The 72089-nt window shown below is 38.8% G+C and overlaps 1 protein-coding gene across 2 annotated transcripts; it reads left to right on the top strand.

Moving 5' to 3' along the window:
* The first annotated feature begins 21955 nt into the window (after positions 1–21955).
* LOC103030260 (integrin beta-1) lies at positions 21956–66948 on the top strand. Of its 2 annotated transcripts, XM_022679316.2 has the most exons (17): positions 21956–22301; positions 42968–43034; positions 45159–45244; positions 48942–49164; positions 49294–49464; positions 49580–49818; positions 51662–51817; positions 51928–52023; positions 52147–52236; positions 52444–52584; positions 54687–54889; positions 54984–55222; positions 56331–56553; positions 57875–58104; positions 59464–59630; positions 60672–60762; positions 62883–62973. In XM_022679316.2, exons 2-16 carry the CDS (start codon positions 42968–42970, stop codon positions 60747–60749), a joined length of 2409 nt encoding a protein of 802 aa, XP_022535037.2. In that variant the 5' UTR covers positions 21956–22301; the 3' UTR covers positions 60750–60762; positions 62883–62973. The 2 variants fall into 2 exon arrangements, with proteins under 2 accessions (XP_022535037.2, XP_022535038.2); XM_022679317.2 differs by lacking the exon at positions 60672–60762 and having other exon boundaries at positions 62883–66948.
* The last annotated feature ends 5141 nt before the right edge of the window (positions 66949–72089 follow it).

The following is a 72089-nucleotide window of genomic DNA, read 5'->3' as shown; positions in this document are numbered from 1 at the left end:
GCCAGCAGCACTACCGGCAGGTGCCTGTCCCAGTCACGCTGGTTCTTGTCCGACACCATGGCCAACTGCGCCGCCAGCGTGCGGTTAAAACATTCCACCAGTCCGTCACTCTGCGGATGAAGGGGCGTCGTCCTGGTCTTATGGATTCCCAGGATGCGGCAGACCTCCGCCATGACCTCCGACTCGAAATTTCTCCCCTGGTCGCTGTGCAGTTCTTCCGGAACCCCGAATCTGCAAAAGAACTCCCGCACCAGGATATCCGCAGTAGTGACCGGCCCTTGGTCCGGCACCGCGTAGGCCTCTGGCCACTTCGTGAAATAATCCATCGCCACCAGAACAAAGCGATTTCCAGAGTCCGTCACCGGAAAGGGGCCCAGCACGTCCACGGCCACCCACTCCATCGGGCTGCCGCACTGGTAAGGGTGAAGTGGGGCGCGGGGCGCCCTCAAGGGGCCCTTCTTGGCAGCGCACACGTCACAGCAGTGCACGAAGAGTTCCACGTCGGTTCTACACCCAGGCCAATAGAAGCGTTGCCTCAGGCGCTTCAGAGTCTTGGTGACACCAAAGTGCCCAGCCCCAGGTGACCCATGAACTCCCCGTAGGACCGATCCCCTAAGCTCCCACGGTACCACCACCTGGAAAACTCCTGGAGTCTAGATAACCAGCGCACGAGTTGGCCCTCGGGCTCGCGGAAACGCATGAGCCACTGTAGCGAGGCGTGGTCAGTGCGCAGCAGAAAGGCCACCCCATACACGTACGCTCGGAAATGTTTAAGGCTTTCGACCACCGCGAGTAGTTCCCGGCGCGTTACGCAATAGTTGCGCTCTGCCTTGTCCAGGCGGCGGCTATAGTACGCTATTACGTGCTCGGAGCAGTCCTGTCGCAGGCCGTGGTCGCTCGCATCAGTATCCACAATGAAACTGTCAGACACCTTCGGATACGCTAGAATCGGAGCATTGCACAGGCGGCTTTTTAGCTCCTCGAATGCCCGCTCTGCCTCGTCAGACCAGCGGAATTTCACACTAGGCTTAGTCAGAGCATGAAGCGGCGCTGCCACGTCCGCGAACCCCCTTATAAACCGCCTGTAATACGAGGCGAGCCCCACGAAGCTGCGAACCATTTTTGCGTCTCGCGGTGTGGGCCAGTCACGGACCGCCTCCGTCTTTTTGGGATCGGTTTCCACGCCAGCACCGCTCACTACGTGGCCCAGGAAGCTCAAGCTTGCCTTAGCAGATAACACTTTGCCGGATTGAGCATCAGGTTAGCCGCCTGAATCGCGCCGAGCACCATTTCAAGGTGAGACAGTGCGGAGTCGAAGTCGGTTCCGTGCGCCAAGACATCATCCAAATAAACGACGCAGCACGACCGCGGAACCCCGCATAAAACACGCTCCATAAGACGCTCAAAAGTAGCCGGCGAGTTACACAATCCGAACGGAAGCACCGTGAAATGCCATAGGGCTGAGCCGAGCGAGAAAGCGTTTTTCTCCCTATTCCCCGCCGCGAGGGGCACCTGCCAATATCCACTCCTCAGGTCTAACGAGCTGAACCAGGCTGAGCCAGACAGCTGGTCCAGCGTATCGTCGATCCTGGGGAGCGGGTAGGAGTCAAGCTTCGTGACAGCGTTAAGTTACCGATAATCCACGCAAAAGCGCCAATTTCCATCCTTCTTTTTCGCAAGGACCACGCAAGGACCACCTGCAGCGCCAGGCAGAGCTTGGCTGCCGTCTCGGCGTCCGTCCAGCCCGCACCGCCCGCCACGATCTCAAGCTGAGCTTCGAAGGCTGTCCAGTCAGCGCTGCCGTCGTAGGGGGGCGCCGCCATCATCACGCCGTCCGTTCCGCGAGTCGGCGCCGCTGTCCTCGTGCCATCCGCTCCGTGAGCCAGCGTCGCCGTCCTCGCGCCATCCGCTCTGGGAGCCAGCGCCGTCCTCTCCCCGGCCACGACCTCCGAACAGCCCGCTGGCGCCGTCAGGTCCGAGTCCACTCCGCTGGAGAGCCTTGCCTCTAGTCCGTTGGTCCGCTGTCTTCCTCCTCAGCCGTTCGATTTCCCCTGCCAGCAGCTCAATATCTTCTAGCAGGGTCACTTCTGACACCAAATGTGGCGTGGAAGAGGAAGGAAGACCCGTGAGACTCATGCTGAATGCTCAACAGCTCCTTTATTGAACCGGCTTGCCACTCACTTACAGTCTTTAACAAGACTAGGAGAGCTAAAACCATAACCACAGAGCTCAAATAGCCAGAAGGCCACCAACCCAGCTGTGTGTCTCCCAGATGGCAGATCCAGAGTGGTGCCCACCCTCTCTGCATAACCCCTCCCAAGGGAGATGCCCCACCCCTGTCATCCTCGCACACAGGAGAACAGAAACATACCTGCAGGCAGCCACACACACAACCCAGAGCCGCCACAATATATGTAATGTAATTATTTACATGCACTTTTTGTCACCCCTTCTCTGAAGGGTTAGAAGGGCCTCACTGCACACCACTGCAAGGTTATTCATATTACAGAAATAGGCCAATGTAGTGTTAGGGGTCTAGCCCAAGGACTCCGATTGGTGTAGAGCAGCATTCCGTCACCCAGACCTGGAACTGAAGCTCACTGTAGAACTTAGATCAGGCCCAAAAAAATCAGCCCGACCCGACCCGAGCCCGTGCACGTTCTACCCAATCCTGACACGACCCACCCACCTGAACTGTTTTTGTGAGCCTAAACAGATTTAATCAAAGATTTTTTAGTAAGTTGAGTGTTAAATCTGAGCTTTATTTTTACCATCTAAAACTACAAATACAAGTTTTAATATATTAATATTTAAGTTACGTAAGACCGCTTGTGATTCTGAACATATTTATTTACCACAGAATGTGACATAGGTGACTTTATGCAAAGCCCATTCATTCTGCCCATTGAAAAATTCAGCTTACAAACCGGACACACCAAATATAGGTACATTGGCTTGCAAAAATATTTATACCTCTTGAACTTTTCATATTTTGTCACCTTACAACCACAAACATAGATATATTTCATTAGAATTTAATGTGAAAGACCAACACAAAGTGGTATGAAATTGTGAAGTGGAAAGAAAATGATGAAAACATTATTTAAAAATAAAACACTAAAAAGTATTGAACCCTCTCTGAGTTGATACTTTCTGGAACCACCTTTTCCTGCAACTACAGCTGCACGTCTTTTAGGGTTTATCTCCACCAGCTTTGCACATCTACTGACAGAGATTTTTGTCCCATTCTTCTTTGCAAAACTGCAGTTTTCAGATCTTGACTCAAGTTTTTAAATCGGTTTAGGTCTACACTTTGACTTGTCATTCTATCACATGAATATGTTTTATTTTAAACCCTTTCATTGTAGCTATGGCTTTATGTTTAGGGTTGTTGGAATTCTCCCATGGAGAACATTTTCACATTGATAAATACTACAATAACTATATATTCTGTGTCTTGACTGAGTTATATGAACTTAATACACATTAAAAGCCCACACATGCATCTACAAACCTCAAAACTAAACAATAGACCCAACAATCAGTGCTAAATTTTCCTACAAGTACAGGCGTTCAACAAGATCACTCATTTGTATGCCTACAGGATGCCAGAGCAGCCAAAACATTAAGTACACATAAAACTCACCAGTCAGGCAGAGTGGATGAGAGAGAGAGTGGGAGAGAGAGAGTGGATGTGTGTGTGTGTTAGTGTGTGTGTTCCATCCCAATAGTGCCTTTATAACATGTTTCTGTTGCCTTTTCACAGCTGGTCTCACCTCAGTCCTCATCCTATGAGCCGAATCACACCCTGCAATACTTGATTGTTCCTACAGTCATGTGAAAAAAATAGAACACCCCATTAATCTTTTTTTTTTTGCATCAAAATGCTCATTGCTATCTTACACCCAGCCAGTAGTCAATATTAATACCTTGTTCCTGCATCATTTAAATAGTGATGGTGGGGACACTGAGTGGTGCAGCAGTCTAAAGCACTACCACTATGATGAGGAGATCACTGTTTTGAATCCCGATCATACAGCTTGCCATCATCTGCCGGAGCCCGGACTGAGCACAATTGGCCTTGCTCTCTCTGGGTGGGTACAGTAGATGTCGCTCTTTCTCCTCATCACTCCAAAGGGTGATGTTGATCAGCACAAGGCTTTGTCTGTGAACTGATGTATCAGAACCGAGTCGCTGCGCTTTTCTCTGAGTGCACAATTCTGCATCAGCAGCAGTTATATAGATAGAAATAGATGGGGGACATATAACTATTATATAACATATACAGCCAGAGAAATGTTTTTAAACAATATTTGGGAAATTTAATTTTTAAAAATTGAGTAAAAACACATTTATTACAACCTAAAATATTTATAATTAATTATGCTGTGTTCCATTCAAACACATTCAAAAGTCAGAATTTCTCCTATTTTACCTGGAATGCCTAAAAAAACCCCACAAAACTTGTTAAAAGAGACACAATTGTCCTGTGAGGAAAAAGTTAGTTAGGATACGCCCACGTTTATTACCATGTTAATAAATTCTCTGAAAAAAGAATAATTAGAATAATTTAGAACATAATTGAGTCCTTTAAAACACTACACTGAGTCTAGCAGGCTAGCATATTAACAAAATGCAGAAATGAAGATCTGTATCTTCAATTATTTTAAGATTTCGTATATGAATTAATACATAAATGGACCAATAGAAATGCTCAAAAATGAGGTGAAATAAAAACTTTTTACATTGACTTCCATTAAAAAAAGATGAAAATATTTTATTCATTATATTGCTGGATGAATTACTACTTAGGAGGTTTTACATAAAAATATGTTAAAATATGGTTTTTATTTTTTATTATTTGGGGTGTCTAATTTTTTCACATGACTGTATTTGTTGCCGGTGCGTTATAAACACTGCCTAAAACATACTGTACTGTATGATCTGCATCAGTGAAACATAAACCACCATATATAATACATACTTCCTTCCATATTTACTTTCACCCCTACTAATCAATTAGGAACTGAATAAATTAGGGCTGGCCTGAATAATTACTTAAAATGACTTAAATGATGAAAAACTGCAAATAAAATATATATTTAATTCATTATGAAATTGGGAAACAATTTCATAATGATAACTGGTTAAAAGTTGTGAGGTGTTGTCGTGTGAGGGCGTCTGGCTAGAATTGTCTGTGCAAGCTATTTTTACAAAAAGTAATGGGACACAATATTAGTTCCTGTCCCATGATATGTGGCATATCATTGTATAAAGAACAAGGGCCAGATAAGGTAAAAAAAAAAGTTCCAAATATATATTTACAAAAATGTACAAGGTTTTGTTTTGATAGTAACAGTATGTTCATGGCTGTTTCAGTTAATTTGTTCTACCACTGTTAAACACTCAAACTAATAATACATCGCTGCCCCCTACTGGATATGCTTTGAACTACAAAAACACACAAACAAAGTATGCTAAATCTTATCATGTATCTCCAGAATGTATTTTAATTATGATATATAAATGTAATTGTGATGCTAAAAATGGGTATTAACAAAAAAAATGCACAATTTTTAATTTTGTGTAAATACAAACCAGTATTGAAGGGCCAAGGAATGGTGAAACAGTGAAAATAGTAAAATAGTGAAAATCTTGGCCTGCCCTCATTGATCAGCATCTCTGTGTCTAAATCTGCCAAATTTGTCAGTCTGGGCTGATGTTGCTTTGTATATTGCTCCCTTTTTGTTGGTAAGATTTGAATATGGAACCGATATGAATGTTATGTTTGTTGAACAGCATCAGAATTATGCATCAACACTCCAGAGAGAGACAGGCTGTGTTCAGACTGCAGGAAAATGGGATTTGTTTCTAAAATCAGATGTGCTGAGATCTGACTGTCTAAACTCTTGTTTGAAAGTAATCAGAGGGGATTTGCCTGTCTGGACATCACAAACATATGTCTGCATGGGTTGCTGTGATGTTGAGGTCATTTTCAGTCAGGTGTCAGCCTAATGCCAGGTTCACACTAACAGTTGTTGAGACTTTCCCGCTACACGACTGATCAGGCGACACAAAGTCACAAATTACACAATTTTTAACTGTGAAAAATCCAGAAACATGTTTATTACGAGAACACGCCAGAACTAAACACACAAGAGCTAGTAATGTCTTGCCCGAGCATCTCTATAGAAAAGAATACACACTTACAATAAGTCCAACATAAATTAGTTAATATGAAGCTGAAACTGAGCAAAATCTGAATTTATAAATCTCTGATCAGTTTTAAACTGAAATATGTATGTATCTCCTCAAAACAGAACTATATCAAATGTTTCAGTTTCAGACATTTTGTTTAGTTTTGAATTCCAATTATAAGCCTCTACCTGTAACGGGGGACAGAAAGTGGTCAGACTCTCCATATACAGCTCTAATAATGCATGGGGTACGTTTTGGACACGTAGTTTTCTCTTTCTCCATAATTCCATTGGTAGTATTTAGCCACTGCTCCTGACTCCCAGTCATTGACTGGGTCAGATATCTAGCATCATAAAATTGTGTAGTGTGAACCTGGCATAACATTGGGTGGTCTTCTTGGATTGTTATTTGTTAAGCTGTATGTAATGCAAAAGATGCGATGCAATCTGGTTTGAGTCTCCAGAGTGTCCAAACTTTACAAATCTGATTAAAATCGCATTTCAAACCAACTTATTGCGTAGTTTAATGTGGTTTCTGGGTGTCTAGAATATTATAAATCAATCTGGATCAAATGTACAAAGACTATGTATAATAAAACCTAAAATAAACCTATGTAATGTATTACTCTTCTTTTTTGATGAGGCCATTTGATTTAAAAAACTGTTGAAATCTGAACAAATCTGATTAGAATTGTATTTCCAACTGTAGTTTGGATCAGATTTGCAAAGAACTGATCTAATGCAATCTATGACGGTCCACTTTAACAAACAAACAATCTGAATCAAATCTAGATATGCTCAGTAATCAGATTTGGGCTAGTAGTCTGAACACAGCTTTAGAGATCTTGCAGAGAGGAGATCAAGATACAGAGAGAACACATGGAGACCACCGAAGGATCATGATGTAAAGACCTCAAGACCTCTGCAGCCCAGGTCAATCTATGTTCAGACTGTGTTCACATTGCCTTATGATGATAACACACACAGGTGATATTTTTCATTCCATTTTGTTGTGTGAATTCAGAGCTCTGAGGAGGTCCGAGGTTTTGGTTTGTTCTGTGGAGCAGGAAGAAGTTCAGCACACCACTCATTGGGTGTATGTGTGTTTGTGTGTGTTTCGCTTTTTGTGCTGCGATAAAAACTGTAGCCAAACTCCATTAAGATGTGAAGACGCTAAAAAAGCAACAGGAAGTCCTGAATGTTTTTAACATATGGAAATGCTGACTGCATGTCACTGCGGGAGGTTCAGACCGCTGTCTGTAGAGCAGGAGTGTCCAAACTTTTTTTGTTGGGGGCCAGAAGAAGAAATATATTTAAAGTCACAAACCACACTCCGTAATAAAACAAATAATGAAATATACCACTTTAAATAATGAAATATACCACTTTAAATAAAGAAATATACCACTTTGACAGTGTTGTGTAAACTTAGATTTTTCAAATTGATGTTTAATTTCATGATGTCTCTTAATATTAAACTCCTTATTTACGGCAATTTTTAGACTCTTTGGCCTGTTTTTCTGTGCTAGAAATGCGCACTCTCTCTGCTTTTAGACTTTTGGCCCGTTTTTCTGCGCTAGAAATGCGCACCCTCTCCGCTTTTAGACTCTTTGGCCCGTTTTTCTGGGCTAGAAATGCGCACCCTCTCCGCTTTTAGACTCTTTGGCCCGTTTTTCTGCGCTAGAAATGCACACCCTCTCCGCTTTTAGACTCTTTGGCCTGTTTTTCTGCGCTAGAAATGCGCACCCTCTCCGCTTTTAGACTCTTTGGCCCGTTTTTCTGCGCTAGAAATGCGCACCCTCTCCGCTTTTAGACTCTTTGGCCCGTTTTTCTGCGCTAGAAATGCGCACCCTCTCCGCTTTTAGACTCTTTGGCCCGTTTTTCTGCGCTAGAAATGCGCACCCTCTCCGCTTTTAGACTCTTTGGCCCGTTTTTCTGCGCTAGAAATGCGCACCCTCTCCGCTTTTAGACTCTTTGGCCCGTTTTTCTGCGCTAGAAATGCACACCCTCTCCGCTTTTAGACTCTTTGCCCCGTTTTTCTGCCTTAGAAATGCGCACTCTCTCAGCTTTTAGACTCTTTGGCCCGTTTCTGACACCTAGCGTTCAAACTTTGAATCTCACATTATAAAAACCTGCTTAACAGCGGGCCAACTTTCATTCTATTTCTAAAATACCTTGCGGGCCGCTCCAACAAAGAAAACGGGCCGCAAATGGCCCACGGACCGTAGTTTGGACACCCCTGCTGTTGAAGAACGCAGAGCCGCTACAGAGAGAAATAGACTAGTCTATCATTGCACTGAGAAATGTATTTATATAAGATTTTTATTTCAATAAATTGTTGTTAAAAAAGGATGTGTCACAGACTCTTATTTTAACAGCTATTCTCATGCAGACTGCTTTACCAGTGAATCATTAGTGAAAGAATGGGTCTCAGGCTCTCAGGAGCTCAGTGAACTCCAGCCCTGTGGTGCAGTGATAGGATGCAGCACCTGTGCAACAAGTAAATATTGTACTAAATATTACACAGTCAACAGTCAGTGATACTGTAACACAGTGGAAGCATCTGGTAACGAAAACAACTCGGCCACAAAGTGAAAAGACAATCAATACAGAACAGCTTCAGATAAGCTCAAGAACAGTAGAGCATAGAGAGTTTCATAGAGTGGGTTCAAATGGTCATAGTGATCTGTGATCTACTGATTTCAACCAAAGACTCTAAAAAAGATGGACGCTGTGTCGCCGTTCCCATTCATTCAATGAAAATGAAGCCAAAATCTTCTGGCATGTTTGCGATCCTGAAACCCGAGTCTGCACAGTAGAGACCAGAGGTCTATTTTGAATAGAGCTGAATAACGTTTTAAAAAACGAATTCTGTGGGGATATAAAAATTTGACAAGATAAGCAGAGTTTACACTAGCTGTTGCATTTAAATAAAGGAGGTAGAATTACAGTATATTAGAAAAAACGTGATTGAAAATTGTCTGTCTTGCCATTGAAACCTATGGGGATGGCTGGGGTTACACAGCTTTCTGCAACCGACCTGTGGACCTGTGCGCCCGACCTGTGGTGGCTTTACTTTTGAGAGACGAAGCTCTGCCCAACTATACACAGTCTACGACTTTAACAATCAAGATTGAACCAAAGTAATGTCTGTGTTTTACATAAAGTAGCCTGGGGGGACTGGCTACACACTGACAGTGGTTGACTCTGGGGGAGACACACCCGGTATGAAAATAGATGGAAATGAAAAATGGAAACACACATATCGCTTAGAATTAACGCCAAAAAGTTAAATCTTTGTCTCATCAGAACAGACAATCTAATTTCTCACAGTCTGGGAATCCTTCATGTGTTTTTTGGAAAACTCTGCACTAAGGAGAGGATTCCGTCGGGTCACTCTGTCATAAAGTTCCAATTGGAGGAGGTCTGCAGTGATAGTTTTTAGACTTTGTGGAACTTTCTCCCATCTCCCTACTGCATCTCTGGAGCTCAGTCACAGTGATCTCTGGGTTCTTCTTTACCTCTCTCCAAGGCTCTTCTTCCACGATTGCTCAGTTTGCCTGGACAGCAGGTCTAGGACGAGCTCTGGTCATCCCAAACTTCTTCCACTTAAGGATTATAAAGGCCTTGTGCTCTTAGGAACCTCGAGTGCTGCAGAAACTCCTGTAACCTTGGTCAGATCTGTGTCTTGCCATAATTCTGTCTCTGAACTCCCTGGGCAGTTCCTTCCTTCCACCTCATGATTCTCATTTGCTCTGAGCTGCACTCTGAGCTGTGAGCTCTTATATAGACAGGTGTGTGTCTGAACTAATCAAGTCCAATCAGTTTAATTAAACACAGCTGGACTCCAGTGAAGGGGTAGAAGAAATTAACAGCATGTGAGTTAAATAAGTGTCACAGCAAAGGGTCTGAATACTTTTAAAAGTAGCTCCTATAACACTGATGCAGCTACCCAATATATAAAATATAAATGCACTCACAAAAGAAAGTAGCTTTGAGGGAAAGACAACACACTGAGGGTAGGGTTTCAGGTTGACGTTTTTTAAACTAATTTTATTAAGTTGTTTTTGAGAGAAAGTTCACTCAACATGATGCGTTAAGGCAAAAAGGCAAGGGAACACATTCCATAAGGCAGACTAGTGTTACGCTTTTCGAGTGATCTTACCCTTAATAAAAAATGAGGAAGGAAATGAACACTTTTAAAAATCAATTCTACTAATTCTGCTCAGAGGAGTGGAAAGAAATAGCCATCCAGAATTCTACAACTTCAGAAATGGAATGTCCTGTCCAACTGGCACCACTCCCATAAACCACCTCACCTTGCCATGAGCACAATGGTGGTTAAAAATGAGGATTGGAATGGTTAAAAATCTACACCAAAAATGGACCCTTCCAGTTCCTGAAGGTGCCTACTCTAGAGGACATCTGCTTCATTGCTCTTCCTCCCCCTGAACATTTATTGTTATTTGCCCTCATACCCATCCTGTTTCACACGGCGGTGACTGTTGTGTGAAGTTTTGATTGCGTTGTCTTGGAAACCTGGGTTGTGGTTTCCCATCAAAGCGACTCTGCTGCACCACTTCTGCTGAAGGATCGCTGACAGCGTGCATGCTGAGGTGGGGAGATGTCTCTGGGTATGTTTGTGCTGTTGCACGCCTATATGAGATGACCTTCTCAACTTCCTGAGAGGTAGTGTGCTGAGCTATAATGTGGCCTCCTCTTAAGACCAGGCTGCCAGGCTGTGGACATGCTGAGCTTTTAAACACAGCAGCTTATTAAAGATGCTCCTATTAAACCCTACAAGGAAGCTCTCCAAGCTGGAACTAAACTCTGCAAAATATTTATAGATATTATGAGGCCTAAACCTCAAAATGTGAGATTTATTCACAATGATATCAATGCTGTCTCTGCCACTGAAGGTTTCTTCTGTAACAGCCAATCAAAATCCAGATGTGTCATATTTGTGGCAGTCTAAACAGCAAAAAAAGTCCGAGTCAAGACCAAGATTGGGATATGTTGAGTGTGAGTGAAAACCAAGATTGGGATATGTTGAATCTGAGTCAAGACCAACACATTTTAGTATTAGAGTCCAAGTCAAGACCAGGACATGTCGAGACCAAGTCAAGACCAAGACTTTTTAGTAGTAGAGTCAGAGTCAAGACCTAGACCAGGACATGTCAAGTCAGAGCCAAGAACAAGACTGGTGCATGTTGAGTCCAAGTCAAGACCAAGATCAGGACATGTCGAGTCAGAGTCAAGACCAAGACTTTTTAGTGGTTAAGTCTGAGTCAAGACCAAGACTTTTTAGAGGTTAAGTCAGAGTCAAGACCAAGACTTTTTAGTGGTTAAGTCAGAGTCAAGACCAAGACTTTTTAGTGGTTAAGTCAGAGTCAAGACCAAGACTTTTTAGTGGTTAAGTCTGAGTCAAGACCAAGACTTTTTAGTAGTTAAGTACAAGTCAAGTCCAAGACTGCCACATGTTGAGTCAGATTCAACACCATGACTTTTTATTAGTCTAGTCTGAGTCAGGACCAAGACCGGTACATGTCGAGGCTAGTCAAGACCAAGACCAGGACATGTTGAATCAGAGTCAATATCAAGAGTCAAGACCACTACATGTCAAGACCGAGTCAAGATCAAGACTGGGACATATTGAGTCTGAGTCAAGACCAAGATCAGGACATCAGGACCAAGACTTTTTAGTAGTCAAGACTGAAACCATGACCAAGACCAGATTAAGATTTTAAAATAAAAACTGGGGGAGGGATAGATTAAAGTAGTTATCATGTCTATTAATCAAAATGAAGCTTAATCTGTGTCTCTTCTAATCAGAAGTCAACACATGAAGTGTGTTGCCACAATCTATGACTCAATGTTAGGTATATCTCAAAACTCACAATTGGATGCTAAGTCGTTTGAAGTTCTTAGTCTTAAAGTAGCAGGCCCATCTCCTGCTTCCAAAACGCAGGATTCATTTCTGCTTATAACACTGTATCGTCCTCCTGGACCATACTCAAATTTTATTAGTGAATTTGCTGACTTTCTAGCAGCAGTAACTCTTCTTTCTGATAAGATCATAATTGTTGGAGACTTTAATATCCACTTTGAAAAGGATCAAGATCCACTAAAAATTGCATTTAAATCAGTTTCAGATGCTCTAGGTTTTAAACAAAATGTAATTGGCCCCACTCACCGATGTAGTCATACATTAGACTTAGTTTTGACACTGGGTATTGAGGCTGAGAATATAGTTACTCTTTCTCAACATGACTCAATATCCGATCATCGATATCTAATTATGTTTGAAATAGTTTTTAATCAAAATATCCTCCTCCCGCCCCACTATATCAGCAAGCGTAAAATAACAACTGCAATTGCTAATGAATTTGTAAATAAACTCCCCGACTTAACCATCTCCCTTCCGTCCTATGAACATGATCTCGAGCACAAAACAGAAAATCTACAAACTGTGCTCCGCTCTAACCTTGACCGCGTTGCGCCTACAAAAATAAAACAAATCAGGGATAAAAAGCTAGCACCGTGGTATAATGACCACACACGTACATTAAAACAAACCGTTCGTAACTTTGAACGTAAATGGCGACACTCAAAACTAGAATTTTTCCGGCTAGCATGGCAGCATAGTCTCACAGACTACAAAAAAGCCCTAATTAAAACAAAATCCCAGTATATTTCATTGCTTATTGAGAAAAATAGAGACAATCCTAGATTCCTTTTCACTACTGTGGCTAAACTCACCGGCAGTCAAAAACTAAATAGCTCCGTTATCCCTGCCGACATTAATAGTAATGATTTCATGAAGTTCTTTGATGATAAAATTAATAGCATTAGACAAAAAATTCAGTATCACTCCCAAAATTTACTTATAGATATCGATGAATGCTGCTCCAGCTCTGAGGCCTACCTAGAGTGTTTCAGCCCGGTTACAGAAAAAGATTTACTTAGTGTAATTAACTCATCAAAATCAACATCATGTATATTAGATCCAGTACCCACACAATTATTGAAACAGGCACTGCCAAAGGTGGGAAAATCATTACTAGAAATAGTAAATTCATCCCTTAGCATGGGCTACGTACCCAATTCTCTTAAATTGGCGGTCATTAAGCCCATTATCAAAAAGCCAAATCTGGACCCCCGCGAGCTTGCTAATTATAGACCAATTTCTAATCTTTCCTTTATAGCCAAAATCCTAGAAAATTGTGTTTAACCAGCTGTGCTTGTATCTACAAAGTAATAGTATGCATGCGGTTTTTCAATCTGGATTTAGACACAACCATAGCACTGAAACAGCTCTACTTAGAGTAACTAATGATTTACTTTCAGCTCTTGATAGGGGCAGTAATGCCATCCTTGTACTGCTAGATCTAAGTGCTGCCTTTGACACCATAGATCACGCTATTCTACTTGATAGGTTAGAAAATCTTATAGGAATTAAAGGATCAGCCCTCACCTGGTTCAGATCTTATCTGAGAGATCGATTCCAGTGTGTTTACTTAAATAACGAATGCTCTTATCAGTCTAGAGTAAAATATGGTGTCCCTCAAGGATCAATACTGGGTCCATTACTCTTTATATGCTACCACTGGGTAAAATTATCCGTAGGCATGGTATTAACTTTCACTGCTATGCTGATGACATGCAACTTTACATATCTGCTAAACCCAACGAGGAGCTCTGTATAAATCAAATAGCAGACTGTTTTAAAGAGATTAAAAATTGGATGACACACAACTTTCTCTTACTTAATTCTGATAAAACTGAGGTCCTTCTATTAGGTCCTAATATTGATAAAAACATAAATGTTAATACTGTAGACATAGACGGTCACTTAATTATACCTGGTAAAACTGTAAGAAACCTTGGGGTCATCTTTGACCCAATTCTTTCGTTTGATGCTCACATATGTAGCATAGTCAAAACTGCATTCTTCCATTTAAGAAATATAGCTAAAATCCGCAGTATACTCTCTCTGGAAGATGCTGAGAAGCTGGTACATGCATTCATAACCTCCAGGCTGGACTACTGCAACGCGTTGTTGGCTGGAAGTCCACATAAATTACTCCATAAACTCCAGCTAGTTCAGAATGCAGCCGCAAGAGTGCTTACCAGAGCTAGAAAGTTCGATCACATTACACCTATTCTTTCATCCCTACACTGGCTACCTGTTAAATTTCGTATAGATTATAAAATACTTCTCCTGACGTATAAATCCCTCAGTGGTCTGGCCCCGCATTATCTACAGGAACTCCTTACTCCTTACAATCCGCCGGTTAGAATACCATGCTAATGGAGCAACTATAGTGTGTGAATTTGGCAATGGCAATCAGGTTTAAAACAGTGACCCTGTCCAGCTAATATAATTACATCTGACGAAGGCCTTGAAGAATGGGCCGAAACGTCTTGTTTTTAATGAAATAAAGAAGTATTTTTTCAACAGAGTGAATGTTGCACCATTTGTGATCAAAAGCTAAGGTGCTGTATTTTTCGCACTAAAAAGTGCATCAGATTATAAGTTTTCCTTCCAATTTAAAGGTCTTGCTGCTGGGTGGGGAGGTGGGGTTGGGTAACTAAGTTAAGTAAAGCTAAGCAAATTAAACAAAATTGTAATTTTTAAAAAAGCATTTTCTTTTAAAGTCAAACGAGCGCTGAATATTAATCTACACAGATTTCTTACTCATTTATTTGTGAGTAAAGCACTTCTGTTTATTTACAGTAAGCATAGATTTCTAAATTTCTCGAGCGCTAAGGCTGGAGCATTAGCATTAGCCGCTAACCGCTGACCCTGAGTGTTCCGGAAAGTCAAGGCGAAATTAGCAAACAATTATACACAAGTACAAACCAGATGGGAATGTCCAGCCATCATACCGCCATGACGCTTAGTACATTTGGTGGAAAAAAGGAGAAACTTGCTAGCCTGAGAACACCATCACAACTGTAAAACATGGGGGTGGCAGCATCATGTTGTGGGGTTGTTTTGCTGCAGGAGGGATTGGTGCACTTCATAAAATAGATGGCCTCATGAGGAAAGAACATTGGCAGTACTGAAGCAACATTTTAAGATCAGCCAGGAAGTTAATGCTTGGCCGCAAATGGGTCTTCCAAAGCATAATAAACAGCATATGGCTAAACTGGTTAGAAAGTGGCTTAAGGATAACAAAGTCAATGTTTAGGGATGGCCATCACAAAGCCCTGATCTCTCTGGAGTAAATTTTGTGTCAAAGGTTTTACACCAAAAAACCTAATTAGCAATCTAAATTTTAAGAATCAAAAGAAACAAAAATGTAGGTTGCAAATGCAATTTTACTAGGCTTTGCTATCATTTTTGTGGATTTTCTGTGGATTTTTGTAGATTTTACTGTTATTTTACTTTTGCTTCTGCTTCATGTTTTTTGCTTCTGAGATTTGGCACATTTTTAATGGTGGGCGGGCCTTAGAAGACAGTGTTCCGCTTTAATCTCCATTGGTCACGTGAGTTTGGACTGACAGGTACTCTGAACTATTGTCTAAGACCTACCAAAAATCTGCAAAAATCGAAGTCAGAAAAAATACAAAACATGTTCAAAAAACAGAGTTTAAAAATAATGGCAAGAAAACATGTTGTACAAGGATAAAGCATCATGTGAGAAAGTCCACTGGCGTCACCTGCAGGCAATACACAGAGACTGTGTGGGCGTTTAATTGATTCCAGGTGCGGTGCATGTTTTGTAGATTTAGCCATTTTGTACATATTCCTGAGAATCGACAAGCTTGTATGGTGGGTTCAGCCGAGCCTATGTGCTTTCCTGATTATTAGTACGTGGAATTCTTATTGCTGATGTACATTAGTATTGTAATTTAACATTGTTAAGATAAAATATAAATGTATTACATTATTCTATTTGTTTACTGTATTTGAAGCTAAATCTTTCATGGCTGGTTTGTTTTTGTTGCTGTTAGCTCTTTTCAATTCATATATATCTTGCACTTTGGTTTATTATAGTTTGCTATTCATATTTTACAGTAGCTAATATACCCAGTTGTTACATAGTCATACTCAGAGGTGGAAAGTAATGAACTACATTTACTCAAATTACTGTAATTGAGTAGATTTTATAATAATAGTAATTTTACATTTTAGATTTTATAATAATAGTAATTTGTAATTTTTAAAGTAGTTTTTAAAATAGGTAATTTTACTTTTACTCCTCGTTACTGAGTAAAAAATAAAATGCGGGGGGAAAAAAATTGACATCGCAGATGTGCCGGCGCACGGATGGTCACGCGTGGAATAATGAGGCAATAACGTCTTCATGCAATACACAGTGTGCCGTGCCGTACAGAGCTGTTAACCTTTAAAACTTCCACATCAAACCTGTAAATCATGTGCTGCTAAGTATTTGTATCATTAAACAAAACAAAAAAACAGTTAAAGCATTGCAATGGCAAGTTAAAAAATAATAATGAACTGTAAAACTATAAAAATACAGTTTATAGTCACCTATATGACTAAGTTTTAACAGTAAAGAAAAAAATGGATCACAGAAGCCTATGCCACTTGTTCTTAAAAAAAGTTTTATGGGGTGGTCTAAACAAATACTGCCTGAAAGCTCCAAATTATTATGTGGAATAATAGTTCATTTAAAACAATTTAATTTATGATTTGTTGTACTTTTTTATATCAAATAATTAAAAGTAATTATGTAACTTTTACTCAAAGTACATTTTAAACTGAGTACATTTACTTTTACTCGAGTAGATTTTTAGATGGGTACTTTTACTTTTACTTGAGTAGAATTTTAGCAAAGTAAAGGTACTTTTACTTAATAAAAAATTTTCAGTTCTTTTTCCACCTCTGGTCATATTAAATATACTGTTATACTTTGCTTAACAGATAATATAGATAATATAGATAATATAATTTAGATAATATATTTAGACCATTGTTTTTGTGTTTGCAGACCACATACACACACATATACATGCCCATATGTATACTTCAGGCTCAACACAGGTCAACCTACTATCATGTCTTCAACTGCTACAATAAAACAAGTTGCTGTTTGAAACAACTGGAGTCATCCATATTTGCTACCACAGCCAGCAAACAAATTTGAGGAGTCAATACTACCTTACAATCAACACTCAGAAAAGGACAGGTAGAACTGCACCCCTTAAATAGTGCCTAACACAGCTGATTAGAATTCAGGTGATTTGCTTCCTGGAGGAGTCATGTGCAGTGTCATGTGATTGGGAGTGATGTCAGTGTGTGGTGCATCCTGGGCAATGTAGTCCAGAGACCAGCTTAGAAAATATTTTATTCGTGATCTCAATTTCATTAACTGCTGAGAAATGGCAGTAGGGCAAAATGTTCTAGACAGTCTAAGAATGTAACAAGAAAAAAGAAGCAACCTACTTCCTGTTTACAGCATAGCAGCACTAACTACCTCTACCCAGCTCAGTCAGGATATGAATTACTCAGAGGTGCTGATCTACAAGCAGGGCAGAGCTTCCACTTGCTACACTGTTTGTATTATTTATTTTTTTGGATTAAAGGACATGGCACACTGCCAATTGGTCCTATATAATATTCAAATTTTCTGAGATAATGATTTTTTTAGGTTTTCTTTGGCTGTAAGCCATAATCATAGTCATTAACTCTTGACAAGTTCATCACCGCTGTTAACTGAAAGATATTCCATGTGTCTCTACCTCATAAAGCTGACAAAAAGGGCAAGAATTGGCAAGGAAAGGGCAAGAACTCTCATCTAAAATGTAACAAATTCTGATTTCTTTAACGCTTTATTGTTTACTAAATACTTTCAAGTGTTTTTTCTTCATAGTTAAAATTTAGGTGTGTCCAGATTTTGACTAACACTGTATGTTTATATATGATGGTGTAATTATTTTATTGAATTAAATAAGATTTGACACAGTGTGAACAGTCTTTTGCCTCTGACTCTACCATCGCTACTGCATTATGGATGGATCCCAGTTTAGTGAACTTAGTAAACCATTTCTATGTTCTGCAGCTACTTAACAGACTTTCCCACGGCTCAGATGTGGTTTCGCGAACAGAGACTATCGGTTTCTTGAAAAAAATGTGTACAAGACAGGAAATGGCTTTAAATAGATACAGGCCTATACCACCCACTTCCATCCTCCACCTCTCCCTGCATCACACAGACTGCACTAAAAGTCTTTAACCTAAAAAAGCAGTATGTATGATATGTTCTGCAATAACTGATAAAATGATATGTATGTGTGATCAGATATTAATAAAACATGCTAAGTTTAAGCTCTGACATTTTCTTAACATCAGAGCTTTAGCCAGAAGAAGAGCCAAAATACCTCCAGGTTAGTTCCAACACCAAAGTGACTTTATTAAATTACAGAAATTGACAAAAATAGAAAAAAGAAAAACTAAAATTAAACATGGTCAAAACTGACCATAAACACAGGACTCTAAACAAGCAAAAAAACAATGCAAAAAAAACGAAAACCTCAAACTTGAGGCAGATGAGCTTCAGCAGCAGATGATCACACCGGGTGCCATTGCTGTCAGCTAAGGACAGGAAACTGAGGCCACAGGTCGCACAGGATCACCAAAACTGGACTATAGAAGATTGGAAAAACGTTATCTGGTCTGATGAGTCTCAATTTCTTCTGTGACATTCAGATATTATATATCCATCCTGCCTTGTATCAGCGGTTCAGGCTAGTGGTGGTGCTGAAATGGTATGGGGGATATTTTCCTGCCACACTTTGGGTCCATTAGTACCAGTGGAGCATTGTCATTGAGCAACGCCACAGCCTACCTGAGTATTGTTACTGATGTTCATCCCTTTATGACCACAGTGTACCTGTATCTTCTGATTCTACTTCCAGCAGGATAATGCTCCATGTCATAAAGGACGAATCATCTCAGACTGGTTTCTTGAACACTACAATAAGTTCTGTACTGTACTGGAATGATCTCCACACTCACCAGATCTCAATCCAATAGAGCAGATTTGGGATGTGGTGGAACGGGAGATTCACATCATGGATGTGCAGCTGATAAATCTGCAGTAACTGCGTGATGCTCTCATGTTAATATTGAGCAGGATCTCTGAGGAATGTTTCCAGTACCTTGTTGAATCTGTGCCATGAAGGATTAAGGCATTTCTAAAGGCAGTTTCTTCCCTGATGGCATGGACTTATTCCAAGATGACAATGCCAGGATTTATGGAGCTGGAATTGTGAAAGAGTGATTCAGGCAGCATGAGATCATCATTTTCACACATGGATTTTCCATCTCAAAGTCCAGACCTTAACCTCATTGAGAATCTTTGGGATGTGTTGGATGGAGAAGTGCTGCTTTGTGCAGTTGGTCAGACTCTACCATCATCAATGCTGCTGCAAGATCTTGGTGAAAAATGTATGAAACACTGGATTGAAATAAATCTGCAGAAGCTTTTTGAAACAATGGCACAGTGAATGTGTGCTGCAATCAAAGCTAACCATATATTATATTTTTTTGGTGGTGACTTTTATTCAACCTGTTTTGAAACTGTGTAGTTATTTTACACTCTTTCTGTCATTTAGTACATATTGTTCCTTTAACTCCTTTAAGCTTTGGGCTCTGTCTCTGTCATGCTTAGTATGTGTGTGTGTGTGTGTGTGTGTGCATGTGTGTGTATGTGAAAGTGTGAGTGTGTATGGCCTCATTGTGTTAGGACTTCCTTCAGGCGTTATCAATGTTGGGTTCCGTCTCTGAGTCACAGTTACTAACAGAATCGGACACAGGAAGTTTATGAGACATGCTTAGTAAAGTCAGAGCAGATCACTCCTCATAGGCTGGACTCACCCTTCATAAACTGTTCTGATTGTAGTACTGATTACAGACTTCTCAACTAATTAGCTGTTAGCATGATGTGAAATACGCTGCCTCATCAAATTTTCCTTCATCAGATAAGCTGAACCACCATCCGGAGGCAGACAGGAGGACGAACTGGCCAGCAGTGTAGGTGTACTGATTCAGTAACATGTTGGGAAGGATTGACTAAGGCTATGTTCACATTACCTGGCTTAAGTGGCTCAGATCCTTTCATGGCTGTGTGAATGTGCCAAACATGATTTTTTCAAATCAGATTTGAGTCACTTTCCTATGTGGTCCTAAATTGGATATGTATCCGATCCATAGACATGCGACATAATTGTGAACGGTCAAACTGGAATTCATGCACCCACACATCTCAGCTGTGCAGCTATAGCAAAAACAGCAAAAGCAAACCGCCTGGCCTTTTTTCACCTCCTCAACCTGAACATGAACTTCAGACCAGCTGTTTACTCCCCAGTCCAGCAAAAGATGCTTCACATATGAGCTGCTAACAAACGCATCCATTCACCTTTATAAAGCTACGAATCTCTCGTCTCTCAAATATGACGTTTTTTGTTGGTGGTGAAGAAGGAGACGTACATGCACGTATCAATGTGCGCATGTGACATTTAGGGAAAGATTCATTTACATTACACAAAGATACAGGTCACTTACATTTGTGAATGTGAACCGTCAAGATAGACAAATCTAATCTGAGCAAAAAATCTGATTTCAGCAATTTGGCCTAAGTGATGTAATGCTTTATAAACCATTGCATGTTTGATGCATTGTTGAGTCTGGTCTTGTAAATTAAACCAGCAGCCTTCTGGTTCCAAGGCTAAACATTAGGCCTTAGCTGTCTATTTATCCAGAGCAACTTACTACAGATGAAATGTGTTCTACAGGCAGCTGATTATGGCACAAATATCCTTATTCTAGGGTTTTGCTCCTTTTGTTGTGCCTACTTTTATCTGGAGCCAAACTATGTAATATTGGTGAAAGCTGGAATTTGAGCCCAAGACTTTTAGTAGTCGAGTCTGTGTAAAGACAAATATTTTAATAGTCCAGTCTTAGACAAAACCCAGACTTTTAGTAGTGGAAGTCAAAGACAAGATAGAAACCAGGATCTGTTGAGTCCAAGTCAAGAAACAGACTTTTAGTAGTTGAGTCCAAGTCAAGACAAAGACTTTCAGTACTGAGAGAAGTCGAGTCGGAGTCAAGACCGAGACTGAGACAAGATCAAGATTTTTAGTAGTTGAATCTGAGTCAAGACCAAGTCGGTTAGTAGTTGAGTTTGATACAAGACCAAGACTTTTAGTAATTGAGTCTGAGTCAAGACCAAGACTTTTAGTAGTCGAGTCAGAGACAAGACCAAGACATTTAGTAGTTGAGTCTGAGTCAAGACCAAGACTTTTAGTAGTCGAGTCAGAGACAAGACCAAGACATTTAGTAGTTGTGTATCAGATTTATAACCACATTGGAAGTGGCTCCGGACTTGTTAAAAAGAAATCGGATTTGACACGTTCACACAGCCATCACAAAATCTGATCTAAACCACACTGAGCAAAAAAATCAGATTTGAGTCATTTTAGCCTGGTAATGTAAATAACTTGGTGTAGGGTCAACATTAGGGGAGACCTTGCCTGACTCAACCAGTCCACCAGGACTGCAATGAAACTGATGATACCATGTTTTACCCAGTCTGAGTCATGTTATACATACCGTGATGATCCTGTGGACTATAGCTGGAAATGATGCAGCTGTTTAAAGGCCTGGAGAGCGAGGGAGGCCTGCTTATGGCCTCCTGGAGGAGCAGTTCCTGTGACATCGGTAGGCGGGGTCTCGGGAAGAGGGCGGGCAAAGAACTCCACGTCCGCTGGGCTGCCCACCAACCCACTAACACACACACACACATATACACACACAGCTGCTTCCTCAGCACTAAGCCAAGGGCGAGCTGGACTCCCTGCCCTTTGTCTCAGTCTTGTCTGTCCTGTCCGCCGGTTTTTATTACTTTATTTTAAAGTTAGATTATCTGTTTCACCACAGAAACAGAACGTTAGCTGAGCGCGCGCACGTTTTTAACCCACATTTGGGCGCGTGCTGATAACGTAGCCCGGGGCAACCGTTTTCCGCTCGAGCCTGAATTCGTTAAAAACTCGCTAAAAGGATTTTTCTGCCCGCAAATGTTGCTGTAAAACGAGGCGGAGAGTTGCAGATTCAGCCGGCGGACTCGAGAAAAGGTGAGTAATGTGAATAAACTGGATAAAAAGCGAGAAAAACTACTTGTTAAACATTAAATTAGCTCGTTTAAAGAGATGTGAGGGGGTTTATATGGTTGTTTGTTCGTTAGCTAGCTTTAGTTAGCTAGGGTTAGCTGGCTAAAGTTCGCTTCGTCTGCGAATTACCCGTTCCACCTTAAATAGTTAACCGAATAGTTCAATAGGTTAACTAACGCTAGCTAACTAGTCTACGCTGAATTATTTAAGGTGGAATGTGACATAGTTAGGTTACCTATGAGTAGCGCTAGCTGAGCAAGTGTTAATTAAGATACTTCAGCTTTGTAGGTAACTAACTCGTAGTTTGGTTAGTTCATATTATCAGTGTGGGGAGGATATGGGTGGGGATGTGGCAAAAAAAGAGGAGGCAGCAGCCTAATGTCTCCACTATTTAGGTTAGTTGGCCTATCTTTCGTTAGCTGACTGTGAACGATCCGTTCCACCTTAAAAAACGTTAGTTAACTAGTTTAATAGGTAAACTAATGCTAGCTAACTGCATTATTTAAGGTGGAATGGGACATAGTTAGGTTACCTTTTAGTAGCACTAGCTAATTAGCTAACGTTACCTAATTAAGATAACTTAGGCTTTTTTATGCAGTTATGTTAGGTTATCTTATCAGTTATCAGTGTGGAGAGGATATGGGTGGGGATGTGACAAAAAAGAGGAGACGGCAACCTAATGTCTCCACTAGTTAGTTAGCTAGCTTGCTAATTAGTTAAATTTGTTAACTAAGCTAGCAGGCTGGTTAACTTACCTTACTAGCTAACTCACTCATCTAGCTAGTTAGCTAGCTAGCTAGGTTAGCTATTAATTTAGGAAGAGTCTATGGTTGTGCTGGTTAATGTACTTTTCAAAGGTGTGGTCGCGAAATTCTGCTTTGAGTGTATTTATTATAGTTGGTTTGTGGCAAAGTTTAGCTATCTAACATATGTTAGCTTGGTTTATCTAGTAGCTTTAATAAGTGTCTAAGGCTCAGAAGAGTGAGAAAGTGTAGTGTGTGTGGCCGGAGAGTCCAATAACACACCAGCTAGATTAGCTAGCTATAGGTTACAATTCCTAGAAAACTGCTTAATCTGTCAATCCGGATTAGTACCAATGCAAGTGCAAATTCAGTATATCTTTAGTTGGGCTAGTCATATGGCATTTTAGATCTTTATAGTATGATCGTAGATAGTTGCAATTTGCCACTTGTATTAGTAATACTATTATTTACATCTAAAACAAGAGTTTGTTCAACCTTTTAATATTATTAATTTAACTATGGATCAAAGGGACTGAATCCATTACAATTACATGTGAATTATTGTTATCCAATCAATGTGACCAGTTAGATTACATTATGGATATGTCTTTGTTTCTATTGTATTGTGACTAACCAGAAGATATCTTTATATATTTATATCTAGGATATTTATATCTAATGTTGTTACTAGTAAAAAGCGGAAAAGCAAGGCTGGTATCTGAAATGATACAGATATTGAGAAAAAAACTGAATTTGTTAGGTCATTTTAGGCTGCAACTGCTTTGTTAAGCTAAATTCAGCTAACTTTGTAACTTCAGCTAAGCTGGCTAATTAATATGGAGAGGATCTGGGTGGGGATGTGGCAAAAAAAAAGAAGGCAGCCAGGTGTCTTCTTCACCTAGTTTACTCTGTACATAGATAACTATGTAGCTATCTAGTTGTTCATTCAGAAACTGAGCTCTGTGGCTGCTCTGGTTAGTGTTCTCCTCGAAGGTGTGGTTGTTAACTGCTTTTCTCTCTCTGTGAGTGTGTTTCTAGTGGGTTTGTGGTAATGTTTGAGTGTCTGAGGCTCAGTAGCTTGTGTGAGAGAGAGAGAGAGAGAGAGGAGTTTCTGAAGGGAGGAATGGCCGCCGCTGGTGAACAATGCTTTATTTGGTAGCTGTTGGTGTGCTAACATAAATACAGCACTGCTCCCATTGTTCATGTCATTCGGAAGAAATGCCAGTGCTATTTGAAAGCACTTAGCTCTAGCTATTCCACCAGCGATAAAAACAGAGCAGATGAAAGTTATTCACAGCTTCTGTTAACATTAGCTAAAGTTAGCTAGAAGAACAGTCAGTGCTTGTGTGACTTCTGAAATACAGCAGCTGTAGCTACAACAGTTAGCTGACTATCAATCTTCGTTCAAGGTAATCTAGGTTAAGTGTAAGAAGAAAAGCCTTCCTAGTTAAAAAAATACAGGAGACAAATGAGCTTTGCAAACTTCCTGCAGTCTGTGCTCTCCAAAACCCCCAAACCCAACAGAAAACAGCAGTGTCTGTTGTCCCATCATGTTAGAAACAAGGTTTATTTTCGTTCCAACACCCTTTTCCATATCTGGAATTCAGACTGGGTGGCCTGGATTTTGTCAAACTCCTGACTCATCCGTAAAAACCCCCACACCCTCAGTCCAGGGGATCTTACTCAGTAGTTTCTCTGGAAAATTTAAATGATCCAAACCTGTAAAACACTATGCAGTGCATTTAATTGGGATCAAAGTATATTAAGTTAGTTCGCATGAATGTAAAGCTGAGAATTACCTTTTGAAACTTAGTAAATGTTTTCTTTATATTAATAAAAAGTTAAGCATAGTCATTTTCATTAATCTAAGACCGGTAGACAAGATGTGTCAAGGAAGGAAGTACAAATTTTGTTTATTTTGCATCTAAACTTTAGTGAAGTACTACGCCTCCCATTTTTATAGCCTTGTTACTTTACATTACTTGTTACGTTACTTGTTACTATTTATTCTGTTAAATAAAAACCCTGTTTAGATCAATTTCTCCATCCAGATAGAGTGCATTTGATGGTAGTTGGATGAAAAGTATAAACATATAGAATATACCATTCCGACACCCTATTGGTTTATACATGATTCTTCAAATTTGCACGCATCACGCCCACACTCCAGCAAGAACACGTATGTAGTTATTAGTCATTATGGCTTTTAGAAAAATGTGTTTTGGGGAGGGGGGACTGGGGTAGTGCACTACAGGCCTAAGCTTTTGTCCTTAATGGCATTTTTTCCTCCTTACTTTATTTATTTAGTTTTTTTTATATTGCAACCAGCACTTTTACTTGAGTAAAAAGCTTAATTTGATACTTAAACTTTCAAGTATTTTAAATCCTAGTATCCATACTTGAGGCTTTCCTGAGTAATGGATAAGAATACTTTTGACACCTTGGTTTTCACACCTATTGTATGTTTGCTCTGGTCTGAATGTGTTTACGAGTTTGTAAACTTTGTTTAACCGTGAAAACATGAACAACTATTTCCTGTGGTGAACCGAGTACTCAAGCCACATACATTTCAAAACGAGTACAAAACTAGCTTTAGCGTGTGATGTACCCTGATAATTAAGCTGCTTTGTCCTATGTTTGTTTTGTTTTAACCCGAAAGAAGAGTAGACCTAGGACGAAGTATCATATTTGACTTTGATAGTGGAGTTAAAAATAAAAAGTAAACCAAAATAACTATAATTCATTAAAGAAAAGATACAAGAAAAAAATACTCAGTACAATAAGAAATGACATTTTCTTAATCACTGTCCACATCTGAGAGCTTTTCTGTAGGTTTCTTTGAACTTTTTTTGGTTTAATTTCACACCAAAGTACATCACAACATACCATATGAGCTTGTTGTGTCCGGTTATTGGTCAGAGCTGTTTGGGGTGGAGCAAAAAAGTAAATACAGGAAGAAGTATCTGCTTAAACTTGCAGAGTACACCTTATATGTTGGACAGATTTGGATCAGATCTCGCTCTCAACAATCAATCTGTTCCAGAGTTCATTGGAGACCGGGCCAAGACCACTTCCTCTCAAAGGTCTCATGCGGTTGCGATTATTCACACATGCTTAAACAAATTGCATGCTGAATTAAAAAGATCCAGACATGGAAAAAAAGCACACTGAGACCACCAATCAAACTAAGGATGCACGTATGATGTCGGAATGATCAATATCGGCAAGAAAATTGCTTAAGGGAAGTTTTCCTTGGCATAGTTGTATAATGAGAGATTAGTACATGGAAGGGTCAGCCTGTGAACATCAAAAACTCATTTTGTCTTTTTTTAAATAATGTAAAGAACAGCCAAAAAAGAGTTGTGAAAATGAGCCAATTTCAAAACCTCATGAATGTTGTTTAACAAAATTTTCATACAACCAGTCCACTAGGAAAGATCTGGCAGCGCTAATTAAAGCTGGCGAGTTTGGAGAAAATATTGTTTTTGTTGCTTGTAATTAATTTTCAGACAAATCTTTGCCACAGTATGTACATCCCCAACACTGGAGAAGAGCTTGTTACCAGCAGACTCTGTTAGAATGTAAACCTCGTGACAGCAGATTTTCCTCAGGCCTGATTCAGAGAAAGGGCAGACAAAAGAAAACTGAGTAGGGACATCAGTGCTAGGCTAGAAAAGCTAACTCTTCCCTACTGTTTTTTACCATCTCTTTAACAACAAACAGCATACTGTAGGACAGGATGTCAGCATTACCCAGCAAGGTTTGGGAATAATTATTAAAACCTTCTGGTTACAGTTCTAACAACACTACCAACACGCTCTAAAGCGCTCACTGGGGGTTCTGTATTCTGTATTTTCTATGTTTAATGTTTTGCCTGATTCTTTGTCCTGTGATCATGTTTCTGTAAAGCTGCTTTGTGCCAACACCAGTTGTAAAAAGCGCTATACAAATAAATTTGATTTGATTTGATACCATGCTATGTCTGGTAACACTGAGTTTCAATTTTGTCTGCAACAAAATCAGAACAGATCCCATCCCAAACTAAAAAAAACTCAACTGATAGGCCTGTTGGAGACTATAGGACACTGTTAACAAGAGCTGGACAATATAGGTGTTTTTATTGTTTGTGTATATTGTGGTAAACTCAACAACAATTACAGTGTTGTTGCATACAGGAATATAGTTGAAATCTATAGTGTTTTTATCTGCTTCAGATTTGTTTTTTGTTTAATGCCTAACTCGTTAGACCTTGTATTTAAGGCCCACACTTTATTCTTCACTCTGGTAACTGAACTGGATTGGACTAATCTGTTTCATTACTTTAAATGAAGGTTTAGTTTATTCATGGGTGGTATATTGTCTAAAAAGTTGAGAAAAACTGACCTAGATATACCTTTCTAAGCATGCTGTGAATGTGTTGCTTTGCTTTTTGTATTACAAAGAATTGTGTTCATTGAGATTGACAGTGTCACAACATCAGACAGTGTAGTATCATAACACAGATCATGTGTTTGTGTGTTTCCTGTTTTACTGATAATGTCCACCCTTAGACTTTGTTCAGATGGTAATTGATGCATAGTTTCCATTATGGATGTAATATTTTGCCTCAGATGTTTCTGCTTCCCTAGCAACGCTGCTCAGTTGCAAAGTTTTAATTCCTCCTATTTTTTTATCTAGTCTTGAGTTCTGGGTTTAGGTGTGGCCCAAATAACTGAAGGCTTTTTCCAGACCAGAAAGATTTTAGCCTCTCTGACATCAGAGAGCATTCGTGGCTATACTGTCATATAGCCATAAGTGTCCGCATTACTCATTACTTAGTGTAACATGAGGAAATGTGATACTTTTACATCCTGGTAAAGCTCAGCTGTTGCCTCAGAGAGATGTTTGACTGTGTTGCCGAAAATACCAAGTCGGGATGCACAACTGTTCAATTCACACCACAGTTTTGTGAAGAACAGTAGGTATATTTAAGCTCCTAATAAAGAACTGCATAGACAACAGAGCTGACTCAAAATCAGCTCATTTGTTGATTATTTTTCCAGTTAGTCAGCAATTATTTCTGCTCTGTCCTCCAAAATGAAAGGAACAGCTGAATGTTTGATTTCTGTATTGATTTGTAAATGCCCAGAATATGTTTAAATGTGGAAGTTACCGATATTTAGTAAGTAGATATGTAATCAGAAACTGTGTACACTTTTAATTCCTTTTTAATTACCAGCTTGCTTTATAAACAGAACTTTTTTATTTAACATATGTCAACAACTGCAAAAGCATGTATAGGCGCTTGAAGTACACCTGAAATAATCACTAATTGATATATTAATTATTCAATAGAATGTAAAATATTCGTATATAACAGTAACCTACATTAACTACAGATAAATGTTAAATGTCTTGGTAGTGCTGGGTAGTGATTTTTACAATAATTTGGTTAATTCAAATGACAGTTTTAATGTGATTTATAAAAAGGAGTAATCACGATTTTACATAGACATTTTCTTTTTATTCTGAAATGTCCGAAAACGCTACTCATTTCTGAAGTGTTTATCCATATTTCCTTGATTACCGGCGCCTCCCACAGACTAAAACGCATATTTCTAAACATTTCGCCGAGGACTGAGCTCGCACCAGGAAAAAGTTCCCGCACTGTTTCAGCATTTGTGACACAATCACATATATAGCATAAAAAAGCATATATTCGGCTTCTTTTGTATAATTTAATGCATTATTTCTCAACTTTCAGTCACAAACCCACATTCCGAAGTCTAATCCAGGGTCGGTCAGTGTGTGAGTTTTTTTCCCCCGGCTGTGTAGACAAGAGGTCAGCGTGTGATATGAACGCATGGGCTTGTTAACCTAGTTTTTAAACATTTCTTTATCATCTGTATATAGATTTTTACTAGGGGGAAAAAATCTATTAGGCCATAATATCACCCAGCACTATTAGGAGGTAGGAGGTCTTTTAAAAGTATGCATTTGCTTAATCTAGAAACATGGCCATCTTTTATTTCGCTTATCGGTTGCAGTTTCTAAAAAAAAAGTAAGTGTGTCTGGGTTTGTGTCATCTCTGGGCAATGTGGTGATTCACTGCCTCGGGGCTGTGTCTTTTAAAATGGCAGCATTAATTACAGACAGGCCGACTCATCTGCTCTGTAATTCTCTCCAAGTCCCACGGTCAACTGCACTGACACATTAACTCCAAACCAACATCCACAACAAACACGGCCGAGCGAGCGAGCTCTTGTGTTCTCTTGATCATCCAACAGAGGGTTTATGAGCAAATCAATGGTGAGATCATTGAGGCTGAACTGAAACTAACCGTGGTTTATTAAGAAGGCAGTGATGGTGAGAGTGCATGAATGTGGTTAACCAGCTTCCCTTTATGTTTGTAGAGTGTGAGATGCTGCTGTGAGATGTAGGGCTGGCCCGAATAGCGTTTTTTGAGCTCCGGATATTCGGCACTGATTCGAAGCGAATATTCGAATATTCGTTTTTTAAAAAAGTAAAAAAAAGCAAATCACGGCCCCTTTAATCCACTGAAAAATGTTCAATTTGCTCTGACCGACGAGACATATTCACCCCTGATTTTTGGTTTTTTTATCCCGGATTTTTGTGTTTTCACCCCATATTTTTTCTGTGTTTTTAGCCCAGATTTCTTTGTGTTTTCATCCCGGAATTTCTGCTGCCCCACACCGCGGCTTATCCGCTGCGTAAGCAGGCTAGGAGGCTGCTGCACGGTTTCTCCGCTGCGCAAGCCAGCCCAGTAAATTGCTGTTTGTGTTTTCACACTTAGGCTATTTGCTTAATAAAAAAAAAAAAACGTTTGTTCAGGAAGTATTTTATATTCTTAAACATTGTTAATTATATTAGAGGACAGTCATTGTAAACTGTACTTGGTCTATTTCGGTTAAAGGATTGTGCAGGGCATATTACTGATTTTGTATTTTTGCACTTGGGCTATAAGCTCAATATTAAATATTTCGTTTGTTTAGAAATTATTTTATATTTTTAAACCATGTTAAATTATATTAGAGTAGAGGAAAGTCATTGTTAATGACGTTATTGTACTTGGTCTATTTCGGTTTAAGGATTGTGCAGGGCATAGCCGTATTACTGATTTTGTATTTTTGCACTTGGGCTATAAGCTCAATATTAAATATTTCGTTTGCTTAGAAATTATTTTATATTTTTAAACCATTTTAAATTATATTAGATAAGAGGAAATTCGTTCAGACATCATTTTTGTAGGCCAGGCTTTTGTAACCGATTTAGCCCCTACTGTTGCCACATTACCCCTTATGTTTTATTATATAAATCAGTTTCGAAGAGCCTGCATTTTTTTAATCATGTATAATAGAGGTCTGCGCGAGACTGATTTTTAAACCCACTCTTCCACGCTCCCGCGTTTCTGTCTCGTTACCGCTCCGCAAAAAAATTGCTTCTTTTAATCCCGCGCCCGCCCGCCACATACACATTTCTGCCGCTCCCGCCCCACGTTCCTAATATAAATTAAATAAACTACATTTAATGCTTCAAATTTACTTATATATTTATTAAAACAGCAGCGCTGAATAGTGCGGTCCCGTTCCTTACCCCAGTCCAAACACCATCGGTGTGTGCGTGTGTGTGTCGGTCCATCCTGCGCGTTGAGAGTTTTCTTTAGGTTTTTTTTTTTTTTTACAATTATTACAGTTTTCTTAACTATTTATTAATTTGCTCCCGCATCGTCTGGATTAAACTCCCGCTCCAGCCAATAACAGTTCAGTTCTGTCCTGCGCGCAAGATATTCTGACGGGACCCGCGAAAACAGAAGTGGTTAGAGTGAGGTGGAACTCTGGAAAGGAGAAAAAAAACGAATATCCGAATACCAAAATTAAAAACCGAATACCTACTCAACGAACGAATATCCGAATACCCGAATATTCGGGTCCAGCCCTAGTGAGATGCTGCTGTCAACAGGTGTTTTTTTTTTTTATAAATATACATGCTCAATTCTGTTTTGCAGTCACGGCAAGTGGTAGTGTGTTCTAATTCTTGTTGTTATAGAGGGATAGGGTGAAGAGTTAGGGCTACATGGCCTCTAAACAAAGACTTTTCAGATTCACACTCCCAATGGAATATACTGAGAAATCTGGCAAGACAAGCTGCATAAACCAAAGTTTAATATTTACGTTTCTAAAAACAATATGATGACCCTAGCTTTGTAGTACAGTAGTATAATTTAGTTTTATTGCCTTAAGGACCTTTCCTTATAACAAGCATTAAAAGTCACTCAAGCTCTGTATTTGTTGCTAGCTAAACTTTGCGTTCCACCTTAAATGGTGCAAAAGCAGTTACTGAGGCTGCAGCATTTAAGGTGTTCTTTTTTCCTATTTATTTTGATTACTTATTGGGTTCTTGAGGGTTTTCCCATTTCTTAGATGGAGGATTTTAACCCCTTTGGAAGGAGACAAGGGGTAGTGGTGGCCAATGGGAAATGTGATTGAGCCATATACTTTGTTTTGTGAGTGGTTTGTGTATTAATCTTGTTGTTTGGGAGGTGGGTGTGCTTCCCATGCAACACACTTACAGTAAGTAGAAGTGAGAGTAGACTAGGGATAAGTCCGCACATTATCACTGGTTTGCTTCCACACACAAGAACTCCATCCAATTTGTGGAACAACTGCGCAATTTCAAAGTGCTGTTTTCTGTGTGTAGATAGTGGGAATGTTGGAGCATGCATAGTATTTTTAGACAACTAAGCTTTCACATTTGAACAAACATTAAATGTAAAAACTGCAGAAGTGTAAAGGGCTCAATAAAATATGTGGGAAAAGTATGAGGACACTAAGTCACTTATTGTTTTTTCTGTTGAAGTCACTGTCTCTATTGTCCATAAAAAAGGCATTTTATGAGATTCTGGAGCACCGCTGTAAGGATTTGATTGCATTTATTGACTAGTGTCAATAAGATTAGGATGTTTATGAGCTGGGGTGGTGACTCCTCAACTCCACTCCAAGACATTGGATGGAGCTGGGCTGGGCCCAGATGCCTAAATGGCTTTGGATTACCAGAGCACTTTTTCTTTCTTTCTTTTTTCTTCCAAAAAACAGCTCACAGGGTATTCATACTAGAGACCACAACTAGACCATTTTAAAATCAATGAAAAAAGCGATGCAATGACATCATTTAAATAACAGAAGTTCAACAGGTCCATAGCATTTAGTGTTTTTCTTCTTAACATAGAAAAAGATGGAACTGCCACAGAACAGCAGATAAACAGTCATTTCCAAAACAGACTGCATGTTTTGTATATACAAAGGCTGTGTTGGCTTGGGTGAAGGATTGTTGTGTTGAGTCCTTATTCATGGTTATGATTCCAGTTGGTTTCTATTAAAATTCATCTATCCAGCAGCCCTTCTTGAATTTGTTAAAAGCCTGTGTTTATTGGCCTTAATGTGTTATTCAGTCGTACACTTACACTGAAACTGTATAAGAGCCCAGGACGGAGTATGACGATGCCTCAACAAGTAATTTCTAGTAAATTAAATGATTGCTTGGATTCTCGAATCCTTGTGGACTTGTTGAGGCTAGTGTACTATAATGATGGGGTAGATTTGATGGAACTTGGAAAGAACTTGATGTACTCTGTCATGGTTGTATGCATGGAAGTGGTTCTTCCACTTTATCAGTAAATCAGAATATCTCTTCACTTGGGTACAACAGTATACGGAAACTAAAATTGGTAATGGTCAGTTTCAGTTTCAAATGCTGCATTTATGCAATTGGTGTCAGTCAATAAAAATTTAATCCAATTAATCACGACAATATTCTGTGATCAACTGCGATTAATCATACTTGTTTTTCAGAGTTTTTATAGTAGATATTTAAATGTAAATAAAATAATGTGAGAAAGAAAGTTGTCAATTAAAATACTAGTATATACTTGTATGTTTCACTCTGTATCACAGAGGCTGCTCCTTTTTTTAAAATATATTTTATTTCTGTAAGTAACACCATAAATGTGCTTTGGTGTTGCATTAGCTCATGTATGAACTAATGAATAAGCAGGTGAAATATCGGCAGAGCGAGTCTGAGTATCCTATCTGCTCCATGTGCTTTGTGTTTCTCCTGCCCATGCTCATGTGCTCTCTATTTAAACTAAACCATATTGCAGATGGTTATTGTCTTTTAAACAACAAACACTTAAATCTGTAATATTGCATTACATTTCTGTGGCCCCATCTAAGTTTACTTGTCTTGGCTTCTGAGGCAGCTGTATAATGAATGCGGTTTTAAAAGTTTTGAAACGCTGTGTATTGTGGTGGTGTGTGGTTCGGGACACAACTTTAAATTGAGGCATCAGACAGAAGTTAAAGCACTGAAACTTGGGCAGGTAGACTCCACTATTTTGAGTCATGCAGATGCAGAGAGGATGATGTTAGTCAAACAAGAAGGCAAAGTTGATGCAACCACACCAGAATTAGTTCAGTCAGACCAAGACCTGAAGTTTAAAAAGCAGTGTGTACAGACCCTCGGCACAGTTCTGTTCAGACTGGCAGCCTGACTCACTTCCTGTCGGCTTCTTGTTATGACACATTAACAATGGGGAAGGACGGGAGTGGCATGGGAGATTCCGGGAGGGCTGACTGATCAGATTTTTGGAGTTTTCTGAGACTTTTGGAGTAAGGGTGTTTATATACCCAGGATGGCAGTGTTGTGGCGATCTGTGTTGCATATAGAAGGTGCCATAGGGAATGGCAGTAGGAATCTAAAATCTTTGTGTTTTGCTTAAGGAAATGTCTATGTTTGCAATGTGCTTAATATAAAAAGAGTTTACAATGCTTTGTGATGGGGCAGAGTGTTGCCTATGCAAAGAAAACGCTATTTTTACGTTTAAAAAAAGACATTGAGAACTTTGAAAGTGCAGGTAGTTTATACACACAGTTCCATCAGGTAGTTCTCCGGACGCTGCCATCTTGAGACTAAGACACGAACAGTCGACTGACAAGCATGAACGAATAGATAGAGGATAGAGGAACAGATTGCAAGATGAATTTCATGGAAAGGCAGCAGCACTCTAGATATTTTCAGCAACAGCTGGAGTTCATGCATTTCCACGGAACTACCTGAGCACTTCCAAGTTCTCAGTGCCTTGTTTTTTTAATGCCAGGGTCCTCTGAATTCTTCCAAGAATAGAATAGAATTTGTTGAATAGAATAATAGAACTCTATTCAACAAAGGTTTAGTACTCATTATCATGTTTCATTAGGCTGCAAGTCCATTTCGCACAAGATTTCTCCTTGATTTCTCCTTGTATCCTTGAGTCAGTGTAGTATCATTAAAATGGGGTTTTCCTCGTGGAGTCTCTTCCATTCAGCCAGTTCCTGTTTAGTGGACACATGTTCTTTCCAGACGTGTGTTTGTGCGTGTGTGTGTGTGTGTGTGTGTGAAGAATTGCAGTAGACTTTAATTAAGGAAATGGCTTGCTGCACCACACCAGAGGCATGGGGGTTGGGGCAGTAGCTAAAACAGAAGATCAGCTGTGTGTGTGTGTGACACGAACAGTCGACTGACAAGCATGAACGAATAGATAGAGGATAAAGGAACAGATTGCAAGATGAATTTCATGGAAAGGCAGCAGCACTCTAGATATTTTCAGCAACAGCTGGAGTTCATGCATTTCCACGGAACTACCTGAGCACTTCCAAGTTCTCAGTGCCTTGTTTTTTTAATGCCAGGGTCCTCTGAATTCTTCCAAGAATAGAATAGAATTTGTTGAATAGAATAATAGAACTCTATTCAACAAAGGTTTAGTACTCATTATCATGTTTCATTAGGCTGCAAGTCCATTTCGCACAAGATTTCTCCTTGATTTCTCCTTGTATCCTTGAGTCAGTGTAGTATCATTAAAATGGGGTTTTCCTCGTGGAGTCTCTTCCATTCAGCCAGTTCCTGTTTAGTGGACACATGTTCTTTCCAGACGTGTGTTTGTGCGTGTGTGTGTGTGTGTGTGTGTGTGAAGAATTGCAGTAGACTTTAATTAAGGAAATGGCTTGCTGCACCACACCAGAGGCATGGGGGTTGGGGCAGTAGCTAAAACAGAAGATCAGCTGTGTGTGTGTGTGTCTGTCACATTACAACAAGTACCATTTGGAAGCCATATACTTGCTGTTAACTATGTGTTTGAGTATTCACGATGGCTGTCCTGTGTATCCAGTGAGCATTCGGTGCATTGGTTGTGTGTGTTGTGTACACAAGTTGCAGTACACGCAAAACCAATGGGTTCAGTGCAGGCACTAACTGTACAACTGTAACTGTCCACTAGCATGCTAGCGTCGCTGCATCCTATTCATTTTTATTTAAGTGGAGAGAGGGTCTCGGTGCGTGCTGGGTCACATTACGTTAAATGTAACCTTGCTGCCCAGCCAAAAATTCAACAGAGCTTAACTGGATACAAAATAAATATGGCCACTAGCACTAGCACCGTGCTGCGTCCAGCCAATCAGAGAAGAGTAGGCTGCTTTTGTGTGAGCCCCACAGATAGAACGGGGACCTTTTAACAACAAAAGATATATTCTGCTGAAAACGGCAGAATATGGATTTATAAAACTAAAAGTTAAAAACCTTAAAATTATGATTGACTATTTCTGTTGCTTAAAACAAATGTCACAAACGCCCACGCAATGAGCCGAGAGAACCGCCATGGGGAAATGCATTGGAGAAAAGTGCTAGTGGACTGGAAGGGTGCGGATACCAGTTAAGTGGTATTATTAAATTAATAAACTGCATACCTCACCATTAGGATTTACTTAAGAATTACTTTACTAATTTTACATTTCTTACTAAAATACAACAAAAAGCTGTTTAGTCTGTTATTATATGTATGGGATTAGAGGTGTGCCATATCGTATCGTATGCAATACTATAACAGACATTTTTTCATATGGTGAACAATGTTTTTTTGCAAAAAAATGATGTTTTTAGCAAAAGAAAAACATCACTCTTCTCATTTCCCATTGTGTATCTACTAGAGACAAGTCAAGTATCAGTTATTTTACTTTATTCCTGGATTTATAGAGGTGCATTATTAGTATCATGATATTCTTGCTCATGGACTACTGTTACAAATCTGATTAAATTCTTGATTTTTTTTTTTTTTATCTCAGTTAGGGGTGTGCTATATCTCATTGTATGCAATAATGAAATTAACTTTATTAACTTTAGTAACTTTTCTTTTGTTGTAGTGTATTCTTGAAATATGTTTTTTAATTCACTGTTTGCCATATTTGCAATATTGTAGTATTGTTTTAGGGCCAAATCGCCCACCCCTTGATGAGATTGATTTCAATGCCACACATTGAAGTGACCCAAAAAGGGATAAGAAATATCAAATTCACTGTTTATTACTTTTCAGACTGCCACTCAACGACACATCTGTGATGTGTGAACATAGCCTGAAAGAGGTTTGATCAGATGTGTCAGCGTTGGGCTGTTGGAACTGTGTCACTGCAGGAGTTTTTTAGACTGGCCAAAACAAACGCAGCTAACAGACAAAGCCATTTATAGAACATCACCAGAAGAATGCCTCCCTTCTCAAGTCCAGGCTTTGATTGGTTTCTGTGTGTTGTGGGCGGGCTTTAACAACAAATGGAATTTCTTGTGGAATGTGTGAAGATTTTAAGATCTGTGAATACACACCCAAACACACACACACACACCTGAACGTACCACCCCCACCCCTTATGCCCCAAAACACACAAACACACACACACACAGACCTAATGGCGTCCTTTTCTTTTGTTTTAAATGGGACAGAGAGGAGTTTGGCCTCAGTCCTCTGTAGGATCAGGATTGTGTTACTGCAGTCTGCGCTGGCTGAGCTGAACTCAGTGTGGGAGACTTTTTCTTTTTTTAGTTGTTGTTGATTTGTTCAGATTTGCTCAGGCCTGCATGTTTGGTAGCAATGGGCTAAATGATCCATGTGAATCTGGCATATGGGAGCACTCTGGCACCACTTTATTTACTGTGTGTGTGCTCTTGTGTGTGCCTGGGGTAGGTGATTGATTTCTCTGTAAATATTTCACAGGACGGGTCCTCCTTACCTTGGCACTAGTTTGAGACATTCTCGTCTCATGTTTTAATCCTTCTAAATGTAATGTCTTCACATATCTTCCATTTTCCATTTTTTTTCTTTCAAAAAATGTAAAATGGGGGAGATTTATGATGTTCCTTAATAAAGCATGATAAATAATTCAAACTGCAAAAAAGTGATTGGCCAGAAAGCATACTAGGTCATTTTTAGCAGTGCATGCAGTTTTAATTCAGCTCTGTTCTAAATAAATGGACAAAGTGGGAGGATTGGCTGTGTACTACTAGGCTATGCTCATGTGTGCTCATTAATATGTGGTTTGCATTTCCTCAGTGGAAATGTATTTAACAACCTGAACTGTTGACCTGGTTCTTCAACCCACTTTAAAAACAGAAATAAATATTAAAAAGCAACACCAGAGAAATTACTAGAAATTTGCCTCAAAAGCTAATTTTGGAAGCTGATTGAGTTCTTTAAAAGTGTATGACTTAACATCAAAATAATAAATCATGCTGCTCTGTCCATTTTTTCAGCACAGTTGTCCAGGACTCTCAACTCAAGGATCTCAAGCAGCTTTTACTTGTATATTTCCTAATTTTGGTTCCTACAATGTTATTTAAATTTCAATATACATTGTTAATAGGATATTATGCAGCCACATTATATCATGTTAAACTGTTTAATTATATTATCATGCTATTAATTTAAGATAATATATCCCAGCACTAAAAACAGCATTAAATTTGGTCAGTCTTTGATTTTGTCTTTGCAATTTTTGCTTCCTACATTTGATTATTGTATTGAATTGCTTTAGGCATTTGTGTTTTACCAGTGTATTTTGTAACAGGTTCAAGTGCTTTTACTGTGGTTATGTAGTTCTCGTAGGAAGTTTCATCAGGCTCACCAGAGATCTGTTGCTACTAAAGTCTTTGTAGGTGCTGATTCTAGGATTATTGTGCTCACAATGTAGATTATTATTACTATAAAAAGAGGGGAAAAAGCTTTTCTTCCCTCTGTAAAGTTTAACAGGCAGATACTGATATTTCTGTGGCCTAGCTATGGGTTTTCTATTGCACTGTGTTGAATTCCTAGTGTCCTATTCGTCCAGATGAATTTTAAAATGACAATAAAAGGTTACTCTACAAGTAAAGGTGTTTTCACCTCTGCTTTTGCAGCATTTTCTCTATTGTTTTTGGTTTGGTAACATAAGCAAGAAACGGCAAGTGCAACAAAATGCATCACAACAAACCACATGAGCACAATCTCTGGGATTGAGCAAGAACCTAAATACAGAAAGAAGGTTCTCTTTTCTGGGCTAGCACATAATTTAGTGTAATTTAGCATGTAGCAACAGCAGCGATGGTATTAGTTCTGGAGTTGTTGTTTTTTTCCCCCAGTTAGGTTGGAAGGAGCAGTAAAGCCACTCTTCTGAAGTACAGTGTTATAAAGGAGTTTCATTTTAGTTCTCCAGCAGTATTAGCATTAGCCGCTAACTGCGCTAAGCGCTAGCTCTTTCACCGTTCAAAGATGAGGAGTATTATTGGCCTGTAGCCTGCTGCTAACCCCGGCTAGCACTGCTGGAGCATTATTAGCATTAGCCAATAACTGTTCATTCGCTGTTTGGAAGTGAGTATATTGGCCTGTAGTCTGCGTGTTTACCAAGTTAAAACAAGCTACATGGGATAAACATCTAGCTAATATAACCCTGATTTACCGGAACACTCAGTGTTCCTCCATGTAAAAATGTCGGGCGGCATTAGCCGCTAACCAGAAACCTGACATTAACAAGACAAATCTGTGTAAAAGGAAGGAGAAAGGAAATTATGTTAACACCCTTGTTCCTTACCAGTGTCACATAATGCACTTTATAATCTGGTGCGCTGTATAAAATTAGACCAGAAAAAAGACATTCCTTCCTTTGCACCTTACAGTGCAAAAAATTTACCTTTAAACTCATACTGTTTAATTACTGTTAAAGTTTTGTGTAGAAGTCATGTTTCCAAACTGCACAGAGTCTCTAGATTCATTCTTTTACATTTGGTTCAAAATCAAACGACCCAAAGCTGCTGCCATTTGGATTGAGTTGTGAGAAAATGCTGCTACAGCTTCACTGTGAAACAGAAGTGCCGTCAAGCTTCTCTCAAGTTGCAGCACTCAGACCACAGCTGCTGTTCAGCTGTGCTGTGTGTCTATCCTGCAGGATTCTTACTTACACAGTCAAAATCCCTGATTGAACAGAGGTCAGGGTCAGCCTGTTGCAATAATTATGCAATCGACTTACCTTATGATAAATAAACATGACCTTGAGAATTTTGAACAGGCAGATAATGCAGATATTGCTATAGTGTGTTCATTTGCGTGTATTTATGTGTTTAATTTTAACCAGGCATGCTGTTATGTTCTGTAAATAAGTGTGTTAAGCCCTTTAATACAGTTGTTACAGAAGAAGGAGCTGATGGCAGTTCAGTGGTGCATTAAAGAAGATCTTAACTCCTTTATTTTCTGTCACTTTTGTATCCTCCACTTACACAAACATGGCAGAATAGTAATGAGAAAAGGCACAGAGCACACAATCCTCCTTATTTGGCATCTCTTTAAATCAAATATGTATACGCTCATCATCTAAGATGAATAGGTATATCTAAACTATTCCATTTCATTAGCACTTGTAATGTGAATATTTACTATTTCTTTTTTTTCTGTATCAATATGAATTAATGTCATATGAACTTTGCATATTATTATTTACGATCAAATACTAACATTATTTTGGCTTTTGGATCTTTTCAGTAGCAACACTTTGTAATTTAGTTAATGTAATGTTTCTGAAAAGTGGATACTATGGTTTCAGAGCAAATTCTCAGATAGAGAATGAATTACTTTTTAAAGCTACTGGAGACTTGTACATTTGTAATGTCAGTTTAAAAACAATTGGTAGAAGTTTGAAATACAAGTTAACAGCAAGTTGTGAGTTGTGTGCCCCTCCCCGCTCCCCCATTGTGTGGGCGTGTTCTCCCTATAGTGTGTGTGTTATGAAGACACTTATCTGTTACTGCCAGCAGGTGTGGCCTGTTTTCTTTTATCTTTGTGTATGTGGAGATATGTGGTGTCTGTAACTGCCAGCATTGCCTGGGGAGATGCCTACATTCTCTCTGTCTGTTAACTCCCTGTTTAAATGCATGTATCCTGATAGGCATCGCTCAAGCACATTGTTTTTAATGATAGTGAAGTCCTGCTAAATTTCACAGGAAGAAGCCGCACTCACAGGAAGAGACTGTTTGTGCAAGCAAGACAAACCGCACCAGAGCTACACCAGTGCTAGAAAGCATTGTTTCAGAAGAACATTTTGGGTTCTAACACCACGCTGACTGAACCGAATCTGTTAAAAAAATCGAAATAAAATAGTGATAAAGTTTGAAAGTTCAAATTCAATTGTCAGGAAATAGTTTCGCATGACATTTTCCATGTTCCATGAAAACTAAAGCTGCAAAAAAAATCACTGCATAGACATGTGTAATCTGTTGTACCCATATTTCTGCATATCGTAACTGCAAGCAAAGGAAATTAGAGTTCGCCACAACACTAGTTCTTTTTCTTCTTCTATTGTTTAATGGGTAAAAACATGCTTTCCACACTGCAAACAAGCCAGACAATGATTCACTTGCTCTATACACAAGACCAACTTTTTTGGTTGGACCAAATTTTGGTCCCTTTTCAGACCAAGGTGTAAAATTACCCATAAAAGCTTAAAATCAGGCTATGCCATAGGACATGTTGTGTGTTCTTCAAAGAACCATTTTTAATTTATTTAAAGATTACCTAAACGTTTAAAGAAAGTTTGTATAGGTCTTTTACAGTAGCAGTTCTTTATGGTACAAGACTGTTCAAACCGTTTTCTGGCACATTTACGTTGAAGAAGGCAGGGCTGTGTGACCTGATCTGTGGTGTCTAACAGCCTGATGCTAATGGATTGTCTTGGCAGGAAAAGTCTTTCCAGGGGTGCTCAGACTGCTCTGTAAACGTGTTGACTGAGCATGCTCAGACCAGTCACAGAGGAGCTGTGGGATGGGGGTAGGGGCCTGGAGTGAGAGAACAGACATCAAACTGCCTGACCTAATATGGGTATGCAGACTTCTCCAGCTCCATCTCTCCCTCTCTCCCTCTCTCTCTCTCCCCTCCTTTTCCTGTGTCTGTGTTGACTCGAGCTGAGTGGAATGTTGGCCTGTTTGTTACCTCCAGATTCCTGATTAGAGAAGCATCAGCACAGAATCTCGAGGGGTGTGCGTTTGATACGTATTTTGTCTATTTTAATTCTTGGCTAAATTTGACGGAGTTTAGTGCACTTCACTACTGTTGGAATCTGTCTGGGATTTCTGAAGGCCCTGCAAAACAATAATTGAGAGTTTCCCCATAGCAAGACACTAAAACTTAATGTACACTGTAAACTAGGAATGCACCAACATAATGGATTTTTTGTTTAAATACCAAATAGTATTTTTACAGGTTTTCATTCAATTTTTTTTCCACCACTGCAAAATTTTACTAGCATAAATGTATATCTGACTTACTTTTGAAAGCAAAAAGTAATTACAAAAGTTCCATTTAAATATTTATTAAACACTATTTACTATTCAAGCAGTTATACCAACAAAGCACAATCCATTTACCTCAACAATGCTGCGCTAATCATGGGTTTACCTCATTAGTGTCATGAATCTACCTTAGCAGTTTACTTCAGCAGTGCTTGTCTGCTCAAATTCACCTCAACAATGCTATTCTAATTATGAAAGTGCTACTTTTATTATGAACTTACCATAGCAGTGTTACTCTAATCATTTATTTGTTAGTAGTGCCTCTTTAATCATGAATTTACCTCAGCAATTTACTTCAGCAGTGCTGTTTTGCTCAAACTTACATCCACAGTGCTATTCTTATCATGAAAGTGCTACTCTAATCATGAACTTACCTCAGCAGTGTCAGCAGTGCTACTGTAATCATGAATTTATAGTCAGCAGTGGCTCTTTAATCATGGATTTACCTCAGTAGTGCTATATTATCTAAGCATTTATTTCAGCAGTGCTAATCATACATTTCATCAATTCCAAAATCATTTTACTGGGACAAAAAAATAAATGTTAAGCTTTAGGGTTTTAATACATCCTGTTACATAAAAGTTACCATATAAAATTACATATGACAAATAAAAATGCATGATAAACTCAATGTATTTTTTTTCTTAAGCAAGAACAATGTATAGTATGTATTATGCAGACTTTTAGCTGTTCAGGAAAGCATGTTTTGGGGCAGTTTCTCACACAGGAAACATGTTGAATAGAGATTATTTTCCATTGAAAGGGAAATATAGTCTGGCTAGGATAAATACCTGTCTGGGAAAGCAACCCTTTAACTGTACAACATTTTTTTGGCTTGTCAGTTGTTTTACTGGGCATCAGTATGCTGCAGTATGTATTATTAACTGTGGTTGGACTCTCCACTTTCTCACACAATCATATGTTCTTACACTATAACTGTGGTCAAAAAAATATCACCCAACAGTGAGCTCACACAGCACCCCCACCCTGCGGTTCGTTCAGAAAGAGATCTTTAGTGTAACAGAAGCACTGTTGCTAATGAGGGGGGCAAATGCATCAGACTAGGAATGTGCAGTATTTTAAGATGTACAGTAATGGTATCACAATGTAAGGGGTTTGTATATAGAGTTGATGTCATTTTAAAAGATGTTTGACCTTTCTTGGTGATATAGCATAATATATATGTAATGAAATTTATGTTTCTTGTTTTGTTTTTTTTTTCAGATGGAGATGAAGGTGGTGTTGATAGCAGCTCTGCTGGGGCTCTTCTCTCTGTGCACAGCTCAACTAGGTAAGATATTTTTGCAGTTAATTGGTAATAAGAAAGACTGCAGTTTTCAGTAAATGTAATATTATTGTCAGCGCTGTTATAGATTAGATCACAGCTTTAAATAAAAAAACATGCCAAATACATCCCTATGCTCTAGTTAACTGCATGTCTACTGTTTCACTCTTGGGTACGCTTTTCCAGACAGAGAGTAATCCTGTCGAGCTAACGTAGCTCTGATCTAAAATCACACATTGTAACCTCAGGTTTACTTTATTAATTATGTCAAATAACCTCAGGTAAAGCTAAATTAGTCTACAGCTTCTTTATGATTTTTGTTTAATGTGCTTACTGACCTCAAACCAGTTTTTTACACAAAGCTGAAAAATCTGTCAATGTTTTAGTACGAATTTGGTAAGCTACGAAGCTGCACTGCTTAATGGATTGTCAGATCATTGTGGCATAGTCAGGAGCCTCTTTGAGTAATATTTAGCGTGTTGGCCCCAAATATCTGCCTTTTCATTTAAAATATTGGAAATCTTACTTACTACTAAAACTACTAAACTTACTGTAAATAAAAAGCATTTCTGCACTGCAGGATCCAGTGGCTCCGAGTAGTGTAAAATGTTTTTTTTTTCTGCGTTTATCCAGCATGGGCATCCGTGCACTGATTGTCAGAAAAACATGGTGACACCCTTGTTCACTTCAGTGTAGGCATCCTTTGTAGTGCACAACATTTAAAAAAATAGTTGTTGCTTAATTTGCCTTATAGTACGAAAAAATGCGGTAGATATGTAGGGGTTAATGATCGTTGTGAACTTTTACTTGCATATCCCCCTGCAAAAGAAAAGCATTTCATGTGGATCAAGAGGGATTGTTTTCTATTGGGTAATTGCCTGAAATTGAGGCAGAGCATCAGAGAGGCACGTCTTTCCTATTATAGATAAGAAAGAGGATGACTGTGGATTAAATCAAGATTCCAGCAGTGCTAATGCAGTAATGTGCTTCCTTTATTCCCAACCCTAAAAAGTGCTGCAGAAAAGCTTATAAATTCCAAGAAGTATTTTACTAATGTGACACATGACTACCCCGAGTCATGTGCAAATATGTATAGTAAGGAAGTTGATCTACCTCTCTACTGTATTTAAGTACTAAAATGCTGTATCTGTATTTACTGGAGTATTATTTTTTTTCTTATCTCTTCTTTTACTTCAATACATATTTCAAGTTTAGTACTTTTACTTCACTACATATGTTGGATGAGTTTAAAACTTTTACTCTGATAGATTGTTTATGTATCTATAACTCGTTACAATTATAAAATGTTATGAATCATACTAAATCCACATTATCACTAAAGCCAGCGTGATAGATGCTTTGCTTTGTTACCAGTTTTGAGATCAAGCTAATCTTAGAAAAAGATCTCACTACCCCCGTTCTGCCTTTCACTCTGAGAACTTTCTACTGATTTCTGTAATAACTACATCCCACGGTACTGTAATTGTAATTTACTACACGGTCAGATTTAGATTTATTTATGTGGAACAGAGTTTTTGTGTAAACTATTGTCTGATTCTGCCTCATAAAAAAGGTACAATTATAATACAGTTAAATGTTAGAATTAAACTGTTAAAGTAACAAGGCTCTTTTTAAAATATTTTTGTAAATAGTAGCAATACAAACTTTTCTTGAGAAATGTAGGGAGTACTTGCTACCCAAAGCATTAATCATATTTTTCTGACTATAAATTGACAGTGCACCTTATGTGTACATTCTAGCAGACAGATATTAAGGAGCAGTAAAGCTCTGCAGCTAATGCTGCTGCACCCAGCCTTAGTGCTGCAGAAACTTTACTGAAAACTCACCCTCAGGAAAAATATTTGAAATCCAAGCTTACTGTAAATAAACGGAAGTGTTTTACTCACCCAAATAAACAGTAGATTAACACCCAGCACTCGTTTGACTTGTTTACTTGTTTACTAAGGTGCTTCTCCATTAGAAGGGAAACATGGCGACATCCTTGTGCGCTTCATAATTCGATGCTATTTTGACTATTTTAAAACTTTTAAATTATTTTTTTGGAAATAAATGTGTATGTATTAGCGTTTGGTGTAATTTAATCATTGTTATTGGATGTGTCTTTTATAGATGGTAATGACTGCACTAAGGCTTCAGCTCAGTCCTGTGGGGAGTGTATTCAGGTTGGAGAGAAGTGCGGCTGGTGCACACTGGAAGTAAGTAACACTAAGCATGAGATGATCTACTCTAAGCTTTAGGATAATTGGAGAAGATTAAGGATCTCTGTATCTCTAACTGGATTTGTTTTTTCAGCTTGAGAGGCCTTGTTTATTGTGGAAAAATGCTTCCTGTGTCTGAATGCTGATTTACATTTGTTTGTCTAAAGCTAAATTTAGAACACAGGATATTTTGAATAGACTGCAACTGAAATAAAACTTTACTGGTTTATTGGTGTAAACAGGTTTTTGGGTAACATTTTAAAGCACTAAAATAATTTAATAAAGTGTTTCAGAATTCAGAATCTAACACACACAAGAGGCCTGGCTGTGCTGCTTTCCTTCCAAGAGAACTCAGACCTTAAATGGTGTCAGAAATGCAGTGTTTATTACCCACTGAGCACCACATGAGTCATGTTCCTGATTTCAGTGAGGATTTCAGTAACAGTGAGTCAGCTTCCTCTCAGAAAATAGACCTAACCAGGAGAACGGCAGGGCAGGACCCTTTATGTTTATAATTACATTTATTGCTCTATTTTACCAAAATCCTGTAAACTGTATAGATTCTGTATCATCAGAATCATGTGATCCAGTTGCGTGCATGTGTGCTAATATGCATATACTTTAAAGAAGGAACAGTACTCTGTACAGAAATAACTAAAGGTGTACTGTATGGTGCCATATACATTGCTGTAAAAAGTATTTGCCCTGTTACACTTATTTTTGCATTTTATGCCTCTTGCATTGTATCAAACAACTATATGACAATTATTTACTTTATTAAGGGGAAAACCTGAGTTTAGTTTCATTACTAACCAAAACCAGGCCTGATTACTGCCAGACCTGTAGAATCAAGAAATCACTTAAATAGAACCTGTCTGACAACATGAAGCAGATAAAAGATCTCAAAAAGCAGTACATTATTATACCCTGATCTGAAGAAATTCAAAAACAGTTGAGAAAACAAGTTAAGTTGATCATCTGTCAGTCTGGAAAAGGTTACAAAGTCATTTTTAAAGCTTTAGGACTCAAGAGAACTACAGTGATTCACTATTATTCACTAATGGAGAAAACATGGAACACTGGTGAACCTTCCCAGGAGTGACCGGCCGACTAAAATTACTCCAAAAGGGCATGAACAACTCATCCAGGAGATCACAAAAGTCCTCCAATGTTTCTGAATTAAAACAATTTTGTAAAGAAGCTAAATTCCTCCAGAGTTGTGAAAGACTCACTGCCAGTTATCAGTAAAGCTTGATTTCAGCTGTTGCCACAAAGAGTGCACAACAAGTTATTTGATTTATGAGGCGAACACTTTTTCACACAGGGCTAGATTGGTTTTGATAGTTATTTTTTCCTTTATTGAATAAAAGAAAGAAATCTGTATACCGTATTTTTCGGGCTATAAGGCGCACTTAAAATACTTATTTTTTCCCAAAAATCGTCATTGCGCCTTATAATGCAGTGCGCCTTGTGTATGGATTTTGCTTGTGTTTACTGACCTGTGCAGAATTCCTCACCCACCCCAGAAAAAGATCCCCCTCTTGGGCTAGCGCGCGGTTACCTTTGACTGCCGTACTGCCTCTCGGCTGTGGTTCAGGGTAGCTAGTTTCCACTGTAGCTCCGTGGCCAGAACAAGGTGCCGGTAAACTTTCCTTTCCACCCGTTCTGGGGTAATAGCACAAACTGTTTCTTTTTAGCGCCCACTTCTAAGTACAGTTAACCTCTTAACACGCGCTGGCCCACCGGCGGGCCAGAAATATTTAATATTTCATAACTGGCTGTGTTTCTGAATAGTTATGAACAGTTACAGGTTCAATATAGACATCCAATATACCATTTTAAAGCTTAGAATCTCTGCTTTTGAGATATTTAGCCTATTTAGCGGAATATCCTTTCAGAAAATAAACATTTAGGGCGAAATATGCCTTGGTTATGATTTTAATAATTCATAACTCTCATATTTGCGTTTATCGTTCGTCCATATTTCATCGAATGCGGTCATGTCATACACCATTCGAACCGTCTGGCTCTCCGGATTCCAGAACTGTGCTTTTACTGTAGGATGTATGTTTCATGAATTAGAGCTGCGTCAGAGCGCATGTTTCCAGTAATAAAAGGCTCTCCTTTTCTCCTGGGGTAACCTCCGGTCACTGCCGCCACCCCCCGAACACACACCCGCGCTCAGCCACAGGTCCTACCTTCAAAACGCGTCCAGACTAAAGAGAATCCATCAATCCAGTCTCCTGTAATCCACAGTTATATCCAAACAGCGCTGGAAATCACTTCATCCAGAAATTAAACTTATCCAATCTTTATCTCTGTTTTAAAACCGTTTTATTCACCGAATTCGGCACAACACTCTATTATAGTCAGAAGCCTCGCGGAGTAATGCGGTACTTGCTGTGCTTCAAGTAGTATTATGGTCTGTCGGAGCGTTGCGGCTACCGTTGTCAGGAGCGTCGCGGAGTAATACGTACTTGCTGTGCTTCAACATAATATTATGGTCTGTCGGACCGTTGCGGCTACCGTTGTCAGGAGCCTCGCGGAGTAATACGTACTTGCTGTGCTTCAACATAATATTATGGTCTGTCGGAGCGTTGCGGCTACCGTTGTCAGGAGCGTCGCCCAAATCAACAACGCTGATGTTGTTATTGGCCAATTAACAACTATTGGCCAATGCTGATATAATTTTGATACTGTCATGCCTCCCTAGTGATAAATGCTTGTCCCATGCTGACCTGCAAGGAGAAAAACATTAATAATAAAAATGATAATAGATAAAAATAGGGTGAAAATTACAGGAAGAAAATGCTAAACCACATAAAAATAAATTATCATTGACTGAGAAGTTGTTTTAGGTGGTCTGTGCGGGTGTGTGTATGTAATAACATGCAAACTTTGTGTGTATATGCATATGTTTGTGGAGACAGTCAGTATAATATACCTCCATATATGTACACAGACAAACAGTCCAACACAAGGACAGACAGGCATACAGACCTACAAGTAGACAAAGAGAGATGCATACATAACTGTGAGGATTTTAATAATAATAATTTCAATAATAGTAATAAGTAATACGTAATTGCTGTGCTTCAACATAATATTATGGTCTGTCGGAGCGTTGCGGCTACCGTTGTCAGGAGCGTCGCGGAGTAATACGTAAGTTACTTGCTGTGCTTGTTGATTTATTGCTCAGAGATGTTGTTATTTTTCACAGATATTGTGAAGGATTTATTGCTCAGAGTTATTGTTACTGATATAAATAAAGTTTCATTTAGTGCGCCTTATAATCCAGTGCGCCTTGTGTATGGACTAACACTAAAAATAGACCGTTCACTCATCGTGCGCCTTATAATACGGTGCGCCTTATAGTCCGAAAAATACGGTACTTTTTCATGGCATGCACTATTTAAAAACATTTTAGTTACTGTTGATCTTAGTTACTGTTACTGTAAAAAAAAAAAGTCTGACAGAAAAAAACTTTCAGTTTTTTTTTTTTCTAATGAACGTATACAACTTTTATTTTTACTGAATAAAACTTAAATATTTATTTTGTAGCAGTAGTTTATTATGTTTTGTCATATTGTCTGAAACATTGTTAAAAAACAGAATCCAGCATTTGAAGGCCACCAATTGGAGACTTCAATAATATTTAATAATTGTGATATAATGGTCTTTTTTGTGTCTGCAGGCCTTTCTGAAGCAGGGAGAGTCCAAGTCAACACGCTGTGATGAAATCGAAGCTCTGATTAAGAAAGGCTGTCCTGATAAAAGCATTGAAAACCCTCGAGGGACTGTCAGCATCAATCAGAACAAACCAGTTACAAATCGTAAGAAGGACGTAGCAGAGAAACTCAAGCCAGACCAGATCACTCAGATCCAGCCTCAGAAACTCACACTTGACTTGAGAGCAGGTACACATCTCCACCCACCTGAACTACGTTCCATGTTGTCACCCCTAGTGGACTTGAGGTCAAAACTCCAGACTGCAGGGCTCCTGGTCTTGAATACGTGTTTAATCTCCTATATAATTTTTGATTCAGGTGAGCCTCAGAAGTTTTCTCTGAAGTTCAAGAGGGCTGAAGATTACCCCATTGATCTGTACTACCTGATGGACCTGAGCTTTTCCATGAAGGATGATTTGGAAAACGTGAAGAACTTGGGAACAGACCTGATGCGTGAAATGCAGACCATCACCTCAGACTTCAGGATTGGTAGGAAAGCATTAAATCATCCAATTACAGTACAGTACATATACAGTTCTATAATGTTGCTTTATTCTGTATATAACTTCAGTCAACACAAACTTACATGTTCGTTTATCACCAGGCTTTGGCTCCTTTGTGGAGAAGACAGTGATGCCCTACATCAGCACAACACCAGCCAAGCTGCTGAACCCATGCACATCAGATCAGAACTGCACCAGCCCCTTCAGCTACAAGAATGTGCTGAGTCTGACTGCGGACGGGCAAAAATTCAACAGCCTGGTCAGCCGGCAGCACATCTCCGGAAACCTGGACTCTCCTGAGGGAGGCTTTGACGCGATCATGCAAGTCGCTGTCTGTGGAGTGAGTGTTATACTTTGTTTCAATGTGTTAATCAGGGAGTAGTATAAAAAAAAAACTTTTATTAAATTAACCTATTTATCAAATATCTTTTGGAAAGCTCAATCCTTTCCAAAAAAAAAAGGAAAAAATATGAATAAGATACGTAATTCAATAAATAGCACTTTTAACCCTCCTATTATGTTACGGGTCAAGTTGACCCATTTTAAGTTTGATGATCTAGAAAAAATAGTTAAAAGTATTTTTTCAGTATGAAACTTCTTCTGTTTGCCTTAATTAGCATAATCAACATATAATATGAGAGTGGTTCATTTCACATATATTTAACCACCCCTGCAAAAAAAAAACTAAAAATTGCAATGGTTTTTTTCAATGTTATGTGATATTACTGTTTTATGTGTTGGTCTTTCAAAAGTAACAAAGTAGTGAAACATTAAAAAAAAAAAGTTTAAACAAGTATTTTTTTTCATGAAAAGTTTGTAAATTATCCTAATTGAATAATTACCTGTTGGAGGTAAGGAACACTATTGCACTAAATATTGATAGAATAATTAGTAATGGAATTAGTAATGAAATATTTACACTGCTTGTTAGGATTTTTTTTGGGGTTTCAGGCATCTTTTGGATAATTAAACATGCACCAGGTCAATATGACCCTGGAACACCATTGCTGTTCATGACAAATGAACATAATAGGAGGGTTAAATGAAGAAACTTAAAACAATGTTATTTAATGAACCCTGGGCATGTTTAACATCCCAGTTGGTTGCTATTTGATCGTATTACCTTATTGCTTGCTTGATATAATGTATTTTTTGCACTTAATGCACACTTAAAATCCTTTAATTTTTCCAACAGTAGTCAGTATGTATTATAATCTGGTGCTCCTTATGTATGAATTTTACCAGTCGGGTACTAACGAGCAGTAAAGCCACTCCACTGAAGTACAGAGTTATACAGGAGTTTCAGTTTAGTTCTCCAGCACAGAGACTAGAGCAGCATTAGCATTAGCCGCTAACAGTGCTAAGCACTAGCTGTTTTGCTGTTCAGAGGTGAGTGTTATCGGCCTTTAGCCTGCTGCTAACCCCGACTAGCACTAGCATTAGCTGCTAACTGCTGCACTAGCTCTATCACTGTTCAGAGATATAATTTGACTGTAGTCTGCGTGTTTACAGTGTTTAAAAAAAACTATGTGGGGTAAACTGCTAGCCAGTATCACCCTGGTTTACGAGAACACTCAGGGTTCCTCAGAGTAACACTGTAGGACGGCATTAGCCGCTGACCACGACTAGCTCTAGTGGAAATCTGGAAATCTAATGAGAAAATATCTGCAAGTGTGGTTGTGTGATTGGGTCATTTTGTAACACAATGCTTTCATTTTTTGCATTCCCTCCCTTTACATCTAATTCCAGTATAATAATACCCAATGCCTAATAAACCCACTCTGTGACAGGGCTGGAGTAAGGAGGGTACTGTATTAAGCTTTATTAAGTTTGTGGAGTGAGTGTGTTGGATAACTGCTCATCTCACGTTAGATTTCCTGCTTGGAGAAAAAATCTTCTCAAACCAGAACAACTGCTAGTTTGGAGGAGCTCCTGCACAGTGAAATGCTGAGCATCTCAAAAGCTCTGTAACTTACTATGCGAGTGTTTAGATTATGCTAAATAATACTAAGCAACATTTAACTAAAGCTTTTGTGAACCTGCATAGTGTTAAAGCACTCTTATTGCCATTTTCGGCCAAATAATTTCAGTTTCAATATGTTCATTTCTTTTGAAAATTCAAGTGTTGACTCAGAATCAGCCAAGGCTTAATATTAATGTGCTTTGTTTGGGCTGTGTTTTAGGATCAGATTGGCTGGAGGAATGTCACTCGTCTGCTGGTGTTCTCCACTGATGCTGGCTTCCACTTCGCTGGAGACGGTAAACTGGGAGGGATTGTGCTTCCCAATGATGGAAAATGCCACCTGACGGACAATATGTACACAATGAGCCATTACTATGTAAGTGTGCTGTATGCCATCCCTATGTGGCTCTGCACATATCATACACACACACACACACACGCGCGCACAGAGAGAGAGGTGGTGCTGAATGTCTTCCTCTATTGTAGGACTATCCCTCCATCGCACATCTCGTGCAGAAGCTAAGTGACAACAACATCCAGACCATCTTTGCTGTGACTGAAGAGTTCCAGCCTGTCTATAAGGTATTAATTTAACAGATTTATAGTGTAAAGCTCACATTAGACTGAATGAATGATGTAATTTCTGTAGAGAAAGCAGAAAATGGGCAAAATCCATGTTTTTTATGTGTTTGTTTTTGTTTTCAGGAGCTCAAAAATCTGATTCCAAAGTCTGCTGTGGGAACGCTGTCTGCAAACTCGAGCAATGTGATCAAGCTCATTATCGATGCCTACAATGTGAGTAGAGGCAATAATGTTTGTAAGTGTTCATTATTAGCTGCTGCTTGTTGTTCGTTAAGCCATTGCTTCTCTGTTTGGTTAAGGAACACACTATTTGTTTTTTACCCGTTTAATGTTGCTGTGTATGTCTGGTCATGTGATATGATTTTGAATATAATTTTGCACTGGTGTACAAATTTTAATCATGTAAATATTTCCCCCTAGTCTCTGTCATCTGAGGTGATCCTGGAGAACACCAAGCTGCCTGAGGGTGTGTCCATTTCATATGTGTCCCACTGCAAGAACGGAGTGAGCGAAACAGGAGACAATGGAAGAAAGTGCTCCAACATCTCTATCGGTGATGAGGTGAGAGCAATATGCAGGTTTCTGTATTCACCACTTTTTGTTTGGGTGTTTGTTCATTTGTCTTTATTGACACAGGATCCCTAAAGGCTTATTTGCACTTCTTTTACGGAGGAAAATTAATGTCCATATCAAACCGTTTAAGTAGACATACACTGTAATGGAAATTTTGCCTGAAACTAAACAAAATGACATTTGGCAGAAGATCAAAGAATATTTTTTATGTTGGTGTTTTTCATTAATTTTGCTACCTTTTCCACCATTAAAAAGTAAAATTTCTTAAATAAGTTAAATGTATTGCTAATTACACTCTTTGTAATGACATTTGCAGTTGGTTAATTGTAGGGATGCAACGGTACAGTGTGGCCACGGTTCGGTTCGTATCGCGGTTCTTGGGCCACGTTATCGGTTCGGTTTCGATATATCAATATTAAAGCTTAGAAACCGACCCGACCCGACCTGAGATTTCCCACCACATTCCTCTGGTCGGGCTCCAGGAAATAGTCTGTGACATAGGCATCTGTTTTTAATGCTATTTTTATTTTATATGAAGCTCTGGTGTGATTGTGGTGAATCTGTTCGCGAAGTGGAGTCAGATTCTGCAGGGAGTCTGATTCGACACAACAGCAACAGCGCTGCGCCTCGTGGTCCGCTGCATTAGTTCTTATTTATAATGCTCGCGCTAGCCGCAAAATAACGACAGAAAATCCTGAGGAAGCTGCAGAATGGGATATAGAATATGCGCGCAAGGGAGATAAAAGCAGTGAAACAGGAGATACAGTACCTGTTATGAGTAGCTCATACACCAGAACACCCCACGCAGAGAATAAAGTGATACATTTCTCTCTCTCTCTCTCTCTCTCTCTCTCTCTCTCTCATGCAATCACTCATAGTTGATAATTTTGGTGAAATTTAGTGAAACCTGTAGAGTTTATTGAGTTTTTGAGTTTGTGTTTCTCAGATTGAGTTCTGATGTGATGTGTAAAAACTAACTAAACCTAGCAAACTCACTCTAAAAAACAATTAAAACTAACTAAATTGAACAAGAAAAGGTGAAAACGAAATAAAATTAAACTAGAATGAAACAAAAACTATTAGAACCTTAAAGCAGCACTACGTAGGATTTCCTTGATTTTTGATCTTTTTAAAGAAGTAAAATTACAGCTTGAAACTCACTGCAGCGCTGCATTGAGGTGTAATAGGAGGAATAGCGGTGCCCTCATGTCTGTGTCCGGCCTCCTCTGAGGAGGCGAGGCGACCGCGACCCACGCTCGCGAGAACTGCGACCTGCTTTCCGACCTTTAGTTCTAACAGTTCTACAAGGACTACTGGTTCATTCTTTACTAACATACAGACACTCTGGCAGAAGCTGGAAAGAGACCGAATGTGTCTGTGAAAGCCAGAAAACGAAAAGAGAAACTAATCTGCCTGAAACATTTATTACACTCTACAACTGTAGGGGGAGCCCACGAGCACAAAATCTCAATCCTACCTAGTGGAGCTTTAAGTAACAAACCAAACTGTTTAAAAAAATTCACCAGTTAGAAAATTATAGTCGGGTATCTCTGGGCGTGGGTGAGCTTCTCCGCTTGTCCGCGTTTGACATGCAGCGCTGTGTTTAGCTGTTCTTACACATTTTTATTAAATAATAGGTCTGTGCTCCCTCAGTGTTTCAGTGTTCATTAACATCATTCTGAACAGATTTCGCTCATTCAAGCGCCATTCAGTACCAGAGCCTTTGTACGCTCTGTTAGTGCAGCACCAAAATACCGTGGCCCATCCGGGTGTTCGTTTTGATAAAATAAGAGAACCTCTGCATCCCTAGTTAATTGTTTATTGCATTAAAGGTATCCTTAAAATGCTTAAATTATACTGTTGATAAGAAAATGTATCATGTTATAATATATTTATTGTTATATTGCCCACCTCTAATTAATTTCTATTCTTAAGTGTGTAGTAAATGCACATTAATATGGACTAAGACAGGACTGATGCAGACCGGAGGCTTCTGATGTATCCTTCCATATCTCTATCTATATTTAAGGTGGAGCATAATGAGCCTCACATCTGCATTACAGAGATTTAACGCCATGTTTTCTTTTTAGGTATCCTTTGATATCGCCGTTACTGCTACAGGCTGCCCGTCTCAGGGTAAATCAGAGACCATAAAGATCAAGCCGCTGGGATTTAACGAGGAAGTCACCATTGTCCTCAACTTCATCTGTGAGTGTGCATGTCATAAAGACGGCATTCCCAACAGTCCAGAGTGTCACTTCGGGAACGGAACGCTGGAGTGCGGAGCATGCAGGTGAGCGAGCGCCCTCAAATATTATATACGAAAGTGTGCGGTTTGAGTGTGTTTGTGTTTTGATCTAAGGATGAGGTTTTCATGTTTTCTTCAGGTGTAATGAGGGGCGTATTGGCAGGGTGTGTGAATGTAGCAAGGACGACGTCAGAACAGAGGATCTGGATGCAAACTGCAGAATGGACAACGGTACAGACATCTGCAGTAACAACGGAGACTGTATCTGTGGAACGTGTGAGTGCAAGAAGAGGGATAACCCAGAGGAGCGGTACGAGGGGAAGTTCTGCGAGTGCGACAACTTCAACTGCGATCGATCCAACAATAAACTCTGTGGAGGTGAGACTTCTAAATATATTAGTGCGTCTCAAAAAAAATAAATATAATTAAAAACTTACTTTATTTCTGTACATCAGTTGAAAATGTGAAACTCATATAATATATAGATGTATTGCACACACTTCTTTTTCTTAAGCCTTTATTTCTTTTATTGTTGATTGTCTTGCAGCCAATGAAAACCCAAAAATCAGTGTCTCAGAAAATGTTTATATTATATAAGACCCATTGGTACTTTTGGCAGTGTGGGCAGTGTACCAAGTCCTGCTGGAAAATGAAATCTGCATCTCTATAAAAGTTGTTAACAGCAGAGGGAAGCATGAAGTGCTGTAAGATTTTGTGGGAAAACAAAACTGCACTGACTTTAGACTTGATAATAAAACACAGTGGATCAACACCAGCAGATGATCAGCATGTCTCTCCAAACCATCACTGATCATCAGTAAATTTTACATTTTATTTGTAAATGAAGGGATCAGAGTCTGGAGGAAGAGTGGAGAGACACACAGTTCAAGCTGCTCGAGGTCTAATGTGAAGTTTCTACAATCAGTGATGATTTGGAGAGACATGCTGATCATCTGCTGGTGTTGATCCACTGTGTTTTATTATCAAGTCTAAAGTCAGTGCAGTTTTGTTTTCCCACAAAATCTTACAGCACTTCATGCTTCCCCCTGCTGACAACTTTTACGGAGATGCAGATTTCATTTTCCAGCAGGACTTGGCACACTGTTCACACTGCCAAAAGTACCAATTAGTCATATATAATATTTTTTTTACATGATGCTGATTTTTAGGTTTTCATTGGCTGTAAGAAATAATAATACACACATTTATAAGACAAATTATCAGAAAAATTAAACCTGAAGACAGTAACGGATATCTTTATAGATTATCCTGTGTACTATAACTGCCCACGCAGTTAATACACACCCTTCTGCGACAACATGAACAGCATCCAACACGCCCACAATAGACAAACTTGGGGGTACTCGAGCGCCTTGACACCCGTTAGTGTGAATGCAGGGTTATAATTTGGTCTTGCCATTTCTGTTTTATCAGTGGCTGTTGTTCAGTCTTTTGCAATACTGAATTCTCTCTCTCTCTCTAACAGGTCACGGCCGGTGTGAGTGCAGGAAATGCATCTGTGAGGCCAACTACACAGGCAGCGCATGTGACTGTTCCATGGACACGCAGTCGTGTGTGGCCAGTAACGGACAGATCTGTAACGGCCGTGGAACCTGCGAGTGCGGAGTGTGTAAATGCACTGACCAAAAGTTCCAGGGCCCTACCTGTGAGATCTGCCCCACCTGCCCAGGGGTCTGCACTGAGCACAAGTGAGTCCAGACTACAGCACTTAACAGGCTTCTCCAATGTTGGAAAGATTTATATGGGTTCTAATCTGAACTGGGAAATACATCTTTGGAAAGAATTAAGAGACCACTTCAGTTTCTGAATGAGTTTCTCTGATTTTGCTATTTATAGATGTCTGTAGTTTATAGAATAAAACATTTAACATTTCTCCCAAATTCCAAGTAAAAATATTGTCATTTAGAGCATTTATTTGCAGAAAATGAGAAATGGCTGAAACAACAAAAAAAGATGCAGAGCTTTCAGATCTCAAATAATGCAAAGAAAACAAGTTCATATTCATAAAGTTTCAGAGTTCAGAAATCAATATTTGGTGGAATAACTCTGGTTTTTAATCACAGTTTTTATGCATCTTGGCATCATGTTCTCCTCCACCAGTCTTACACACTGCTTTTGGATAACTTTATGCCTTTACTCCTGGCACAAAAAGTCAAGCAGTTCAGTTGGTTTGATCCATTTTCCTCTTGATTATATTCCAGAGGTTTTCAATTTGGTAAAATTCCAGAGCTGTATATTGTCTATCAATGTTTTAAAAACATTTTATATGTCAGAAAAATATGATAGAAATGATCTTGTAGCTGCTATGCAAATTACCATCTGAACATGATTTATTTTCAAAAAAACATTTTACATGGGTAGAACATGAGAGAACTCTCAACAGAGGGCAGTGTTGTGTAATTAAAGCAGCAGTATTATAACAACTTTATTTGACCTTGAGTAAATGAATTAAATATATCTTGGCCCAATCCCGTTTCTAATTGGTACCCCAACCCCTTGTGTTTGAGAATAACCCTTGAAACTCTGTTGCAAAGGGAAGGGGTGAAATCCTCCCCCTGCTGGGCTGATAGAAGTGGAGCGTTACCAAGCTGCAACCAAGCTGCTGGACTTCAGTTCATTTTAGAGCATTGTATGTCTTTAAAAAATGGGCAGATGATGCCCCAACTAATCATTTCTAATGTCCATTCCTTAATTCCTCTGTGTTTTGAGAGCTGAAATGGGCTTTTATTAACTTTTATTTTATTTGTTTTTCCTTTCCACCTCAAATGATGCAGTCTCTGCTGTCTGGATCACCATTTTAAGGTGGCACAGGAAACGTAGCCAAATGTTCTACTATTGATTTATTTATTTATTTATTTTTATGTATCTTGTGCTTGCAATGATTAAAATGGCCTTAAAACTTTAAAACTATACATCAAACTATGGTAACATAGCTAAAGATCATCTGAAAAATCTCTGTTTAAAGGATAATGTTGCCCTTACGCTCTATATTCACCTGTGTCTGTTCAGGTCCTGTGTCCAGTGCCGTGCGTTTGGTACTGGGGAGCTTAAAGACAAGTGTGATCAAGAGTGCCAGTACTTCAACTTGAAAATGGTGGACAACAAGGAGGATTTGCCTCAGCCGAACAGCCAGGCCTACCTCACACACTGCAAAGAGCGAGACGCCAACGACTGCTGGTTCTTCTTCACCTACGCCACCAAGAACGAGACTGCTGAAGTCTATGTGGTGAAGGATCCAGGTCAGTGCCTTTTACTAGTAGAAGTTCTGAAAGTGTGCATTTGAGATGTTTCTGATTCAGTTTTTAGCCAAACCCACATTTTTTTTTTTTTTTTGGACTATAAGGCACACCATCAATAAACGTCTATTTTCACACACATTTAATTTTATTTAAGCAACAATAGTAAGGAACAGTAATCTACACAGATTTCTCTCCTGAAAACTGTTTATTTGGTTAAGTTATGCGCGTCCATGTATTTACAGTAAGCTTAGATTTCCAATATTTTCTACAGCATGGTTAACAGCAGCGCTAACTGCAGTTACCAGCATTAGCATTAGTAAATGCCTCCGGAAATGCTACAGCTCAGGAACCCTAACTGTTCCGGTAAGCTAGGGCACTATCTGCTATCAGTTCGTCCCACATAGCTTGTTTTCAGATTACTTTCCAATATACTCACCTCTGAACGGCGAAAGAGCCGGCGCTGCGGTTAGTGGCTAATTTCCATAGACTGCTCCAGCTGTATGCACTCAGTGGGGAGTAGCTTTTACTGTTCCTTACAACGTGACTGGTTAAATTCATACATAAGGCACACTGGGTTAAAAGGCGCACTGACGATTTTTGGGAAAATTTAAGGATTTTAAGTGTGCCATTTAGTGCGAAAAATAAGGTAGACAAAATGTTTAAACTCTGTTTTTCACAGGTTTCACAGTGCTATTCTATTTATGCATTTACCTCAGTAGAGCTATTCTAATCACACATTAAACTGACTACACAATTTACCACCACAACAGATTTTAATTCCCTACTGCATTTGCGGTAAAAGTAACTTAAACACAAAGGCTGATTAAGCTCTTGTCACTTGTTACCCTTCAGCAGTACAGTTTTAATCATATATTTACCTCAGCAGTGCTGTTCTAATCATAAATTCATCCTGGCAGTGATGGTCAAGTCACATGTGAGGTAAACAAACAAATGCAAGTAAAATGACAGTAAACTGTTTCTCTCTGCCAGCTCTCTCCCACACTCCCTGCATTATATACTGTATAGCAGTGCTTTAGCATGTAGCTCAGCGTGGGAAGGACTGTCAGTCTCCTACCACTTCTTAAAGAAATCCTAACCTTAGAGTTACATTAGAGTAACACTAATATTAGACTAATAATAAGGTAGTCATTATTCTATTATTCTCTTATTCATCCCAACAGCAAAGTGCTTTTTTAGCCTGATTATTTTGGTTGGCATATATTCAGTATATCCATACTTGTATCAGCTTCAGGATGTAACCAGCTGTAAATGACTGTTACAGTTATCCTATAGTAAGCCATCTTTTAATTACAGTAATCTATGTATGCTTTATATTTGTCTTTATATTTACGTTTGCAGAGTGCCCAGCTGGTCCTGACATAATCCCCATTGTAGCGGGCTTGGTCGCAGGCATTGTTCTGATTGGTCTGGCTCTGCTTCTGATCTGGAAGCTGCTTATGATCATCCACGACCGCAGAGAGTTCGCAAAGTTCGAGAAGGAGAAGATGAACGCCAAGTGGGATGCGGTATGTCTCTTTACTTTTTAAAATTCAGTTAGAACTGTTTGTGTTACTTTTACCCTGTGGAGAAAAGTTGTATATCTGATAATCAGGATGTTCTGCATTTGATATTGCACCAGTTGCTGTCAGTGAAGTTCTGACACTAATGTTCTGATTTTCAGTTGTTAATGCAGCGTAGAGGACGGAACAGAAGTGTCAGGAAATATATTAAAAAAAAATATATAAAATCTATAGATATCAACAAAAATACAAGAAACGTGAATCTAGAAAACTAAGATTAGAGGAAGCATGTTTAGCAGTGACCAGTGATACGGCACATAGGTTAACAGTAAATCACTAGTGTTTGTAAAATGATTCCAACATATCAGATGCAGCATTAAGGGGGTTAAAGGCAGAATAAAAAATGATAATGACATTTTAAATTATTAATTTACTGAATTAACATGGGCTTAAATCCGTCAAGCCTTTTTAAACTTCAGTGTTAAGTGTAATTTTTAGTGTTTGGTGGTATTTTTGCAATGAAATTATTTTCTTTTTTATTCTTTGTATTTGGGGGCATCCACTCCAATCCCACAGTCAGCTTTTACCACTTATAATCCTTATTTAGTTACCTACACTTCTTTCTGATCTACACTGCTTTAGGGATGTGCGTTATAATGATAAATATGAGTGTATATATTGTATATACTCATATATAATATGAGTACATATATATGATATGGGAACTTTTACTTTTTCAGTGTAACTCAATATTCAATAAGTTGTTGATGTTTCATTTGGTTAATTTATAAAAAAAATGTGCTATATTGAGATATATATTGTCATAAGGGTATAAAATAACCTATGTCAGAATACAAATATTTTTTTGCCATGTTGCACAGCTTTACCCTTCTCTTTACACTATTTTCATCTTTTCACTGTTGTTACCTTTCATGATATTGTCTTTGCTGTACTTTTCTGTACTATTTTTTGTTCATTTCTCTTTTATTCCATCATCTTTTACTTTTTCATCCTGTCTTTTATTCCATCTCCTCTTTTCTCCTTCAGCAAGAGAACCCCATTTACAAGAGCCCTATTAATAAGTTCCAGAACCCCAGTTATGGACGTAAAGGCGGGGCGCTCTAAGCTGCTCAGACCTGTCAGTGCTGCGTTGTGTCTGCATGCTCTGCTCTGTCTGCTGTGTGTCTGTGCTTTTAAATACTAACATTAGCTATTCTGACTGCTTTTAAGCTTCATTAGTGTGGGCACCAAAAACAGATTTGGAGTGAGATTATGCCTCACTTTTTTTTAAACAGGAATTAAAATTTCTGTTCCTGTAAATGAGCTGCTTGCACACCTTCACAGTGTTTCCTCTGCTGAGAAGCGCAGAAGCACTGCACCATTAAAGTACCAATCTGCCAAAGTCAGAGGGTATCTGGCTCCCAAAACACACTCATGATTAATTAAGACAAGTAGTACATGCCTTTTGCGCGTTTTGAGACATGCAAGGCATACTTTTCCCGATGTTATGATAGCAAAGACACAAGATACTGACGCCCTAAATCAAGCTGCACGGATTACGGCTCGCCTAAAGATAAAAGAAAAATAGGGCCCCACTTTAATGCGAACTCTGCATTGAAAAAAAAAAAAAAAAGTGAACATAGTGCGCCTACCCACAACAAAGGAAGTATAAGAGACTGCGCAACATTACATACACACTGACTGAGAAACATTGTGGTCATACAGCTTCCACAAAACTCTGGTCTCATGCAAAAGTTTAAAATCCTGTGTGAAATGAAATGTGGTGTTTGAGATGAAGAGACGTTAATTTACTAATGTACATTTGCATGTACTGTTTGCGTGACTAAATATATTTGGCAATTGATAAAAAAAAAAAAATAATTAATTGCATAAGTTTCTAGATTATGTATGTGCGTTGTTCAGAAATGCAAATATAAAATACATCACTGTTAAATATGCCACCAGATTTTCACATGAAATAATTTCAGTAAGGGAAATTTAGCAAAAAAAATTTTTTCGAATGCATTTTTCACACTATAAGGCGCACTTTCCTTTCAGTTTTCCAAAAAAATTACAGTGCACTTTATAATCCGGTGCTCCTTATGTATGAATTTTATCAGTCAGGTATTAAGGAGCAGTAAAACCACTTCGCTGATGCACAGCATTATACAAGAGTTACAGCGAATTTTATGTAGAACCAAGCTAAAGCAGTATTAGCATTAGCCGCTAACCGAGCTAAGCTCTTTCTCTTTCACTGTTCAGAGGTGAGAATATTCAACTGTAGCCTGCGTGTTACCAGTGTTGAAACAAACTACGTGGGACGCACCATTAGCTGATATCACCCTGGCTTACCAGAACACTCAGGGTCCTCAGTGTAGCACTGCCTGGAGGCTTTAAATTGGGCTAAGCGCTGCTAACTTCAGCTAGCACTGCTGCTAACTGTAACTAGTGCTGCTGTAAACCGCCCTGTTAAAAACAATATTGGAAATATAAGCTGTAACTACTAAAACTGTAAATAAATAGAAATGCTTTACTCTCCCACATAAACAGTAACCTGGAGCATGATCAGATAGATCAGAAAATAGACATTCCTTGATAGTGCACCTTATAGTCCAGTGCACTGTATAGTCTGTAAAATATTTTAAATAGAATCTGTGCTCTAAAACAGTAAATGCATTTGCATGCAGGGATTAAATCATATTTAAAAAGCCAATAAAAAGAGCTGTATTTTATTTCTTAGTGCATGTAGACTCTTAATTGGAATATTATGGGATGTCTCAGTCTGCTCATGAGTGAAAAGAGACTGTAGTAGCAGAAATAAACGAGCTGTTTAACACATCTCCCGCAACATAAAAAAACCAAACACTTTTAAAGTGATGCTAAAACTGAATTTTACTATTATCTGATTACGCAAGTTAATGTAAAGTATATACAAGTGTTGATCGTATTACTGACGGACTCTGGTTCTGAGTGCAGCCTGCTGAACCTGTAAAATGTGCAGGACAGTGTGCCTCCATGACGAGGGTTAAAGAAGCTATATATTTTCATTAGAGCATTAGTTTCACTTTTTAAACAGTCACCCTCATCATACACAGGCTTGGTACACTTTGCTGTTGGTTGTTTTGGGGTTCTCTAATCAGGTTGACCCACAGTGTGTTTTTGAAGTGCTCTAATCTTCTCATTCTTTACCGTTTTCTTTGTGTCCTCATATTTAATCTGATTCTGATCCTGTTCTTCTGTTTTTTTTTTCGTTGGCAGGGTGAGAACCCCATCTACAAGAGCGCTGTGACCACAGTGGTCAATCCCAAATACGAGGGCAAGTGAACGACAAGCCGTCTGTCTCAAACACTGTATGCAAATGAATTCAGGAGCGGAGGAGGAGGAGGTCCATTTTAATTTTATTTTAATTTTTTTCTTTTTCTTTTCAACACGTTTTTGTTAGCTGTGCATTTCCCACGACTTGCATTACTTTGTACTAATCTGTATTTCTATGCATTCTGTACAGTGTGTGTATAAACTTGAGTTTTTACTTTTTATTGTGGAATTTTCTGAATGTTATACTTTTGTTTTTTTTTGTTGTTTTTTTTGTTTTTCTTTTTTGTTTTTTTTATGTGTTGCCACGTGACATTTGGTTTGGCTTTGAGCGGGAAAAGCGTCTTTTGAGTTGTGCCTTTTGAATTGGAGTCATTTCGTGCTGACGATGAGTGCAATGAATGTTACATGCTCTCGAAGATCAGTTCATAATCTGATTACTGCAGTTAGCGGATTATTTAAGTAGCTGTGTGAACAGTGTGTACAGTATAAAATCAAATAATCTGCGAAAGAGAGCTGGATTTGAGCTTAGTAATGGTGTTTTTCAGTGCATGTAAACTCATAACCAGAGTATTCTGGGATTTCACAGACTGTGCATGAGCGAAAACAGCAGACTGTGGTAGTCTGAACACTTTTTATTGTGTTTATTCATATTGTGGCTCGATGTGTTAAACACTGCAGTATATTGTCGCTGTCCAATGAAAAACAAGTATCTCCATTTTTGTCCATTTTTAGTTTACTACATAATTTGAACACACTTATTATCCCCTACACTGTGCCAAAATTTCTTGATGAACGGACCAATAGAAATACTTTAAAATTACTTAAAATAAACTCTTTTTACATTGACTCCCCTTAAAAGTTTAGAATGCCTTTTCTCTCTCCAATAAAATTGCTTTTTTTCAGTTGAACAGTGACTATATGAAGTTTGGGTCTAATTCTGCGTGATTATTGGCTGGTTCCAAAGCAAAAATCTGATTATTGCCTGACTCATGTAAACATTTATGTTAATTGCTTTACTTACAAAGTCCAATATCCTGCAGTAATCAGATTATGAATAAAGAATTGGGGTAAAAGCACTCTTTTTCTCAGTCCTGGCCCTGAAATCACCCTGCTCTAATCACTATAGTGTATTTTATTGCTGAATGATTAACTCAATTCCTTATGAACCAGCGCTGATTGAGTTCAAATGATTTAAATCATGTTTTAAACAAGAAAAAAAGCTAAATGTGCAGGACGCAGGGTAACTCCAGGACCAGGACTGGGAAACGTTGCACAAATGGATTTTAAAGCCTATGATGTCGAGTTGGGTTTGTTCAGAGTTTTGAAAGATGAAAGATGGAGGAACCCAGTGATGGGGAGTGCAGCAAAACACTGGTTTAAGGTCTGATCAATGAAAACGCACCACTATCAGTCCCATAGAGCTGGAGGATGATTAGTATTACTACTATTATTATTACTTTTTTTTACGTTATTGACAATGATTATCAGTCTGAGTTAGTTAGAGTTAATCAGTGGTGCATACGTTTTCACTGATTCACTGACTGAGGAAGGAGAACCTTTTGATATGATGGTGTTTGATGTGAATGGTGCTCTCCATCACTGGCGTAGCATGTAGCATGTAGTAGCTGGTCACTGTGGGGAAAGTGTGTGGTGCTGTGTTCTTACTGCAGGTTGTTGTGACTGTTCCAGACTTCGAGAAGCCTCAGCTAACACTGTTCCAATAGTTCAAGTCCTAACTCAGGTGTGTGTTAGGAGCTGGAATAGTACAAAAAAAAACATGGAGGATCCTTATAAAGCTCTGGTTAGAAACCACTGCTCCAGAGAACCTCCTGAGGATGCTGAGGATGATGATGATGATGTTAAGAGTAGCAGCACTGTAGCGCTGCAAGACTGCAGTGATCGATCGGTCAGATGTGTGTTTTAGGAAGATTAGAACTGTGAGGACTTTATGTGGATGTGCTTTATGTATTTATAGTGAAAAATTAACTTAAAAATGAAGTAAATCTAAACACCCAAAATCAAAAAAACTATCAATAAATCTGAGGGCTCTAGTTTAGAACCAAAATGTGCATTACGTTAAACACTGTGCCTAACAGCTCTATAATCAATATATATACAGTCTAATTTGAGCTCAGAGTAAACTAGAGTCCTAAACTTGTGTTTTTTTCAATTATAAACCATCACTACGCCATTGACCATTTGTAATATCTGGGAGCATCTCAGGGCCGATAAACCACAGTAAGTAATCGATTGATTTTAATTTTTATGGAACGTTTTCAGAAAGATGTCGCTCAGCTCAAACATTAACAATCAAACGCAAAGCCTTTACTTTCTGAAGGCTGGTTTATGCTTCTGCGCCGCGTCATAACAGAGTCTACAGCCTAGTCTAGCAAAACTGTTACTAGTTAACAGCGGACCAATCACAGTTGGTGCTGTCTGTGGCAAAGCGACAGACCTATGAAAGCCAGGCTACAGCTTAGGGTACATTTAGGACTGTGGCATAGATCCAACTCTTAGGCCAAGTCCCATTTCACCCCTTAGCCCTACCACTTACTCTTACCCTTCATTTTGAGTACAACCCTTCCCCTTGGAACAGAGTTACAAGAGGAAGGGGTGAAACCCAATACCTTATCAGAAGCGCTAAAGTTCCCTGCTGTCTGTTGCACCAATTAAAGTGTGACAGGAAAGTTAGATAAGCTAGCTAACTACTGAGACAAAAAAAATGAAATCTTTTTTTTATGCTTGTTATGAAGAATTCAGCCATAAAATATTGAAACTTCACAATCAACTATGAACATATTTCTCTAATCGTCACTTTTAACAAGGAAACTACTTACATTTGTGGGTTTCTTTGGACATTTGTTCCGCTACCAGTGATTCTGATACCCCTCAGCTTAAAGTGTGCTTCTGAAAAATCTCTGTATGAAGGGCTAAAAAGCTCTATCCCTTCCCCTAACCTACCCCTCCAGCCTAACAACAATCAATTTATACCTCTTGGATAATGCGCACAGCATAGTCTGCACAAGTGGCCTACACCACTGTGAGCATTTATATTTGTGCATTCGTGTATCTGCTTGGCTCTGCAGGTTAAACCGTGAAGACTGTGCATGTGTAGGAGTGTGTAGACCCCAGGAACACAAGGCTTAACAAACCAATCACAGTGGTCACCTTTCTGTAACTGTAATTTGCAGTTTGCAATTTACATTTGTGGAGAGTTGCGCTCGTCAGGCTACAGCCTACAGCGTACGCATACTCTTGGGGCCTCAGCAAACTTCTTGCAGTGATTGTGTTCGCTTCGATTCGGTGACCAATCTGACGTAATTGCGATTGACAAAAAATGTGCACCGAGTCGTGCACATGGAACCACTTGTGACGGCACCTGTGATTGGTCGTTACCAAAAAGATTTCAAGGCAGGGCGTAGTCTAATGATGTAGGTTCGATGCAGAAGCATAAATTGGCCTCATGGGGAACAGAATCGTGTACAGTGCTAGAATGAGTATGATGACTCAAGCCTTTTTCAACGGGTCGTTTCTGAATTTGAGAATAAAACTCAGGTTCTTTATTCTTCTCCATCACAACAAGCCAAATATCTGCTGCCTCCTGCCTTCAAGACTTTACAGAGCCTTATTTTAAATATGCTGTGTCTGTTACCTACCAGAAGTGGACTTACTTTGCTTACTTTGTATCAAACTATTGTTTTTTTATGTTTAATTTTTTTATTTTTGTGTTTTTCTGATTAAAAATTGAACCTCCTTGGTCCTGTTTTTAAATGGAGGGTCTATTAGAGGTGCGGGTCAGACTGTTGAGACCCTGATGTTGGTGATCAGTGTTAACGAGGAGAATCTCTGATCTAATCTAGTCTTTTAAATGCTGTTAAACCTTTAAAACCACACGCCTCACAGACTGCGTTTTTTTTTTTAAAGTGCCTTTTTATTTCTGCATCATGCTCACTCTCTCAATCCTTTGTTTCAGAAGTTATTTATTAAAATAAAGAACCAAAACAGTGGACTTTCCTGGGCTTTTTCTTTTGTGAATGTGTTTCTTAAAAGTGTGGATTTTTTACTTGGGTATAAATTGATGTGAAATATGATAATGTGTTGAAGCAAATTAAAATAAGAATCCAAGTAAGTAAAATAAATACTTTGTTTAAAGGCACACTAGGCAATCTAACATAGTAAACACAGACTACAGTCCAATATACTCGCCTCTGAACAGCAAAAGTGCTAGCTCTGCTGTTAGCGGCTAATGTTAATACTGCTCCAGTTTCGGTGCAGGAGAAACTAAACTGAAACTCCTGTATAACTGTACTTCAGTAGAGTGGATTTACTGCTCCTTAATACCTGTCTGATAAAAAATCATACATAATAAGACGCACTCTTGATTTTTGGGAAAATTAAAGGATTTTAAATGCGCCCAAAATTGTGAAATACAGACTTCATTGATGAAGTGAATTTGCCAATTATTAAGTGATGGAAAGGCAGTTATCTAGCATGTTAGCTAGATAATAATTAGCTTTAAACAAACATCCCCACTAGCCACTTATCTATTCAGCAACAGACCACATCCACAAAACTAGACGAATAAACAGCTTTAAAATAATGACTCCCATAATGAAATCACAAACATACACAGAAACAGAGAAATCATCCCAGTGTTTCTTACAATCAGCATTTATAGCTTCCTCCATTCAGAGAAGGTTTTATCCGAGGTTCACCCGTGTGCCGATATGTATGGAGGATGAAAAATGACATTAGTATAAATAAATAAATAAATGCACATATAAATAAATAAATATATAAATACATACACACGTGAGTAACTATAGGTAAATAAATAAATGTATTTATTAGCCGCGGATCGCTTCACGTGGAGCTTCCCGGCTACGGTGCTGCGTCGGGACCTTGCGCCGTCCCTCTGGGCCACTGGCATTCTTTTGGTAACGTGTGGGGGGACTCATCCTGATGCGGTGCCTCAACTGGTGGTTAATTTTAGAACAAATTAATAAGTAAATAAATGCAAAAAAAACCTGAGCTTTCCTCTTAGCGTTAGCGCTGTGATGCTACTCAGTAATGCTGCAGCAGCAGTTCAAAAAGAGGCGGAGTCTGACTTCACATGTTTCGGAGGAGGCATGCGCTAGTCTTCACCTAGTGACAGGTGGAGTCCTAATAAGTGGGTGTAAATTTGGGAGAAAATGGGAACAAAATTAGAAATAAAAAAAAAATAAAAAAAAATAAAAAGTCTATCAGTCTATAAATATATAAATAAATAAATGCAGAAACAGCCCAAATAAAGGAAATATGGAAATAGACTACTGATATAATTTTAAGTGTTTATATTTTCATGACAAAATGTATTTATTCATTTATTTATTAATCTATACAATTATTTATGTTCGTATTTATTTATTTTTTTAATTAATTAGGATGTTTATTTATTTACACTTACTTACTTACTTATTTGTCATCCTCCATAGATAGATAGATATGGGCTTTCACTGTTTTCTCTCTGATCCGTCATGATAACCCTACATAGAATTTTCCCCAATAGATCACAAAGCCGAGCAAGAGAACCTTTGCTCACCCTGTAATGACTGATTCAATAATAGAAAACAGTATGAAACACATTGATTGATTGAATGAAAAATGTTGCATAGTGTTCCTTTAATTCTAGAGAAAAAATGTATTTAATTTCCGGACTCAGAACAGCAGGAGTCTGTTTATTTGTTTTTTATTTCATGTGGCAGTGTGGAAGCATTTCCTCTGAGGGTCAGTCTTTTATTTTGGGGAGGAATGTTTGATTATTTTCTACTTACACACACCGTACACCTCAAACCCACACCACTGTACAACTCCATGAAAGTTAACACACATCACACTGAGCTGACTGTGGGATATACTGTAATGTGTGTGTGTGTGGTCTCCTACATTGAATGTGAATGTGATTTCTTGTCGGTTCACATGGACACTTCTAACCAGATGTCGCTGGTCACCATCAGTACCCCTCTCTGCGCTGTCTTAGTCCACTGTGAGTGATAATCTCAGCATTTTGTGACACATTACACGTGACAGTGATGGCATAGTAAAAAGTACTTTATGGATTACTTGATTTTAAAAGTTACTAAGTTACTTTAAGTTACTGCTTAAGTTACTCAGTGTTGGGAAGTAACGGATTACATGTAACAGCGTTACGTAATCAGATTACAAATTATGAGTAACTGTAATCAGTTACAGTTACTGCTTCAGTAAATGGTAATCAGATTACCGTTACTCTGCTAAATTAAATGGATTACATTGCGGTACTTTCCTATTTTTGGTCTTCCAATCCAACACTGACAAAACGCAAACACATTCACATAAATCACGACATCAGAATATTCTATGATTCACAACCTCCTGCTCAGAATGTTGGTGAGGCGTCACTCACGTCAGACACCCTCACCTGTTTATCAGACAGCTCTAGTCCGCGCAATGGAGCCTGACGACGACAGCCTGCCATGCCCTGGCAAGGAAATTGACTCGGCGGACATTTTAAACAATTACAAACAAATGAATAATGTTTTTGCGGTGAAATCACTCTGATATGACAGGGAACACTCCTCCCTATGTGTGTGTGCAGCGGTGTCTGTGTGAGTGCAGGCAGCAAGACGGGAAAAAGGGCAGACAGCGGCTCCGCACACACACCTTCATATATTTCTGATTATAAAGCAGTCAAGGAAAAGGTTATGTGATAATCCTGGCAAAAAATCCACCTGCAGAAAGTGGCAAACCTGCAAATAGACAGCTTACAGTTGTTGTTACACTGTTTGGTTTTTAATGTTTTTTAATGGTTTTATCATCAATTTATAGAAGTGTTTCATAAAATTGTTTAAAGAAATAGTTTCATAAGTATTTTTATAGGGTGATTGAAAAGGATGTTTTATTTGTTTATCTATTTATTAACTGGAAAGAAAAATAAAAGAATAATATGCAATATGTGGTTGCTACATTCATTCAGGCTTAAAAAACAACAATATTGTAAGTAACCCAAAGTAATCAGATTACGTTACTCACTTGAAGTAATGTAACTGATTACGTTACAAATTACACTTTGAGTGATGTAATCAGTAATCTGTAAGGGATTACATTTTAAAAGTAACCTTCCCAACACTGAAGTTACTCACTTTACGGGAAGCTTCGCTCCACCTTTGGGATTTGTTCTGTAAGTGTGTAGCTGCGATCTCAAACATTTCAATAAATTTGACATTGTGTTTTTGAAGCTATTTAGTACTTTGTCACAGTGAACAACCAAACTTGATATTGATCATCTTTAGCTGATACAAACTCAGAATAGTGTCTAGATTTCCAGTTAGAAAACGTGCATCTCTATCACTCTCTGAGACACAAGAAAAAGTAAAAATATACTGTAGTGCAGTGATTCTCAAACGTTTTAGACCATGTTTTTAGACCATGACCAGGTTCACCCGTGTGCATGTATGTATGGAGGATGAAAAATGACATTAGTATAAATAAATAAATATATAAATACATACACACGTGAGTAACTATAGGTAAATAAATAAATGTATTTATTAGCCGCGGATCGCTTCACGTGGAGCTTCCCGGCTACGGTGCTGCGTCGGGACCTTGCGCCTCTGTGGGTTGAGAGAGCAGATCTTGTGGCGCTCCACAGGGTTTTACGCTGGGACCAATGAAACTGATGTTAATAATTATTAAACTGTAGTTCTGAGAGTGAAGGACTAAAGTGTAGCTTATATACAGTTTCTAATAGGTAAAGCGCTGAACACTAACAGATGTAATGTTAGGAAAATTACAAGTGTAAACTTCATAAATTTCAATTTATTTAAATACAAGCAGAATTTTATTTCTGAGGTATTCTAGTTAGTGTACCACCTTGTGATGCTTCGAGTACCACCAGTGATACCTGTACCACAGTTTAAGAACCACTGCTGACGCAAATCTGAAGTGAAGTTATGTGTTTACTGGCTGTTAAAACATGCGCTGTTATGTTTAGGGTATAAGACAAGCGTGTGATTGGCCCAGGTGCCAGGTTTGGCCTGTTAGCTTGTTAGCTCGCTAGCCGGATGTTATATTTACTTGGATAAGTAACTTTAATCTGATTACTGGACTGGAAATAGTAATGCATTAGATTACTCATTACTGAAAAAATGGTCAGATTAAAGTAATGTTAATTAGATTAATTAAAGTAACACTCTACTGACATCACATGTGACATTGTTGATCAAGGAACATTAAATGTCTAAACAACTATAGAACTTCAGAAATGGAACGTCCCATCCATCTGCACCCACTATAAGTCCTCAATCCAACTCCCATAATTAACGTTGCCTTGCCATGAGCACACTGACCACTGTTCAATCAAATTCAGTTCAATCAAACGAGATAACACCTTACAATTTATACAGGTGTGGGTGAACCCAAGCCATCCTCTGAGGCAAAACTTTATGATCAATGTGCATACTGAATTTTTTATTCAGTTAATGTAATCTGGCTTGCTTTGCCCTTTTAGAAAGATTTGAAGTTTTGAAAGTTCCTGAGATTTCTTAGACCAGTGGTCTCCAGCCTGCACTTGGAGAGGTGCCTTCTTAAAGACTTTGGATGAAACACTTATTCACCAAAACTGATCCAACAAATTACACAATTTTCCGGCCTTTTTCACACAAATCCAAAAAAAATTAAAAATAGCCTTTTTTGACTTAATTTTTTGGCCTCCCAACTCCAAGGTGGAGATTTCTGAAAGCTCTGTTTCCAGTGATGTGTGATCGCTTACGTCATGTTTCTGACTGAATCTCAAATACCTCCCTACTCCCTATTTAGTGAACCACATCCAGGCCCATAAATATTTGGACAGTGACACAGTCTTCATACTTTAAACTCTGCGTGGCACCACACTGGATTTAAAATGAAATGAATTAGACCAAGTTGAAGTGTAGACTTTCAGGTTTAATTCAAGGGGTTAAATAAAAAGTTGCGGTAGCAATAAGTGGATAATAATATGGTAATATTATGGTAACAAGTTGTATTTATCCATAAATTAAAAATCAATCTCCTACTTGTTACTAATTAATAAATCAGTAATTGTGGCGGTAATAGCTCTGTAACAATTGGGTAATAATATAACAACATTAATTT

Source organism: Astyanax mexicanus, chromosome 4, assembly GCF_023375975.1.
Source record: "Astyanax mexicanus isolate ESR-SI-001 chromosome 4, AstMex3_surface, whole genome shotgun sequence".
NCBI classification, from domain to species: Eukaryota; Metazoa; Chordata; class Actinopteri; order Characiformes; family Acestrorhamphidae; genus Astyanax; species Astyanax mexicanus.
This window is presented reverse-complemented; position numbering and strand designations above follow the sequence as displayed.

Coding starts and splice junctions, on each gene's coding strand:
- LOC103030260 (XM_022679316.2), top strand. CDS start 42,968: ATGGAGATGAAGGTGGTGTTGATAGCAGCTCTGCTGGGGCTCTTCTCT. Junction 55,223..56,330: donor CAACAATAAACTCTGTGGAG/GTGAGACTTCTA, acceptor TCTCTCTAACAG/GTCACGGCCGGTGTGAGTGC. Junction 59,631..60,671: donor TGAACGCCAAGTGGGATGCG/GTATGTCTCTTT, acceptor TTTCTCCTTCAG/CAAGAGAACCCCATTTACAA.